General features: G+C 43.1%; 1 protein-coding gene across 1 annotated transcript; it reads right to left on the minus strand.

The window, feature by feature from the left end:
* Window positions 1-35,764: 35,764 nt before the first annotated feature.
* Window positions 35,765-45,553, minus strand: LOC124716665. The gene is made up of 2 exons (XM_047243204.1): window positions 45,032-45,553; window positions 35,765-35,991 (listed from the first exon to the last, which is right to left on the minus strand). Exons 1-2 carry the CDS (start codon window positions 45,282-45,284, stop codon window positions 35,780-35,782), a joined length of 465 nt encoding a protein of 154 aa, XP_047099160.1. The 5' UTR covers window positions 45,285-45,553; the 3' UTR covers window positions 35,765-35,779.
* Between the last annotated feature and the right edge of the window lie 15,395 nt (window positions 45,554-60,948).

Here is a 60,948-nt window from a genome sequence, read left to right on the forward strand (position 1 = left end):
GGGAGAAGGTCCTCAGAGAAAGAGAGGAAGGAGAAGATGGTCAAAAAGAGAAACGGAAGAGGAGATGAGCGTATTGAGATGAGAGGAAGAAATGCGCAGAGGGAGTGGGGCAGGCAGAGACGAAGAAAGAGGAGAGAGTTGAAGGTAATAGCATTTTGCCTCATGTATATTGTAAGATCAAGGTGATACTTCCTCAAAAACTAAATTAAAAGTAAGAAATTTTGTTAGAAAATGTTACACAGTTGTCGAAACATTCTGTCCACCAAACTTGTCTACTGAGATATTGACTATTTGAGCAGTTCGGGAAACAAACCCAAGAACACATCTCCTCGGAGCTTATGTGTTGTGAACTGTAGCAAATGACTTTATAGTATTCCTGAAAACTTCTGAAAACGACATAATAATCTGTTAAAACCTGTAAAGTAAAATTAATATTTTTATGTAGCTTATAACAAACTTTTATTTTGTTGAAATGAGTACACACCGCAGTTGTTGAATAACAGCTTTGAATAAATCATGTACATTTTGCTATATCCAATTTCTTAATATTGTCTCTGTCCATGCTTTGCTTTTGCTTTTTTTTAAACTAGAGGGAATAAATATTTAAACTCTTATGTATATAAGACAATATGTGTTGATTGTCAATAGAACTAAATTGGGAGACAGATCTAACATTTAAAACTTGCTTTAATGAACGTATACTTACACAAAGTAAAATGCTATTTGGTACGCATTTATCACCACATACACATGAAATCACTAATATTGACAATAACGTGGATATTTTGAATAGAACAAACAAAGGGCGGTATCTTGAAGTATTAGAGGAACTTGAAATGTACACTGCCAAAGGAAAATAACTCTATAAGAATCTTAACGAACAACATCAATTTTCCCTTGTTGTTCATTTTAATATTTACCTTCATGTTCTCCAGTAGGTGCGTAGCACCTGATGAACTTCCTTGTTCCACAAACATGAAATTGGATATCGTGTTGTTTGACTGCTTGTGATGTTCATAAAAATACTACCTACTGCAACATTCGCCATTCAATCTGCTGTGGTACAGGGGTACACTCAAGCTGCCACGTTATTATTTTTACCAAACTACTATCATTAAACACCTTGTCATTTGCAGTATTTCCGAAAATCTATTCTAATTTTTATAACTGTATTCTCTCTTTTCTTCTCCCATTTTTTTATTTTAAAGTAATGATCCTCAGTGTATTTTATTCTTATTCAATAAAATTAAAACTAATTCTTAGAACTGTATTTTGAGAGATAAAAGACTCAGTCTATGCTGATTAGACATGTCTGTTAGTTTGGCACTGTCTTTTAAAATCTACAAACAAGAACGAAAATGTTTAATGTACACTGTACTGTGAGGTTGTGTTTTAAATTGCTATTTTATCTTTTAAGGCATAACACATCATATATGCTGAAATGTTGTATATTATCATGTAATGATTTTAACTTTACTACATATCAGTATTTTATTTTGTGGTGGAGGATTCTACACTCCTGAAAACTGAAATAAGAACACCAGGAATTCATTGTCCCAGGAAGGGGAAACTTTATTGACACATTCCTGGGGTCAGATACATCACATGATCACACTGACAGAACCACAGGCACATAGACACAGGCAACAGAGCATGCACAATGTCGGCACTAGTACAGTGTATATCCACCTTTCGCAGCAATGCAGGCTGCTATTCTCCCATGGAGACGATCGTAGAGATGCTGGATGTAGTCCTGTGGAACGGCTTGCCATGACATTTCCACCTGGCGCCTCAGTTGGACCAGCGTTCGTGCTGGACGTGCAGACCGCATGAGACGACGCTTCATCCAGTCCCAAACATGCTCAATGGGGAACAGATCCGGAGATCTTGCTGGCCAGGGTAGTTGACTTACACCTTCTAGAGCACGTTGGGTGGCACGGGATACATGCGGACGTGCATTGTACTGTTGGAACAGCAAGTTCCCTTGCCGGTCTAGGAATGGTAGAACGATGGGTTCGATGACGGTTTGGATGTACCGTGCACTATTCAGTGTCCCCTCGACGATCACCAGTGGTGTACGGCCAGTGTAGGAGATCGCTCCCCACACCATGATGCCGGGTGTTGGCCCTGTGTGCCTCGGTCGTATGCAGTCCTGATTGTGGCGCTCACCTGCACGGCGCCAAACACGCATACGACCATCACTGGCACCAAGGCAGAAGCGACTCTCATCACTTAAGACGACACGTCTCCATTCGTCCCTCCATTCACGCCTGTCGCGACACCACTGGAGGCGGGCTGCACAATGTTGGGGCGTGAGCGGAAGACGGCCTAACGGTGTGCGGGACCGTAGCCCAGCTTCATGGAGACGGTTGCGAATGGTCCTCGCCGATACCCCAGAAGCAACAGTGTCCCTAATTTGCTGGGAAGTGGCGGTGCGGTCCCCTACGGCACTGCGTAGGATCCTACGGTCTTGGCGTGCATCCGTGCGTCGCTGCGGTCCGGTCCCAGGTCGACGGGCACATGCACCTTCCGCCGACCACTGGCGACAACATCGATGTACTGTGGAGACCTCACGCCCCACGTGTTGAGCAATTCGGCGGTACGTCCACCCGGCCTCCCGCATGCCCACTATACGCCCTCGCTCAAAGTCCGTCAACTGCACATACGGTTCACGTCCACGCTGTCGCGGCATGCTACCAGTGTTAAAGACTGCGATGGAGCTCCGTATGCCACGGCAAACTGGCTGACACTGACGGCGGCGGTGCACAAATGCTGCGCAGCTAGCGCCATTCGACGGCCAACACCGCGGTTCCTGGTGTGTCCGCTGTGCCGTGCGTGTGATCATTGCTTGTACAGCCCTCTCGCAGTGTCCGGAGCAAGTATGGTGGGTCTGACACACCGGTGTCAATGTGTTCTTTTTTCCATTTCCAGGAGTGTATTTGATGCTGTTTTGGTGTACTAGCCAATGAGAAACGCGCACATTGCGTTACTATGCAAAAAATTTTACCACACCCACAACCTTTGTGTTTTATTGTAGTTGACATTCTTCACTTTGCACTGCCGGGTATGTACAGCTTTCCCAGTGTTTTGGTGTTAATTATGGCTCCTCTGATGGTAGTGATTGTAATATCACACTTTTGAAATTTTGTTTGTTGTTGCCTCTTTTTTCTGATCCAACTAGAACTGAACATGATCTGCAGCACTGATTAAAACTCGTAGTCGATAATGAAATGGATGCGTTTCAAAAAATGGCTCTGAGCACTATGCGACTTAACCTCTGAGGTCATCAGTCTCCTAGAACTTAGAACTAATTAAACCTAACTAACCTAAGAACATGACACACATCCATGCCCGAGGCAGCATTCGAACCTGCGGCCGTAGCGGTCGCTCGGCTCCAGACTGTAGCGCCTAGAACCACACGGCCACTCCGGCCAGTGATGCGTTTCAAATGGTACTTTTTATTTATTACAAAAAAAGAGATTACAGTTCCCACGTCATGGCATCGATAAATAAACGAAATAACTTCGTTACGTCTGTGTGAGCTAACAGTTCCAAGTTATTCAACTTCATTTTGATCTTTTGAAACGCATCTTTGCATTTGTTACTTCAGTGCAAAACTCCTGTTTCTCCAGTAATTCATTACCGCTTCGTTGTTCAAGGTTTCTCTGTCTAAAAAACGAAGCTAGGATGAACGCAGACCCAAGAAGCAAATGAGATGCGTTAGGCGTGTCGCAGGTCATATCACTGATTAGCATCCTGAAGTCGCGTAACTCCATGCTTGACACAGCTGTTGGCTTACGTTGCTCGTAACAATTTACGGTCACCATTTCCGAAGTGAATACCGAGTAAACACAATGCATGCCCACACCCTGAAAATAAGGATGTGGCAACATTTGCCTCTGACATTCCGTATCTTCTGTGTTACCTTAAAACTACTGTCGGCTCGATCTTGAATTCTACAGAAATTTCATCACTGCGGTTTAAATTACGGTGCTCTTTTTCCTGTCTTACTATCACGCAAATACAATCCGGAACAAGCTTACCATCAGCTTGACGTATTTTCCATCACTCTTTTGCGAGTTCGTGCTGTGGACTTTACCAAAATGTGGAATTATCCTTTAGTGACAGTTTCCCGCATTGTTAAGTGCCGTAACGGGAAAGTCACGTGTGACATCGTCTCCATTTCTTTAGTCAATATTAGGTAATATATCTACCAAAGGTCAGTGGTAACAGATGTTGTGTTAACTCGTACTGACCAGATAGACTACGTGGCATTCTGGATACCATTTTGAAATTTAATTTGGTTTAATTATTGAAAACAATTAAGGTTAAATATTGCTTTGACGGCAAACGAATTTAAATTAAGCTATAATCATCTTGTGGTGTTGCAGTTCTTCTTAAGTCCGTGCTTGCTATGAAAATAGGACGAGGAATTTCGCCTTATACAAGACACCTTTTCTGTTTTGTTTTACCCATACATGTTTCAGCACTTTTTGTCCTATCTTCAGTGGGTTATTTTTTATTTTCTTACAGTAAAATTGTTGTTACATGTTAACATTCAGCGAAACTTTTGGTACATACACTACTGGCCATTAAAATTGCTACACCAAGAAGAAATTCAGATGACAAATGGTTATTCATTGGACAAATATACAAATATATTATACTTTAACTGACATGTGATTATATTTTCACGCAATTTGGGTGCATACATCCTGACAAATCAGTACCCAGAACAACGACCTCTGGCCGTAATAACGGCCTTGATACGCCTGGGCATTGAGTCAAACAGAACTTGGATGGTGTGTACAGGTACAGCTGCCCATGCAGCTTCAACACGATACCACAGTTCATCAAGAGTACTGACTGGCGAATTGTGACGAGCCCGTTGCTCGGCCACCATTGGCCAGACTGGTGAGAGATCTGGAGAATGTGCTGGCCAGGGCAGCAGTCGAACATTTTCTGTATCCAGAAAGGCTCGTACAGTACCTGCAACATGCGGTCGTGCATTTCCTGCTGAAAAGTAGGGTTTCGCAGGGATCGAATGAAGGGTAGAGCCACGGGTCATAACACATCTCAAATGTAACGTCCACTGTTCAAAGTGCCGTCAGTGCGAACAAGAGGTGACCGAGACGTGTAACCAATGGCACCCCATACCATCACGCCGGGTAATGCGCCAGTATGGGGATGACGAATACACGCTTCCAATGTGCGTTCACCGCGATGACGCCAAACACGGATGCAACCATCATGATGCTGTAAACAGAACCTGGATTCATCCGAAAAAATGACGTTTTGCCATTCGTGCACCTAGGATCGTCGTTGAGTACACCATCGCAGGCGCTCCTGTCTGTGATGCAGCGCCAAGGGTAACCGCAGACACGGTCTCCGAGCTGATAGTCCATGCTGCTCCAAACGTCGTCGAACTGTTCGTGCAGATGGGTTTTGTCTTGCAAACGTCCCCATCTGTTGAGTCAGGAATCGAGACGTGGGTGCACGATCCGTTACAGCCATGCAGATAAGATGCCTGTCATCTCGACTGCTAGTGATACGAGGCCGTTGGGATCCAGCACGGCGTTCCGTATTACTCTCCTGAAGCCACCGATTCCATATTCTACTAACAGTCATTGGATCTCGACCAACGCGAGCAGCAATGTCGCGATACGATAAACTGCAATCGCGATAAGCTACAAACCGACCTTTATCAAAGTCGAAAACGGTACGCATTTCTCCTCCTTACACGAGACATCACAACAACGATTCACCAGGCAACTCCGGTCAACTGCTGTTTGTGTATGAGAAATCGGTTGGACACTTTCCTCATGTCAGCACGTTGTAGGTGTCGCCACCGGCGCCAACCTTGTGTGAATGTTCTGAAAAGCTAATCATTTGCATATCACAGCATCTTCTTCCTGTCGGTTAAATTTCGCGTCTGTAGCACGTATCTTCGTGGTGTAGCAATTATAATGGCCAGTCGTGTAATATTTACAATTGGGAATGAATAATTTTTGAAAAAATATTATACATCACTTGTTCATAGTTCACAGTTGAGATCTACATCTACATCCGTACTCCGCAAGCCACCTGACGGTGTGTGGCGGAGGGTATCTTGAGTACATCTATCTGTTCTCCCTTCTATTCCAGTCTCGTCTTGTTCGTGGAAAGAAAGATTGTCAGTATGCCTCTGTGTGGGCTCTAATCTCTCTGATTTTATCCTCATGGTCTCTTCGCGATATACACGTGGGGGGGGAGCAATATACCATACTGCTTGACTCCTCGGTGAAGGTATGTTCTCGAAACTTCAACAAAAGCCCGTACCGAGCTACTGAGCGTCTCTCTTGCAGAGTCTTCCACTGGAGTTTACCTATCATCTCCGTAACGCTTTCCCCATTACTAAATGATCCTGTAACGAAACGTTCTGCTCTCCGTTGGATGTTCTCTATCTCTTCTATCAACCCCATCTGGTACGGATCGCAGACAAGTAAGCAGTTTTCAAGCAGTGGGCGAACAAGCGTACTGTAACCTACTTCCTTTGTTTTCGGACTGCATTTCCTTAGGATTCTTCCATTGAATCTCAGTCTGGCATCTGCTTCACCGACGATCAACTTTACATGATCATTCCATTTTAAATCACTCCTAATGCCTACTCCCAGATAATTTATGGAATTAACTGCTTCCAGTTGCTGACCTGCTATATTGTAGCTAAATGATAAAGGATCTTTCTTTCTATGTATTCGCAGTACATTACACTTGTCTTCATTGAGATTCAATTGCCATTCCCTGCACCATGCGTCGATTCGTTGCAGATCCTCCTGCATTTCAGAACAAATTTCCATTGTTACAACCTCTCGACATACTACAGCATCATCCGCAAAAAGCCTCAGTGAACTTCCGATGTTATCCACAAGGACATTTATATATACTGTGAACAGCAATGGACCTACGACACTCCCCTACGGCACGCCTGAAATCACTCTTACTTCGAAGACTTCTCTCCATTGAAAATGACATGCTGCGTTCCATTATCTAGGAACTCTTCAATCCAATCTCACATTTGGTCTGATAGTCCATATGCCCTTACTTTGTTCATTAAGTGACTGTGGGGAACTGTATCAAACGCCTTTCGGAAGTCAAGAAACACGGTATCTACCTGGGAACGCGTGACTATGGCCCTCTGAGTCTCGTGGACGAATAGCGTGATCGTCTTTCTCGAAACCCATGTTGATTCCTGCACATTTCTTGTCTCCAGAAAAGTAATTATACTCCAAAGTAATACGTGTTCCAAAATTCTACAACTGATCGACGTTAGAGATATAGGTCTATAGTTCTGCACATCTGTTCGACGTCCCTTCTTGAAAAACGGGGATGACCTGTGCCCTTTTCCAATCTTTTGGAACGCTACGCTCTTCTAGAGACCTACGGTACACCGCTGCAAGAAGGGGGCAATTTCCTTCGCGTACTCTGTGTAAAATCGAACTGGTATCCCATCAGGTCGAGCGGCCTTTCCTCTTTTGAGCGATTTTAATTGTTTTTCTATTCCTCTGTCATCTATTTCGATATCTACCATTTTGTCATGTGTGCGACAATCTAGAGAAGGAACTATATTGCGGTCTTCCTCTGTGAAACAGCTTTGGAAAAAGACATTTAGTATTTCGACCTTTAGTCTGTCATCCTCTGCTTCAGTACCATTTTGGTCATAGAGTGCCTGGACATTTTGTTTTGATCCACCTGCCGCTTTGACATAAGACCAAAATTTCTTAGGATTTTCTGCCCGGTCAGTACATAGAACTTTACTTTCGAATTCGTTGAACGCCTCTCGCATAGCCCTCCTCACACTACATTTCGCTTCGTGTAATTTTTGTTTGTCTGCAAGGCTTTGACTGTGTTTATGTTAGCTGTGAAGTTCCCTTTGCATCCGTAGCAGTTTTCTAACTGTATTAACGATCTGATGCACTGTCTTGTTTATAACATCATATCAAAGTTCTGTTTATAGCTTAATTGGCAAAAGATTAGATGTATGCATTGGTTTACATACCTTACATGATGCTATTGGACATTTATGTTGGTAGCTAGTCTACTACACAATCTACAACTTTTCATCTGCAAATAGCAAAACGTAATTTTGATTTTTCTATTTATTATGTATTTACAAGCGGCAATAAGTATTTAACACGTTTTTTGTGTGTAGCATACGGTTTTGATGTCGCAGTGCTTTCTCATATGTTGTTAGTGAAGTGAATAGGCTGATTTCGTAACCTATGGTCGCTTGACACTGCACTTTCTTCGATTTTTCAAAACATAGAGTTTTCTCCGCCATTACGTGTTTTTGTGGCTCGAGTTTGAAGTGTATTTGGAGTTCGTGGTGACTGGTTTGTGTGTCTGTGTGTGTGTGTGTGTGTGTGTGTTCGTTCAGGACTGGAGCAAAAGAGAGAGAGAGAGAGAGAGAGAATTTTTCTTTTTTTTCCTCTTGGGTAGTTTTCGTGTGAACAGTGGCGGATTTAAAAATTTTGCGCCCCTAGGCGCACCATATTATATGCGCACGCCATGTTTCAAACAATAACTATTACCCGATCAGTTCACAATTGCTGTTTTGGGTGGGAGCGCTATGAGCTGTTTACGTACTCTGCTATTCATTGATCTGAAGGACGCGTTAGTGTCTAGTAATGCTCAATCAAAATGTAATAGGAACTGTACTTGGGGTGTACGGCAGCGGATAAAACTAACTTAAAACTGCATTGCGTTAACACTTCTTCCGTCAAAAGACAACGGAAACGAACACAAGGAAAATAACTATTCTTTAATGGCCTCAAAAATTCAGTAGAGAGTGTAGGAGACATCGGATTTTTGTTGTACTTTCACTTTTAATATGTTCTTTTACACGACACCGTTGAAAATGAAAATAAAAAAGTTCTGTTACTATCTAAAAACTGAAGCGAACGTGGCATACATTAGAAATTAGTAAGTACTTTTACAGAGATGCGTTAAACTGTCGTTTTGCGATCTAATGACTTCAATGTGTAGCAGATTAAAAAAAAAACACGTTCGGTTTTAATACGTGAATTTATAGGAAAGCGTAAGGAATGAAAATGAAACAGAGAATGAAATAGAGATTTCCGTGCACGAACTAATAACTAAATACAGACGACTAACACAAAACTGGATTAGCTATTACATAATTTTACAGACTAGTGTGGAAAAATCAAATTGGTTTTATAATCTAATATTTAACGTCTAAAGCATTAGGGTCTGTGTAGCTAGATGCTGCATAATAAGTGTACATAATACCTTTAATCCATGTAATGGCTGAATAGTTTTGTACTGCAGCCAATGCTCTCACCATAGCTCTTTTTAACGGTATTAGCAAAGCTTTTACGTATTTATCGACAGAACTGAAGTACGTTATTTATTAATACTTTTTCATCTGGGCGTATTCTCCGATAACGTACATTTGCACTATACACTTCAGATGACGCCAAGAATACGCATCAGTTGTGATATACTACAGTATCAGTATGACTTGACTGTACAGCGCCCGGTTCTAGGCGCTACAGTCTGGAACCGCGCGACCGCTTCGGTCGCAGGTTCGAATCCTGCCTCGGGCGTGGTTGTGTGTGATGTCCTTAGGTTAGTTAGGTTTAAGTAGTTATTGAACCTCAGAAGTTAAGTCCCATAGTGCTCAGAGCCATTTGAACCATTTTGTACAGCGCCGAGCGGCCTTGGTCATTCAGGTATTGTTTAGTACTGTCGGGCGCCTTCGGTCTTGTCTGCACGTAAACGAGGTTTAGTTCCGCGTTCTGCCATCGCCCATTGTAAAATAAACAGGTACTACCTAGTTCGTAAATCCAATGAATGTGCTCTAAGTTATCATAAAAATCGCATGATAATCTTAAATTTTTTAAAGTAATATGAATAAATAAACAAAATCAGCAGTCAGCAAAGTTTGCGTCTGGCTTTGACGACAGAAAACTCGTTGATCTTATCTTCATAGTTCATATGGTTATCAGTTAGGATGTCAGCTTCGAAGTGAAGAATGGACAAGGTGTTCAATCTCTCCTCTGACAACGTAGGTACGATTTCAGCCTTTTAAGAGCCGAAAACGAGCGTTCTACTGAACAATTTGTAAGTGCTATACATAGAAATATTCTAAGAGCAATGTCAACATTCAATAACACGGACTGCAACCTCTCTTTTCGTAAAAATTCACTCATTTCAACTTGTATATCACTAATCTCAAAATATTCCGAAAGTTCTGCGAATTGTACACATTCACTAGGGAAGGAAGGCTCTAAATCCGTCTCATATGACTCTTGGAGTTTGGCTGCACGTCCAGCAATATCGTCAGTTGAACTGTTCTTAACGTAACTGAAAACTTTGAAGGAGTCCAACAGTGTTCTATAGCTTTCCTTCCTCCAAACTAATTTGGCGTACAAGTTGTCGAGCACTGGGAAAAATGTTTAGTTTCTCAATTCTTCCCTCCCAGTCAGCAAAACTTCTTCAGTAAGCTTCTTCGTCATCATGAAGTTTGCGTTTTCGTGATATTTTATAGATGCATTCATAGTCTATATCAGTCACAATCTCCATGGATTTATTTTCATAATAGTCGAACATGCCACGAATAGATGCAATAAATCCTACAAGTGATTCATATAATTCATGATGTGTCGGCAGCTGGGCCAACAGCTTGTAGATCGAGATGGCTGAAAATGCACGCTAGACTAACGCAGACGGGCGTGAAGTACTGGAACAGGATGTGTAATTAATGCTATGAAGAAAAGTACGTAGCTGGATTAATACTTATCTTTAATCAATCATTGTGGTACATCTCTCTTGACTATACACAGGAGACTTTAATTACAATCACTGTAAGGCTAACGGCGCCTTGCTAGTTCGTAGCCATTAACTTAGCTGAAGGCTATTCTGTCTCTCGGCTAATGAGAGAGAAAGGCTTCGTACATCTAGTTGCTAGCTAGGTCGTCCGTACAACTGGGGCGAGTGCTTGTTCGTATCACGAGACCTGCCTTGTGGTGGCGCTAGGTCTGCGATCACACAGTGGCGACACGCGGGTCCGACATGTACTAAATGGACTGCGGCGGATTTAAACTACCACCTAGCAAGTGTGGTGTCTGGCGCAACCTAAGCCCGTGGCAAAAATGTATGCAAATTCGTCACATAAGCGAGAACACTGTCCGTAGGCACAGTTTGATTCACTGATAGCACCTGATTTACAATAGACATGTTAAACAACTGAAATAAATCCAAGCCAAACAAGTTCACTGCAGTAGAAGAACGAAGAACGTAAAAGACACAAGTTTTGTTTGTCCTTTAAATGTTGCAAAAAGAGTGCACTGTCCTAACACAGGAATTGTCTGTCCGGAATAACTGTTTAACTGAACATTTGCGGCACGCAACGGAGGTGCGCCCAGTTGTTTGTACGTGTCGTGATTGAGCAATGAAACTGCAGCTCCGGTATCGAGCTGGAATGGTATCACTTTGCCTTCAAAGTCTAAGTCCGCAAAAAGTTTATTGTCCTGCTGACGACAAGAGCGACTGTTTTGTGCAATTTGAATAGACACTGGGACAGAATCACTTGCTAATGGACGTGATTTCCGGCGACGTCGATGCACAGTTTTTGTGGGACGAACACAGGCACTGTTAGAGAAAGTGGCACTGGACGAATCGGAATTAACTACATGAATGTCCATGGGCGAAGGTCCACGATCCTGAGTGTCCTTGGTTCGATTCCGGCGCGAAGCAAAGGGCCTGGAATGATTGTGATTGTCTGATCGGAGCTTTTTCTGGCAAACACTTTGAACATGTCCTTTCCTATGACAGAAAAAGCAAATAGCTTGGTGTGATGGGCAATGTTCACGCGAATGGCTAGTAGCACACCGCGGGCATGATTTCACTGCATTTGTGGGCTGGCGCGGCACACGTGGCTTAGGGCGCGGCGGCAGCTGCGTTTGTGTGCACGAGGGCAGTTGCCCGGGCCGCGCAGCTCGCCCGGCGGGCCGGTTAATGTTACACACGGCTGGCGAAGTTTCAAAAGATTCCTGAGCACAGTCAAGTGTGTCTTGTCTATCCAAAATGTCTATCACTTGTTGAAGGGAGGGATTAACTAGTTTCAAAATTTGCTCCCGTATGCGAACATCAGAAACATTCTGTGCAATAGCATCACGTACCATCGTATCTGAATAAGAAAGACCACAGTCACAGTCAAAGGCACAGTCCCTAGTAAGTCCTTGCATTGTTGCTACCCACTCCCTATTAGTTTGACCGGCCGTACGTTTTGTACGAAAAAACTTATACTGTTTTGCAACCACATTAACTGTTTCTTTGAAATAGGCATCTAAAGCAGACAAAATTTCCTCGTAGGACAGAGTTGCTACGTCGCGTCGGGGAAACAATTTCACTATCACACGGTAGGTGGACACACCGACACAAGAAAGCAAAAATGGCTGCCGCTCATTACCTTGAATTCTGTAGGCGGCGAGGTGGAAGGCAAACTGGCGGGACCATTCCCGCCAAGTCTCGCGGGTTTCATCAAAACTTCGAAATGGTGCTGCAACGGCAGGTTGTGGCTGCGGTACCGGTGAAGCGGCGGCGGCCGCATCGGTTTGAATGGCACGTTGACCCTGGACGAGCTGTCCAAGGGCATCCAATAACGCCTGCGTCTGCTGATTCTGCAAGCGATAAAATTCGGACAGTACATCTGGCGAAGCCATGACACAAATAAATTAGGGCAAAGTAAAACACAAGATCCTTTGTAGACTCGTCATCATGTGATGTGTCGGCAGCTGGGCCAACACCTTGTAGATCGAGATGGCTGAAAATGCACGCTAGACTAGCGCAGACGGGCGTGAAGTACTGGAACAGGCTACGTAATTAATGCTATGAAGCAAAGTACGTAGCTGGATTAATACTTATCTTTAATCAATCATTGTGGTACATCTCTCTTGACTATACACAGGAGACTTTAATTACAATCACTGTAAGGCTAATGGCGCCTTGCTAGTTCGTAGCCATTAACTTAGCTGAAGGCTATTCTGTCTCTCGGCTAATGAGAGAGAAAGGCTTCGTACATCTAGTTGCTAGCTAGGTCGTCCGTACAACTGGGGCGAGTGCTTGTTCGTATCACGAGACCTGCCTTGTGGTGGCGCTAGGTCTGCGATCACACAGTGGCGACACGCGGGTCCGACATGTACTAAATGGACCGCGGCCGATTTAATCTACCACCTAGCAAGTGTGGTGTCTGGCGGTGACACCACAATTCATGCACTATTTTAATATCAATATTTACACTTTCCAATTTCATATTTACGCTATTAAATCTCTGGAGTAAGTCCTTCCAAACTGTCATAATAGTACTGTTTCTAGTCAGCTAAGTTGATCCCATAAAGCTGAAGCCTCATTTCGCTCAAGTGGTTTTTCAAATGTATTATTGGCAATATGTGTGAGGGCATTGATAATGCCATCCCAGTTTTCATATAGACTTACACACGCTTCCTCCCTTGCTGACTAACGTGTTCTTGAGAAACTTTTTACCGTTTCGCTTCCTGGTTTCATGAAAGAAAGAAGTTTGTTCCAGTGCTGGGTAGAAGCAGAGAAAAACTTATAAAGTTTTTGCACTACATTGAAAAATGAACGTGCTTCCCGACAACAGCTTGCAGCACTAGTGCCGAATAAGTGCAAAGAATGTGCTGCACAAGGCACATAATGCGCTTTCGGATTTCGTTTTTTAATGCGTACCTACAAACCAGTGTAGGTTCCTGGCATATTGCTTGCATTGTTATATTACTGCCTCTACAATCAGTAGTAGCAGTGGAATTTGTAGACAGGACTTTTAGTACGGCCTTAGCTAAGTTTTAGGACTTTTTCTTGTGTCCCTGGTTTGGTAAAAACAGAAGGGAAAGTTCAACAGGCTCACCATTCTTGTTCTCATATCATAATATGAAAGATAATTGATCAGTATGTGAAATGTCCGAAGTAGAATCTACTATCATAGAGAAATATTTGGCCTGTTTTATTTCACTTATGATAATTATTTTTATTCGTTCATAAGAAGCTCTACTCTTTCATCACAGATTTTTGAAGAAAGATAACTTTTATGTCCCTGCCGTAGATTTCCATATCGTTCAGTGTACTCTGCGAGGAAAGGATCAAACTCGTCTATAAGTTCAAGAGACATCATAAATTGACCATTATGTAATGAATGGATTACTTCAACGTGTCCACGTAGGGGAAGTCCACGACTTGTTGTTGGCTTCTTCACTACTGCAAAACACCCTTTTCAACACACTGCGCCAGTACATTTTTTCTGTATCAACATATGACTCGAAATGGTTATCTATTGTTCCAAGTGACTTTTTTCTTGTTAAGAGTGATAACTCAGAATTTTTGTGTTCAAGTGAATTCCCATGATGAAATAAAATATTAGAAAATTTTTTTCCAATCTGCAATACCATTAGTAGCAATCGCGGCCTTACCTCCAAACAATTTACATGATGCACAAAAAACAGCACCGTTGCTACAGGAGCATACTAGAAAATCACGCATAAAAGTTGATTCACCATTTAAAAGTTTATGGTAAAATACATTTTTGTTCAAATAACTGGTTTTATCACCTATTGATCTTCTTTAATTAGAAAAATCACCGTTATAGTTTTGATTAATGCCATGTTGTAAGAGAATGTCGATTGTTGATTCATTGACACACCATTCTGCAGGATCGTCACTAAAGAGGTTATTTCATTTTGTAATGTCTGACTCGACACTTAGTTTTTCGTGAAACTCGAAATCAGGAACAATTTGCTTTTCTTCATTTTTAACTTTTGTTTCGTCTGTATGTACTTCTTTCACAACAGCTGCAGTGCCAGAAATATCATCCATACTACGTAAACTCAGTCAATCCAGCAACATTTTTTGCGAAAAATTATCAACTCTACCAAACGTTTTTTGAACATCTCGTTCTCGCCTTTCCTTCGATAATTTCCGAAATGCCGCCCCACTTAATTTTGCACGTTTGCTTTTTCCACTGTTATTCATTTTAAAGGACTTACAAAATTGTCAACCAACAGTCAAAACAAAAGAAAAAAATTTGTAAAAGAAAAGAAAGAAGGACTGAATCCATTTCCAATCGTACTACACCGCACATGAGCACAAAGCTTTTTACTTTAAACACGGACCACGTGCACAAAGATTTCTCCTTTAAACACGGAGCAACACGGATTACTTGAGGTAACTGTGCTATGAAAGAACGACAATGCAGAATAATTTAATTTCATTGCCGCCTGTTTCTTTGTTGTCAGTTAACAGTAGACGCACACCTGTCGGCTGGAATTCGTCTCGTAAAGAAAATGGGACAGTCCTTTTTTGGCTTCTGTTTCCCACGTCGCCAGAATTTTAACTGCGACGCAAATATGTTCTGAATATTCTTAACACTGTCTTTCTAATTTAAAAGGCAAATAATTTTTGCAATTTCTTGCAGTGAGGTGTGCTGGATCGACTCTTATCCCACTTATTCATAAACATTTTAGCGGTTTTTGTGGGCAGGGAAGACAGATTACAAAGTTTAAGAGTCTTGTTGGCAGTTGATGTGTGTTGTCATTTGTGTGAACACTGCGGTTATGTCTACACGGAAATGCACCTTTTGTTCCAACATAAAATAAAAATAGCCTTTCCTCGAAGAAAAAAAGCATAGTTAAGAAGTTTAATATAAAATTTGCAATGCCATGTGCTATTCGTCTGCACAGGGTGGGAACTTTGATATCGTGCAGGCTGCACCACAATAAATGAGACAAACAAAACTTGGTTTCTACTTTTTTTGCCAAAAAAAGTAAATGCGGGCACGCTTCCTATAAACAACGTGTCCCAGGGTATCATGAACCTTCCTTCTGACAAACACATCAAGGAAGAGAAGGCAGCCATCTTCCTCCGTCTCCACCGTGAAATGAATATTTGGGTGGATTGAATTCAGGTGTTGTACAGCAACTGTTCAAATTCTTACTGCGATGAGACCAAACAACAAACGTATCAGTAGAACGAAAAACCAGTTGCGACGTTCGCTTGCTTCATTTCTTCATTGATAGTCCTCCGTGTCTACGTACTGCGTTGTTGTTGTTGTTGTTGTTGTGGTCTTCAGTCCTGAGACTGGTTTGATGCAGCTCTCCATGCTACTCTATCCTGTGCAAGCCTCTTCATCTCCCAGTACCTACTGCAGCCTACATCCTTCTGAATCTGCTTAGTGTATTCATCTCTTGGTCTCCCTCTACGATTTTTACCCTCCACGCTGCCCTCCAATACTAAATTGGCGATCCCTTGATGCCTCAGCTTATGTCCTACCAACCGATGCCTTCTTCTAGTCACGTTGTGCCACAAACTCCTCTTCTCCCCAATTCTATTCAATACCTACTCATTAGTTATGTGATCTACCCATCTAATCTTCAGCATTCTTCTGTAGCACCACATTTCGAAGGCTTCTATTCTCTTCCTGTCTAAACTATTTATCGTCCATGTTTCACTTCCATACATGGCTACACTCCATACAAATACTTTCAGAAACGACTTCCTGACACTTAAATCAATACTCGAAGTTAACAAATTTCTCTTCTTCAGAAACGCTTTCCTTGCCATTGCCAGTCTAAATTTTATATCCTCTTTACTTGGACCATCATCAGTTATTTTGCTCCCTAAATAGCAAAACTCCTTTACTACTTTAAGTGTCTCATTTCCTAATCTAATTACCGCAGCATTACCCAACTTAATTCTACTACATTCCATTATCCTCGTTTTGCTTTTGTTGATGTTCATCTTGTACCCTCCTTTCAAGACACTGTCCATTCCGTTCAACTGCTCTTCCAAGTCCTTTGCTGTGTCTGACAGAATTACAATGTCATCGGCGAACCTCAAGGTTTTTATTTCTTCTACTGGCTGAAAATTAGGGGATGGAAATTCAACCACTGACTATTGTAAATGACATAACCGACGGTTGCACAGCTGCGTTTCACAGTTACTCACTTTCACTGTTCACAACCCCCCCCCCCCCCCCCCCCCGAAAATTACACAATTATATGAGCAGTTCACTATTGGTAAATGTTGATAACCCTCATTAACAGGTTGCAGGCAAGATCAGCATACTGCTACAATAGTCTGCTGTCGAAAGCTATGAGCAGTAAAAACCTAACCACACAGTTCACAGTTCTTGCAGAATAAGATGGTACGTGTGACACTATTTTTCAAATAAATTACACGGACACTGTCGTTAATTGTTCTAGCTCATGGTCTATTTGTGTTACACTTATTTCTCTGTTAAGTGATGCATTGTTGTTAATCTAACCAATACATGTTTCACTTCTGAAAATCGGCTGCGGACTGACTTTTTTGGGACCAAAAATCGGTCATAATAGGAACTGAAACTATACGTTGTTCGATGTATAAGTTACAGAAACTACAATTAAAACATAAATCTTTCAATTAACTGAATACATCGAAAAATTCATTCTTCTTAACAGTTCCTTCTACCTCAAAGGTTAGGCCGAATTATTTGTTTAAATAATGAAATTAACAGATATAGTCATACAGACAATACTTTTGACAAATGTGGTAATTATTTTGGAATTAATTAATGGCTGGCATTGTTAATATGTTTTCGAATAGAGCCAAATAAATACTTTAAAGAATCCTAATAGCTCTTCTTCCAAATGTTTATAATTACTACAGAATTTATATTTGTTTATAAGACATGAATAGAATCTAAGGCACGAAACAATTACAAATTCACCCTATAATGATCTGTAGCAAAAAATATAAACTAGGCATGCTCGAAATAAATTAGGAAATTAATTACATACGCAAAACTAAGCACAAAACTAGACCTGGTGCCGTATTCCTTAAGAATGAGGGCCAATCTTTCTCTTTTATGGAAATGCAGTTTACACTCATGAGTGTTAATGGTAATCAGGCAAAAATGAAAACAATATGAATTTAAGGAGCCAGATGGCAAATCACGAGAGGAGGTAAAGAGATCCCAGATTGCTTCGTCACAGAGTCCAGGTTGCAAATATTTACTTTTTGTTCATTCGATGAGTAGTTTCGAGCCGAGACCCATTTTCAAATCAGGTGGAAAATGGGGAGTTATCTGTATGCACTGTAAATGTTCATTGTACATTTTTGACATCTTCGGAAATGCCATGTTCGACTATGTTACGACGATTTAAAAATGGGCATCGGCCCGAAACTAGCCATCGAACGAATAGAAAGTAAAAATTTGCTGCTTGGACTAGTTTTTCGTTCTACTGACTAACACAAATTTCTGACCCAAGCTACACTAGCATGCTGCAAGCTCGTAAACAAGAGTGTAGTCTATATATCTGAATAACAGACTTCCGAGGTTTCTCGAAGTCTTCCACAAAACGCCAGTGTGAGTACACTCAGCTCTCAAACACCTGTCTGTATTGCAGGGCGACGGTGGCAGCGCCCTGGTCGTGAAGACTAAGAAAGGTTACAAGCAGATCGGCGTGGCCAGCTTTGTCTCTGTCAAGGGCTGCGAGGAGACTGGTCAGCCGGCCGGCTACACCAGAGTCACCTCCGTCCTCGACTGGATCAAGAAAACCGCCGGATTTTAATGAGCAACTATGTGCAGCGAATTTAAAACTTCCGATGCTGTTTGTTACAAGTATGATGGATCTTAAATAAAATTTTAATAAATCAGGCCCATGACATGTAATAACTGACAAAAGCATGGTGTCACAAACTTCTTCTATCCTTCGCCGTCCTTGTGTAACATACACATCCTATACACAAGGTGTTACAAAAAGGTACGGCCAAACTTTCAGGAAACATTCCTCACACACAAAGAAAGAAAATATGTTATCTGGACATGTGTCCGGAAACGCTTACTTTCCATGTTAGAGCTCATTTTATTACTTCACTTCAAATCACATTAACCATGGAATGGAAACACACAGCAACAGAACGTACCAGCGTGACTTCAAACACTTTGTTACAGGAAATGTTCAAAATGTCCTCTGTTAGCGAGGATACATGTATCCACCCTCCGTCGCATGGAATCCCTGATGCGCTGATGCAGCCCTGGAGAATGGCGTATTGTACCACAGCCGTCCACAATACGAGCACAAAGAGTCTCTACATTTGGTACCGGGGTTGCGTAGATAAGAGCTTTCAAATGCCCCCATAAATGAAAGTCAAGAGGGTTGAGGTCAGGAGAGCGTGGAGGCCATGGAATTGGTCCGCCTCTACCAATCCATCGGTCACCGAATCTGTTGTTGAGAAGCGTACGAACACTTCGACTGAAATGTGCAGGAGCTCCATCGTGCATGAACCACATGTTGTGTCGTACTTGTAAAGGCACATGTTCTAGCAGCACAGGTAGAGTGTCCTGTATGAAATCGTGATAACGTGCTCCATTGAGCGTAGGTGCAAGAACATGGGGCCCAATCAAGACATCACCAACAATGCCATTTGAACCATTTGAACCTCCCCTTCCTCCTCAGCATATCCTTCAGTCCTCGCCCTCCTAATGCTCTCCTCCTAGATATCCATCCCAAAGTCTTTCAAAATTTCATCCAGGCCGACTCGAATGCCTACTGGAAATCCATCAACAGGTCTGAAGTCACTTCCTCATCTTCCGACACCCTGACGACATCATCCTTGCTTCGTCCCTTCTCCAGAAGACCTTGCCTGATGTTGCGACAGCGTGCATTCCTACCAAAGCCGTCCATCCCCAAAGCCGTACCCTTCCCCCGCCTCATGTACTCCTATTCCGCGAACCCCACTGGGTTTATCATTTCTTCCTCTGCATCACGACCAAGATACACTCCTTCACCACTGGCAAATACAGAGGAATATCTGTAACCTTTTGACGGCGAAGAAACGCTGGGAGTGGCTGCAGACATTTACTTGACTCAGTGCCACCCCCCCTATCAAATCCTTATGCACAAATCACGCCCCGCATTACCCGCAACCAAAGACAGCTGCCCCTTCCCTGATGACCTCAGTAAGGCTAATCATTTTGCATCCTATCTCTCTGACATCTTCTCCATCCCAATGGTCGTCACTTTTGCTACTCCCTCTTCCCCACCATTCATGAACGTACCGATATCACTTTCCCTCCACTTGCTCCTAGCTTCCAGTACTTGAACCATACGCCACAGACAGAATTAAACAACCCCATTAGAGCACACGACAGGATTGCTCCCTCCCCCCTCTCCCAAACCCCTCTCTCCTCGCCCTCAGTGTGCTTCCAGATCCTCATCCTCTGCCACCACACCCCACCTCCCGCTCCTCCAACACCTCCCTCCTGTTCGTTCTCTTCTCCCCCCTCCGCCCTTCCGGCCTTCCCTTCCTTGACACAACCCTCCCATTTCCACTTGTGATGTGGTTTGTGATTTCTGTTTATGTTCTGCTAGAAGTATAGTGTTTTAAAATGTTTTCGTGCTGTGTAGGTTTTAATGCTGTGACTCACATTGTCATCGTATTATAAGTTGCGCCAGTGTTTCTTCAACATCTTCGCTCAGTGCGGTTTTCATTTATGCTCTCTGCAGTATTAACGTGTGGCAATGACTCCCATTTGCATTCTCCTTGTCTTGTGTATTCCATTCATATTTTGTACCGCCTTTCAACTTGGGTGAAATTACAATAAAGGAAAAAAAACTATATCTTATCAAGACGATCTTCAAGACAGTTGTATGAATCTATCAATGATCCTTTCCATTGGTTTTGACGGATCGTTTCACCGCAAAGATATGAGCGAGCATGTTCTAAGTTGGCATTTCTTCTAAGTTGGCATTTCTTCTAAGTTGGCATTTCTTGAATATTTCAAAGCGATATGCTAATACGCACGTTGATTTTAGATATTAAAAAGATTGGTTTTTAAACGACTGTATTCAAATGAAACTCTGTCAGTTAATTCGTAACATAGAGGGCCTTATTTTGAGTACATGACGTAAACTTAGGCTGTTGTATCTGCTATAAAAAGTCGCCTTGTCTGCCTGCTGCCATTGCACCAGTAAGATCATACGGTGACATGCACTGCCGTGAGTTTGTTGAATTGAAACTCAAATGGTATATTGACCATAATGGATAGCTGCTACTGGATATCACGGTGTTTCACTTATTGTCCTAAGTAAAAGTAAATTTATTCTGATTATGTAATTCTCCCTGTATTTTAGCATTGGAGATGGCTATTTATAGTAGAAATCTAGATAAGCAAGAGTAATAAAAACTAGTGACATTGTGGCTGGTTGCTGTGTGCCTCTCCTTGCTAAATAAAAGCGCTGAAAAAGCGTAAAACTCCTTTTCTGCTTCGGATCACTTTCAAATTTCGTCGAATGGTTTTCGACGATCCCTAGCAGTTGTACCCCTTATACTAGAGCGAAAATTGCGGTCGCACTACATTCCAAAGGGGTGGGATCATGTTCAGTGTGGTTGGAGCCTCAAGATGTCCGTACAGTAGGTCTGAAATGCCCAGGTCTTGGCAGCAGTGTCGAACGCTGCCAGGAACACCGACGTATTGCTCACAGAACTGCGAACTGTCACTTTCGACGGAGAAATGTGTGGGAATCCCCGCCCCAGCGAAAAGGCTTATTGCATTGCCACCACCTTAGACTTTTGCGTGTCGATTACAAAAGGCAGTGAGTCTAGAATATTTTCGTCGGCCACCCATAAGGAAACCGCGTGATTTCAACGCTCCGTGTCGCAGTTCTGATCTCAATCGCAGAGGCGTCAGAAGAAAGGTTGGGTAAGAGCATCTATGACGGCCTCCATATTACGTGATACGTCGACGGTGGTGTTGGCTAGAGCTGTGTTGAAATTTGATACCAATATGACATAATTAACTCACCTTAAAGCTCACATGAACTTCTGAACAATGGCTTTCCCCCCCTCTTACACATGTCGACACCTTGCTGCTTGAGGCTTCTTCGAGCCCCATGGTGACGTCACAGGGCGCTACGCTTTTGCACCGTTACAGAGGGATCCTGTAGACACCTGTCAGCTACATTTGAAACTTATGCGTGGGAATGGGAGAGAATGACGGGGTTTCGGAAAAGTGACGCTCTAGTTCTGTTAGGCAGTGTACTAGTAAACCACTCTGTTGAATTCAGAGATGAAAAATGGGCACTTGCAAATGCAGTCGAAGGATTGGGAGACAATAAAAAGTATTATTATATGGCAGGGGAAAGGCGAATTTCGTTGCTAAAGACTCATTTAGGTGAGTTTGGCGAGAGAAAAAAAAAACATGTCAGAAAATTGGTGGTCTGTTTTCTGCAAGATGTGACGAAAGTGGATGTGGCAAGGAAAGGAAGTTGGGTTTTTTGTTGCGATATGATGGTGCATTTCAGTGAGCATTAATTTTCAAAATTAATTTTATTGTTTTTACTTTTCCCCTCTGTGTCCAGTTTTGAAGTATTATGTATTTTTTGTTTGTATACTTTCATTGTTACCTTTGATTTCTTGCACGCCAAGCCATTGAAAATAGTCACCAGCTATTGGTAAGCATTGCTGAATGTGCTATTAATTAAATTTTCATTTCTATACTAGTTTTGTCTAAAGTGGTTTTGGCGTGTATGTGCTTCTTGCATAGCTTGCCGATGTTGGCAACTGTTTGAAGTTCCTGTTAGCAAATCTACAGATATTAATTGAGTACATGTTAAGAAAGGTGGAGTGAAAAGGTAAATCTGGGAGATTCCATTGTCATGGTTGGAATAGTTGCAATGCTTTTTCTGACAGTCAAAAGCTAATATTACAGTATATGTGAACAGAAATAAACTAAATACTGACTAGTGGTCACATGAATAATTGTTTTACCTTCCCTTTAAGTCTAACATCAGAAGTTTAAAAAGTGAGCTGTTAATCATCTCTAAAGCTTTCTCACGTATGAGACAACAATCATAGCACTGAATGCCCACAAACATGTTTGCAACAACTGTTTCAATAGCGCACTTATTTTCTTTTGAAAACATTGAATTCACACTATTAAACCAACTCTCCACATGCTGAAATTTCAATAAATGTTATATTATTAATACTCACTTATAAAAATAGCAATGAAAGGCCATGGTGGATGAGACAAGGAATTGTCACAGGTGGTTCTCATGTGAAGTAGAATCTAGTGAAAGAGTGGAGCATTATGACTGGCCCTTATTGAATTTACCTGCTCAATTACTGATACCGCCAGTGTGGAAGCACTGTTGGCCTTTTTTTTTCTTTCTGCAGATAGGACTTGCAGCGGCAAAATTCTGTTTTGTATAGATAACCATATTTCGCCGACAAAGTGTCCTACAGATCGTCAAATACGGAGACTCTTACTCAATTACACTGCTCTGCCACGGAGGATGGGAACTTAAATATTAGAGCGTGAAACCCATCTGCAACCTGGCAGTATATATCACCGTGTACTGTGTCGGTATAGTAAACATACAATTCGTATCCTTCGCCATACAAAATCGTCCCTTTCACATAATTCGTATACCTATCGACCGCCAGACACTCGTACATATACTGCGAAGACAGACAGCATTGTATATACTCCTCACTCCACTAGAGGTCGGGCAGTCATCCACTCCCAATGCATGACCAGAGCGCCCTCAGTGGACTGAAGTCACCCTCAGAACTGTTGTACAAAGGCTGGGTTGGTTCCCCTCGGCATAAAGACATTGCTGTTTCTGGTTCCAACCTGCTTGCTTGCTTGCTTTTCTACGCCCATCTCCAGACTCTGGGATTACAGGAACGTGTGTTATTTAGCATGGTTTGTCAAAATATTATACCATTTTCGCGATACTTCTCGATATGAAGCACATAGCAATATTGTGTGCATAGCAGTACCGCTTGCACAACATACTTCTGAAGATACAGACTGGAAATTATTTCTCTACAAACTCGAAACTTTAGCGAGGGGGAGTGTGCTGTAAACCATTGAGTAACTAGAAACTTATCCCGTCTGCGAAGACCTTTATATGAAAACTCGAAAAAAAAATAAAGGACACTGATATTTCCACTAGCGAATACCGATGTCGGTGATATAACAGATTTAAAATCATCCCTATAATTTACAAAATTAACTAAGGTGTTTTTCACATCTAGAGAACCAGCAAACGTGCCTTCCATCTGTCTTTCACCTGCTAGATGCACACACCACAATCAATGTTCCCTCAACTAAATAAAGGCGCGAAATGTGCAGAAGCAGTCAACTGGACAGTTTACGTGGGAGGGAATAATGGTCCAGCGTAAACAAACGTCCATATTGAATCTTCTCAAATTTCCACACTGTCACGAAAGCTGTCCAACACATACTAAGTATTAGTTCGCTATTCGGTCGTCTAGAGGACGACACAGTTAAGTCAGCTACAGTCCTACAACCCAACAGGCCTCTCCATTTGGACAGCTGCTACCGTTATCCGGAAACATGAATCATTCCCGCCACACGTCACTAGCGCTGCACACCAAGCACGCATAGGCAGAATCGACCTAGGAAAACTGGCCACATGTATATTTTATTCCTGCACTTACAAGAGACAAGTATCAGAAATACACCCTGCTCACGGCCATGGCTCTGGAAATATAAATATCTGTACCATTCTTATGACTTTGCTGTCACAGTATTCCACGTCAGATCCATACTTTCCTTACGACTGGGCATAGTCATTTCCTTTGCACATGTCGGAACACAAACACATACTTTACAGGCCTGATGCTCAAGGTGAACCTATCACCCACCCCCTACTACATATATAATACTCTGCCAATAACTGATTGCTGGCGATACGAAATAACACTGAGAGAAAATCAGTGATTGGTGGACATGTCTCAAAAGTTTTTCCTGCGAGTGCGACCACTGTGTCTTAGAAAGAGGGGCGTAATTGTCTTACAAACCGCCAGTTGTTAAAAAACACGATCGCAATGACAGCATTACTATCACAAGCGGTCTTGATTCTGCAGGTGCATACAAGTATCCATGTTAAGAACTATACCCGCTTTATAAATCAACCTATGGCTTTGCCTCCAAATGAATTGGTTTTTGGCCGACCGCGGTGGTCTAGCGGTTCTAGGCGCGCAGTCCGGAACCGCGCAACTGCTACGGTCGCAGGTTCGAATCCTGCCTCGGGCATGGATGTGTGTGATGTCCTTAGGTTAGTTAGGTTTACGTAGTTCTAAGTTCTAGGGGACTGATGACCACAGATGTTAAGTCCCATAGTGCTCAGAGCCATTTTTTTGAATTGGTTTTTCCAGACAAATACTACGACACTGAATATAGACCGTGATCGCTGGAGTGTATATTATCAGACCAACTGTGCAGTTACACGTAGCCCACGATGCAACCTAGTAATAAAGTCACGGAATTTTGGAAGTGATTCGGCTAAGGAACGTGGTATGAATCCGGTATTTGCAACTCCCTCATGCTGCCACTAGATATTTCTCCAGTATTTGTAACGTATTCTGTCTCAATGCAATGTCAGAGGTTCTGTGATATATCCAGTGGGTTGGAGGTGAAGGTTGACAGAGAAGGATCACAAACCGTAGATGATGTGCTGATTGAAGTCGTAAGAAATGTATACAGGCTTTTCAGACCTCCAGTGTTACACTCTCTTGTAAAAATGTTGTCTGGAATTAGGAATCAAGTCTTTCCATTCAACTACATACCTGCATTGGATCCTATGGAGAAGTCCTTTAATGATTACTGTCAATAGTGAATCATATTTCTGGCACTCTCATATCTCGGAACTCACCTTTTTCAAACCTATCAGCTAAAGTAAAATTTTAGATAGTTCCTATGCCTCCTACAACTTCTGCCATATCTGCAGCTCTGCACATGTGATCGTTCCAATTTAAGTCGGAGCTCAGCAAAAGTCGGAGAGAACTATATCCACCACCTTCTGCAACCCATGAAGAAACAGGCTAAGCTGAGTTACTGCGACAGGACTGTGTTTTGACCATTCGATGGAAACAGGAACTGGGAGAAGGATGAGGATTTTGCTGTTGCACTGTGGTGCGTTCCCAAACTACATACAAGTACTACAGATCCGTGACCCTCGGGGCACATTCACGTCTATCACTCCAACATGCTATCTTCATTATTCTGTACCATCCAGCAGAGAAAAATTACAAACTGTAAAAGCTCCACTAACTTCATCTGATAGAGAACTTGATAAGATTTTTACCACATCTCTCTCCTCCTATATATTGAAAATAAATACTGTCTATGTGCCGGCATCGAGCACATGTGACGACGATCCTATTAAATACACAGCTATTGATCCATTGCAGGGACCAGTGTAAATGTGCTTCGCCTGTACTCTAGGAGGATGACTGTATCCCACAAACTATAAGTCGAAGAGACCCTCCCCGTGACCCTGTGTCGTTATTTGAAAGATTGTTTTTTCTGCTGTAACACGCTTTGTACATTGCCATAAATTTTGTAATTTTCCACAACGACTTCGAGATCTGTGTCAGGCTCTAAACTGACATTAACACATTCTGATCCATTGCTTCACAGAGAAAACTAGATGTCGCATGGTATAAGTCATGTTGTTACTGCTGCTACCATAACACGCCACACACACACCGCATGATTTTAAACAAAAGACAGTTATAACTTAAGTAAACTGAAAGAGTTTGGCGGCGTTGTGGAGAGTTTCCAAACTGCAGTCCGAAGGTGATTTACGACCTCCACATTTAAACTCAGCCGGCCGAAGTGGCCGTGCGGTTAAAGGCGCTGCAGTCTGGAACCGCAAGACCGCTACGGTCGCAGGTTCGAATCCTGCCTCGGGCATGGATGTTTGTGATGTCCTTAGGTTAGTTAGGTTTAACTAGTTCTAAGTTCTAGGGGACTAATGACCTCAGCAGTTGAGTCCCATGGTGCTCAGAGCCATTTGAACCATTTTTTTTAAACTCATCTGTCACAGTGACGGAACAGCTGATGGCTCTGCATTCCATTTCGACTGTTTCGGTGCTAGCCATCCCCAGAAGGTGCTGCCCCTCCACCAAAACTCCTTCTCCAACTCAAACAAGCGATGTCAGTCAATCATTATGTGGTAACCAACAGCGTACCAGTGGACGGATGGGATGGAAGAGACACCGTCGGGTACTGTAATAATAAGCATCACAGTTGATAGCGCCAACAATTTTAGCAATTTTACAGTAATTTCAACACCGACCAATGATGCGATAGCATGTTTACCCAGTTTCAGTATCATAGCTAAACCACCCCATCTCTGCTTTGCAAGTATCATTGCGAATGTAGATAGATGACTGTGCAGTACGTCCATTCATTGTCAATTCTCGAACACATCCATCATCAAAGTATACCAACTAACACCTCGACATAGTGCATAATTTACGATCTATATCTATGCGGATGGGAGTCACAGAGCATTCTCGCAGTCTTAGGATAAAATTAGAGACTGAAAGACCTCCTCGCACTATCTTTGACCAGCCTGCCCTCCAGCACCATTACCGATTTAATCTGCACAAGACCAGAAATAGACCGCTACATTCCAAGTCTTGTGAATGAATGGAGCTTGCCAAGTCCTCGCCCATCCAAGTGAACAAGATTTCACCAGATGCGCCCATGTCGAGGAGTTTAGCACTCCTTATCGATGTATAGTAACATATTTGAAAATGTCGTGATGTAATAGCAGACGGTTAAGAAGAACAAGAAACGGGTGACTTTTGAGCATCCAGTTTCTGACATATTAGTCGTGTGGAATGCAGCGCTCTTAATATTCCAATGTAAGAAATATTTTTCCAGCGCATGACATACATCCTTCTTGTAGGTTTATCCACGATGAATTATGCTAACAAACTGTAAAACTAAAAAACTACTTCCTTAAAACAGTGGCTCTGAGTGATACATGCACAATATAGCTTTCAAATGTGTAGCGTCCACTGTTCACATCCGATCACGGTTCAGAAATTATACTATGGCCACATCAGTCCTATATAAAATTATCGTTAGTAACGGAGAATACCTCCTACAAGGAAACAGATAAACGCATAGCAGCAGCGTCCGACATATGCAATTACAAGTCATTCCGCCACTAACTCTGTAAACAGTACATCTGTGAAGCAGATGTATACATGGGGATTGCAGTGTCTCACAAACACCTGTCGCTAACTTAGTTATGAAACTGGAGTAAGGATTTGGGTGTGTTTCAGTTTTGGCTGACCATTGTTTCATTTTTTGCTGAACAAGAACATTGAATCATCCTGGCAGATCATAACTCTGTGTCGGACTGGGGGACTGGGACACGCACTTCGGACGTTTGACTTTTGCAGAAAAGGTCCCCTACCAACTGACCTGGCCAAGGGCGACTCACGACCTGGTGTCACACTAGTACACCTCCTTGGAAGACTCAATTAGTAAAGCACTTGCCACAAAAGGCAAAGGTCACAGGTTCGAGCCCTGATCCAGCACACAGATTTGGGCTGAGAAATGAGCGCACACTCCACGGTGGAGTGAAAATTCATTTTGTAAATTAGATCACTTGTAAAGCAAGTTTCATTGTGTAGCACAGGGACATGAAACGTCACATTGAAAATGGACATATACTTGTTTCAATCAGTTGGAGCAGTGTCTTCAGGGGGAGCGGTGGTTGGGTATTAAAGATAAACCCGTCACCAATCCGAACGTTGTTTTGTACGTTACTGAGTTCTACTAGCCTCAGTCCTACTGGGGGGTGCCCTCATTCGACTTAGTCAGCCAGATATAGGTGGACTTGCAGTTTGATGAGAATACCGAAGCACGGTGGAACCTGGCATTTTAGATACTAAAGGATCACTTTGAGATGCGCAATAACTGTGACAACTATTCATCTTTTTTTCCAGAAAAATGTTGAATTTATTTGCCAATAGTAATTAGAAGTGGTTTACAATGTTTCTAAATAAACTGTACAAATCGTAAAAATGTTTTTCTTTCACATTTATTGTTGAGGATTTCTTGTTTTTCGTTCATCATATGTTGTTCAAAGTCGTTTCTATACTCTCCTCCCTCCTTGAAGGCGTAGTTTATAAAAAACTATATGAACCATGCGAATGTTCTTGTCTTGAACGCTGGAAATGCTTTGACGTCCATGTACATTAACTTCTTGCTGTTTACTTCGTCGAGAGAGTCGCTGATAGCAATCGCTGATTTAAATTTTACCCATTTCCACAGACTCGTAATTCTGGAGAACCATAGTGTTCGTTGTTGGCAGTGTCAACCAATCCACAGTACTGGCAGTACAGATGACAAGTCACATTTATTCTATTGCGTCCCACAGCTGTTGGGATTAAATCATTTATAAACATGTAGGTTGCTGAGCGCAACCTTGAACTTATGGATTTTTCTGCAGAATTAGACCAGACTGTCTTCCAGTTTAAGTCTTTGTGTTCTCTTGTTTTGCAGCAGGACAAGACGTGGAGGTTTTTCTCCAAGTGTTTCGATTATTTACTTCATCGTGTAGAATTGGATATCTTTCCTAAAGTATATGTCGCGGCTGGCATGGCGTGGATCATGCTTGCTGACATCCTTCTGATTGATTGACTGATTTTGGGGAGGGGACCAAGCAGAGCGGTCACCGGTCCCATCGGATTAGGGAAGAAAGTCGCCCGTATTCTTTCAAAGGAAACATCCCAGCATTTACCTGCAGCGATTTACGGAAATCACGGGAAACCTATATCAGGATGGTCGGACGCGGGTTTGAATCGTCGTCCTCCCGAATGCGAGGTCAGTGAGCTGACCATTGGCCCGCCTCGCTAGGTCACATCCTTCTGTCGCCTATGTTTTCTGTCGCGTTGCCCTGTCCAACCTTCAGTAAGTGTGACTGACATGCCGGTAAGTTGAGAGCATTTATGAGGTCGTTCCCTACAAGAGCTACACACTTCACCTCACAATCTGCTAAAGCTGTGCCGCCTTGGTTCAGATATTTCGTCAGCTGATCCATGGCTACCCAACACGACATACCTTTCCAAATGAACCAGTCTATTTACTTTCTCACTTGTGTGATATACTTTCTATCGATAGGTACGATTTGTACAACATTACACATTTCGCATAGGGTCAGTATGCTTTCACATTCACTCTGTTGTTGTGCTATTCGTTATCAGTCCACCAAACACGATATTGCACTATGATTGTCTAAACAGATAACATGCTCAGTTACATGATTTATTGGTGACACGAATTTCTTCAGATCTAAAATACGCGGAGTAGGGAAGCTCACACCAGTATCAGGTGGTGCACATTTTCTAAACTATAGAGCCGTGCGGTCTAGGGCGCCTTACCATGGTCCGCCCCCACCCCTCCCCCCCCCCCCCCCCACCCGTCGGATGTTCGAGTCCTCCCTCCCTTGGGCAAGGGTGTGTGTGTTGTCCTTGGCGTAAGTTAGTTTAACTTAGATGAAGTAGTGTGTAAGCCTAGGGACCGATGACCTCAGTAGTTTGGTCCCATAGAAACTTACCATAAATTTTTAAAAAACCGTAGATTTCCAGATGCCTATTTCAGTCACATCAATGAGATATATGCTGTAGATTGTATACTGTTTAGGAAATTTAGTTAAGTTAAGAAATACAGTGTTAAAGGTTGTTGACAAACATCTTAAATAAGCGTGTTGTTACTAAAATAACTATTTCATATCATACAGAGACAACGGCCTCGCCGCAGTAGTAACACTGGTTTCCGACAGATCGCGGAATTTAAGTGACACAAAGCTTGGCTAGCACTTGGATGGGTGACCGTCTGGGTCTGCCGGGCCCTGATGGCAAGCGGAGTGCACTCAGCGATTGCGAGGTCAACTGAGGACCTACCTGACTGAGAAGCAGTGGCTCCAGTCACGAAAACAGGCAGCGGATTAACGAGCGGAGTGCTAACAACACACACCTCCGTAGCCGCATCCAGTGACGCCACTCAGCTGAGGACGACACGGCGGTCGGTGGGAACCGTTTGTTCCTCACATCTATATATACATCTACATTGATATTCCGCAAATCACACTCAAGTTCCTGGCAAAGGGTTCTTTGAACCACCTTCACAATACTTCTCTATTATTCGACTCTCGAACACCGCGCGGAAAAAACGCCCAAATCATTCCGTGCAAGTTCGGATTTGCCTCATTTTATTATGACGATTGTTTCTCCCCATGTACATCGGCATCTACAAAATACATTCGTATTCGGAGGAGAAATTTGGTGATTGAAACTTCGTGAAAAGATCCCGCCGCAACGAGAAATGCCTATGTTTTAATGGCGTTCACCCTAAATCCAGTATCATGTCCGTGACACTCTCTTCCCTATTTCTCGATAATGCAAAAGGTGCTGCCCTTCTCTAACCTCCGTTAACCCTATCTTGTAAAAATCCCACACTGTGCAGCAGTACTCCAAACACTAATGGACAAGCCTAGCGTAGGCAGTCTCTTTTGCACATTTGTTGCATCTCCTAAGTGTTCTGCCAATGAAACGGAGTCTTTAGTTCGCCTTCCCCACAACATTCTCTATGTGTTCTTTTCAGTTTAAGCTGTTTGTAATTGTAATTTTCTAAGTATTTAATCGAATTTTCGGCCTTTAGATTTTATTATCGTGTAACCGAAGTTTAACGGATTTCTTTTAGTACTCATGCGGACGCCCTCACACTTTTCATTACTTAGCGTCAACTGCCAATTTTCGCCCCATTCAGATATCTTTTCTAAATCGTTTTGCAATTTGTCGGTCTTCTGATGACTGTACTTTACTATAAACGAAACAACCTTAGTCGGCTGCTCAGACTGTCTCCTGAATAGTTTATATACAAAAGGAACAGCAGAGGGTCTATAACAATACCTTGGGGAAAGCCAGAAATCACTTCCTTTTCAGTGGATGATTTTCCGTCAATTACTATGAACTGTGACCGCTCTGACAGGAAATCACGAATCCAGTCACATGACTGAGACGATATTCCACAAGCACGCAATTTCATTACAAGCCGCTCATGTGGTACAGTGTCATAAGACTCCTAGAAATCTAGAAATACGGAATCAATTTGAAATCCCTTGTCAATAGCACTCAAGATATCGTGTGTGTAGAGAACTACACTCTGGAAATTGAAATAAGAACACCGTGAATTCATTGTCCCAGGAAGGGGAAACTTTATTGACACATTCCTAGGGTCAGATACATCACATGATCACACTGACAGAACCACAGGCACATAGACACAGGCAACAGAGCATGCACAATGTCGGCACTAGTACAGTGTATATCCACCTTTCGCAGCAATGCAGGCTGCTATTCTCCCATGGAGACGATCGTAGAGATGCTGGATGTAGTCCTGTGGAACGGCTTGCCATGCCATTTCCACCTGGCGCCTCAGTTGGACCAGCGTTCGTGCTGGACGTGCAGACCGCGTGAGACGACGCTTCATCCAGTCCCAAACATGCTCAATGGGGGACAGATCCGGAGATCTTGCTGGCCAGGGTAGTTGACTTACACCTTCTAGAGCACGTTGGGTGGCACGGGATACATGCGGACGTGCATTGTCCTGTTGGAACAGCAAGTTCCCTTGCCGGTCTAGGAATGGTAGAACGATGGGTTCGATGACGGTTTGGATGTACCGTGCACTATTCAGTGTCCCCTCGACGATCACCAGTGGTGTACGGCCAGTGTAGGAGATCGCTCCCCACACCATGATGCCGGGTGTTGGCCCTGTGTGCCTCGGTCGTATGCAGTCCTGATTGTGGCGCTCACCTGCACGGCGCCAAACACGCATACGACCATCATTGGCACCAAGGCAGAAGCGACTCTCATCGCTGAAGACGACACGTCTCCATTCGTCCCTCCATTCACGCCTGTCGCGACACCACTGGAGGCGGGCTGCACGATGTTGGGGCGTGAGCGGAAGACGGCCTAATGGTGTGCGGGACCGTAGCCCAGCTTCATGGAGACGGTTGCGAATGGTCCTCGCCGATACCCCAGGAGCAACAGTGTCCCTAATTTGCTGGGAAGTGGCGGTGCGGTCCCCTACGGCACTGCGTAGGATCCTACGGTCTTGGCGTGCATCCGTGCGTCGCTGCGCTCCGGTCCCAGGTCGACGGGCATGTGCACCTTCCGCCGACCACTGGCGACAACATCGATGTACTGTGGAGACCTCACGTCCCACGTGTTGAGCAACCCGGCGGTACGTCCACCCGGCCTCCTGCATGCTCACTATACGCCCTCGCTCAAAGTCCGTCAACTGCACATACGGTTCACGTCCACGCTGTCGCGGCATGCTACCAGTGCTAAAGACTGCGATGGAGCTCCGTATGCCACGGCAAACTGGCTGACACTGACGGCGGCGGTGCACAAATGCTGCGCAGCTAGCGCCATTCGACGGCCAACACCGCGGTTCCTGGTGTGTCCGCTGTGCCGTGCGTGTGATCATTGCTTGTACAGCCCTCTCGCAGTGTCCGGAGCAAGTATGGTGGGTCTGACACACCGGTGTCAATGTGTTCTTTTTTCCATTTCCAGGAGTGTAGTTGTGTTTCACAAGAACGATGTTTTCTTAATCCGTGTTGTCTTTGTGTCAATAGATCGTTCTCTTCGAGGTTATTCCTAATTTTCGAACAGAATATATGTTCCAAAACCCTGCTGAATATCGACGTTAATAATATAGACTTGTAGTTTAGTCGATTTCTCGTACTACCTTTCTTGAGTATTCGTGTGATCTGTGCAACTTTCCAGTCTTTGGGCACTGATCCTTCGTCGAGCGAAGGGTTGTATATGATCGTTAAGTATGGAGCTATTGTATCACCATACTCAGAAAGGAACGTAACTGGTTTAAAGTCGGGACCGGAAGTCTTGTGATTTAAGTTGCTTTATTACTCCGAGGATATCTACTTTTAAGTTACTCATGTTGGCAGCTGTTCTCAGTGTTGCCAACTCTAAAAAACCCGAGTCGCTAGATTCAATATCAAAAGTCGCTAGAAAGTCGCTAAAACTGATTTTACTAGGGGTGTACTGAAAATTTCGTGCTGTGAATGGTGCAATTAGCCAGTGGAGGAGGGGGGGGGGGGGAAATATTAATAAAAGCTCTCATACGTAATTGCTATATTGTCTTAATCAAATGACGCATCGCTTGCAACAACATACATATAAAATACGCTAACGTTTAACTAAACTTGTTATCATAATTGATGCAACACATAAATTGTTGTTTCAATCACAGTAGTCAAATATACTAGAAATATACAACTATATTTGTAACAAAAGAAAGCAAGAAAACAAATTAAGTTACAAAATATACACATACCGGTATGTGAGCTATTCATCGTCGTCACTCAGAAGATCGAATAACTCTTCTGTTTCATGCTCTGACAGAACTGTAGTTGATGTAGAGGGTTGAACGTCGCTCAACAGATGATGCAGTTCGACTGGTTTTGTCGCAAAAGGGTAACTTTTGTTCGTTCCAACAAGCTCCAATACGTCTGACGGTATGTCAAAAGATGCACAATCTTTATTTTGTTTCTTCAGCTGGTCCCTCAATATGATCAAAGCATTAATTGTCTTTAACGATAATCTGTTACGTTGTTTAGTTTTTATGATGTTCATAGAACTGAATATTCTTTACATTTCTGCATTTTAAGGCGGTAGGCATAGAACAGTCATTGCTAGCTGTGAAATCAAAGAAAAAGGATTCTCCCCTGCGGAAATTTTCATACAGCAAAACCTCACTCCAAAATAAAACAGTGTTAGTAGTGTTATTCTACCTAATGAAGTTGGTATTATGCCATTCTTGCAGCATACAGTCTATGAAATCGCTACTAAAACCCAGTTCCTTGGCTCCATCCGCTACAGCATTATTTTTATTCACTTTTAGTGTTTCTTCAACATTCAGCATTGACTTTTTTTCAGGATCGTAACTTTACTTGGCAGTCTTTGTTGAATTTCTTTTATGAGTTTCAGGCTAAACTGAATGCAGCTCTTCTTCAAATAAACTTCATTTTGTTCAGACAAACTTGACTCAGACAATTTCTATAGTCGAAATCTTAGTTTTGTTAATGAAAATACTGGCCGAAAATAGTTTTGAGTCGTCAGTACTCCAAAAGTCGCCAGATAAGTCGCTAAATAATTTTTGTCGCTAAAATTTTTTTTTGTCGCTAAGACGAAGGCAAAAGTCGCCATTTCTAGCGACAAAGTCGCTAAATTAGCAACGCTGGCTGTTCTTGATTCGAATTCTGTAATGTTTACTTCGTCTTCTTTGGTTAAGAAATTTCGGAAGGCTGTGTTTAGTAACTCTGGTTTAGGAGCACTGTCTTCGATTGTATTTCCATTGTTATCGCGCAGAGAACGCATTGATTGTGTCTTGCCACTAGCACACTTTTCATGCGACCGGCATCTCTTTGGATTTTCTGCTAGGTTTCGAGACGATTTTTCGTTCTGGAAACTATTATAAGTATATCGCATTGAAGTCCGTGCTAAATTTTGAGCTTCTGTAAGAGATCACGAACCAAAACCATTTCGTATGGAGTTTAGATTATTATGTCATGCTGAGACTTTCAAACCACAGGAAAGGATAAAAAATTCGAGTGAATAATTACCGAACCAAAGCCTTTTCGTATGGAGTTTAGTTTATTATGTCATGCTGAGACTTTCAAACCACAGGAAAGGATAAACAATTCGAGTGAATAATTACAACAGTTTAATCTCAATATGTTTATTATTGCTTTTACAGTAAAGGACACATTACATCATAGTCTAGAAGTGTAATCGTGTGCCATACAGCACTTTAATGCTGAGTCACAACTTGTCTTAACCGTTGTGTTTAAATTGTCCCACGGCGTCAATACGGGCCAGGGATGTATTGTTTCGATGAATAACCATTAGGCTTGCTGCTGTCTTTTTCCTCAGATTGTCCAGAAGACCTGGCAGAATGGTTCTCGCCGTAAGTGGTGCCAGCATTAATGCGCTCACACACTCCGGAACGACCGCAGACGAGGTCGGGGGCACATTGCGTGTTCTCAGGTGGTGACGCGTCACACCTTGCGTGCTCCCCTGCACAGGACAAAGGAAAATGCGTGTCAGGTGTCACCTTAACTGGCGTGAAAGCAAAACACAGCAATTATTTTTATTTGTACATACTAGTTTTACAGTGTTAAACGTCTGTCTTTCAATACATGCACTGAAGCGCCAAAGAAACTGGTATAGGCATGCCTATTCAAATACACATGCAAACAGGCAGAATACGGTGCTGAGAGCGGAAACGCCTGTATAAGACGACAAGTGTCTGGCACAGTTGTTGCTCGGTTCCTGCTGCTGCAATGGCAGGTTATCAAGATCTAAGGGAGTTTGAACGTGGCGCTACAATCGGCGAACGAGCGATGGGACAGTGTCTCCGAGGTAGAGTGAAGTTGGGATTTTCTGGTATGAGCATTTCATGAGTCTACCGTGAATATCTGGACACCGGTAAAACATCAAATCTCCGACATCTCTGCGGCCGGAAAAAGACCCTACAAGAACTAGACCAAAGACAACGTGGTGGAAGTACAACCCTTCAGCAAATTGCTGCAGATTTCAATGCTGGGCCATCAACAAGTGTCAGCATGCGAACAATTCAACGAAACATCATCGATATGGGCTTTCGGAGCCGAAGGTGCACTCATGTACACTTCATGGTGAACGACACAAAGCTTTATGCATTGCCTGGACCCGTCAACACCGACATTGGGCTGTTGATGAATGGAAACATGTCGCCTGGTCGGACGAATCTTGTTCCAAATTGCACCGAGTACATGGACGTGTACAGGTATGGATAAAACCTCATGAATCCATGTGAGCATGGAACTGTTCAAGCTGTTGGAGGCCCTGTAATGGTGTGGGGCATGTGCAGTAGGAATGATATGGGATCCCTGATACTTCTAGATTCTACTCTGATAGATGATACGTATGTAAGCATCCAGTCTGATCACCTGCATCTGTTCATGTCCATTGTGCATTACAACAGACTGGGGCAGTTCCTGCAGGACAATGCGACACTCCACATGTCCAGAACGGCTACAGAGTGGCTCCAGGAATACTCCTCTGAGTTTAAACACTTCCGCTGGCCACCAAGCTCCCCGGACACGGACGTTATTGAGAATATCTGGGATGCCTTACAACGTGCTGTTCAGAAGAGATCTCCACCGCCTCGTACTCTTGCGGATTTATGGACAGTCCTGCACGATTCATGGTGTCAGTTCCCTCCAGCACTACTTCAGACGTCAGTCGAGTCCATGCCACATCTTTTCGCAGCACATCTACATGGTCGTGGTGGCTGTACACTATATTAGGCAGGTGTATCAGTTTCTTTGGCCCTTCAGTGTATACTTACACATTAACAAAATCATACCGGTTATACAGATTGTTTCAGGAGTAACAGTGAATTTTTTAGGAGTTCATAGTATAGAGAAATTCGAATAAAGCGTTCTACGTAACCTCTGCCCCGTTTCTAATGGAGATACAGCTGTTATAATGGAACCCAAGCAGATATACAGAGAGATTGTGAAAGGAAAATTGGTGAAGTTCAAAGGCGATTTATATAAATTCCACCTCTGCCTTCAATCCCCTTTCAAATTCTCTTTACAATACCAAGTGTTTTGGCGTTGTTTTACGAGGGCAGCAATAATCGTAATCTGAACGATCAATTTGTCTCTTCTATGTGAGCTGCACGATATAGCTACCCCCATAGTAAAAAATCTCAAGGGGTAAGGTGTAGGTATCTTCGTGGCAAGCAACGTGACCATTTCTGCCGATCCGTATTGCAAAGGATGTTATGTTTAGAATGACTATTAGAATGAGCAAGTGCCGCGTCATACTGGAAAACATCCCCACCCTTGTGGCCTAAAGAGCGTTTCCCGATACTGCTAGAAGCTTGTTTTCAAGAGAAGTCATGCTGCGGGCAAAATGGTACATTTTGTTTACCAACCATCTGCCGCACTTTGTTCGCATCACATGACCAAATAATTGACCTGGTGATATCATCATTGACATCAGTGGGAAGCTACGCTCCATTTGCACTTCCTTGCCCCTTAAAAAGTAAAGATCCAACGAAAAGAATCCGGTATGATGGAACTAATCCAACTGCATTAGTCGAAACTTAATAAACGCTCTTCCCGTACACTATCTTCACTCAGTCAAAAAATTGAGGAGGAGGGTACTAGTTCAATTGTGCTTTACACCTCACCCTCCTCTCCTTATATCCAGCTAATCACAGTGAGGTGTTAAAAATTAAACAGCTAATCGGATATCCAATGTGGGGGAACTAGCTCAGTTGTGTTTTTTGCCACCCTACGGCTCCTCCCACTCCTCTTTCCAGCCAATCCGAGTGTATTAAATTGATGTGCAAACATGACACCAAGTTTCTGGAGGTAGCATGATAGCTCAGTTGCTTTCGAGATAATGTTTCTTGGAAATTTGTAAGAGAAAGATGATGCTGCGTGCCTGGAAACTGGTGCTAATCTCCTCCCCACCACTTACTTCATCTTCAGAGTAACGGTCATATACTTCTGGATAAGGCTAATACATTGGCCTGAAGTTTATACTGCATAGAAGATGATGATGATTGTAAATAATGTAGATACTCAAAATTACAAACTGTAGATTGTAGTGTGACGTCAGCATCACCTTTCTCATGATTCTCATGCTCTCATTACCTTGGTGCAGACTTAGTGATAGATTGTAGTTGCTCAGACAGTGAAAATCCTCCAACACTGATTATAACTTAACAAATGTCATTAATAAGCTGTTAGGAGATTTTTCCATAGGCATTAGGCGTTAGGCATTATCTGTCATGCATTAGGCATTAGCTGTTCTGCATTATGCATTATTCATTAGGCATTATGCGTTAGGTATTAGGATATATGTGTTGGGTGTTACTGCATCTTAAATAGTATTCTAACGCCAGATGGTTATTAGCTAATGGATCATAAATAGTATTATCTCACTGGAGACTGTAAGTTAGATCTTCAGCAGTGCTTTAGACAGTTTAATGTTGTGTGCATGTTAATAAGCTAGGCAGACGAATTGTGTGCAGAAATATTTAATTAGCTTGCACAGCGTTTCGAACTTTTGGTGATTTTCGGATTTGAAGTTATTATTGGTGCAGTTTAAGCTGCAAGACAGCCCTGCAATAGTGCTCATATGTGAGTAATTTTTATGTATGTAGGTGAATTTAATGCAACATATTTAGACCGTACTACTGTTGACTACTAATCTATAATTTATTCAAATTCTGCTGCATTTATTTTAGTAAATAACACAGACAATTTAGATGCAGGAATATTTAATTTGAAGTTCAGTTGTGTTTGCAGAATGTGAGAAATCTTACATATAATAAAATTTTGTTTTGATATTTATTTCATTTTGATGTTATTTTCCTAGGGACCTTTTAATACGATAAGAATGTAAGCTACCTGTATTTTAATAAATACATACAATTTAGAAGAGGTAATATATTTTTGGAGGTCCATAGATCTTGTAAGTGTGGTGTGCATATCGAACTTTCTTGGGCAGTTTCACTGTAAACAAGTGCTGCTTGACCTAAAAGTTTTATCTGTAGTGCCAATATGCAAGCCATGTGCATTTCAAAGGTAATACGAACAGTTTAGACGCTGGAATATTTTATTTGAAGCTTTACTGTGCTTGCAAAATGTGTGAAATCACACATACAACATAATAAAAGATAAAAATTGTATTTATTTTCAAGTTATCGACTCTGCCGTTGTGTCTGGAAATGTCACATCTCTGTCTCAGTCTTTGGTCATCTTGTGGGTGTGAATAAACAAAACGTCGTACTGCAGTTTAGGTGATATATTGTAATAAAACGCCTTCTCCCTTCCTCAAATCAAAGTCATGAAAAGACCTTCCCCTTTCCTTCAAAATTTGGTGCTTGCTCTCCTTGTTTTTCTTTTGCCTATGTTGTGTGTGTTTGCACAACACATGTTTTTGTTAGTTGATGGTGTTGTTTAATAGTTGATTGTGAAAAGTATAATGTATAAACGTTTAGAGAGCCTTGGTGGCATAGTTCTTATTGATAGATATTGCAACTTTGTTGAAAGTTTTTATTGTACAGAACCTCTACACGGTCTGAGTCATCTGCAATAAAAGTAGTAATTCTCAATCAATATCATCGATTATATTGTTATATTTCTTTGTTTAAATTTCTATCGCATTAGCATGTAATTTATTCTGGTTCATTTTAAATCCAGATGTTGCACTGAAACTGCGTATTGAAGCAAAATTCGACTTACACACACCGATCAGACAGCACATTATGACTACCGACTTACTATCGATATAAATCCGTCCAGGCAATAGCAGCATCACCTGGCGAGGAATGACTGCTAGTCAGACACATGCATGTAGTTTCAGTGAGCGTGCTAACGGTGTACAGAATGCGAAAGCTGTGCAGTCCATCTGAGTTTGACCGACGGCAGATTGTGATGACTAGGAGGCTCCGGGTAAACATTTCGGAAACTGCACGACTTGTCGCGTGTTCGAGAATTGCTGTGGTGAGTGTCTTCAACATGTGGCGAAACCAAGGTGAAAACACGTCTATAAGTCATGGGATTTGGCAGCCACCCCTCATTGCAGATTGAAACCGTACGGTAGTTTCTGCTCCATAAGCAGCAGGTTTCGCTGCTCGCTCGCACCGAGCAGTATAAACGGAGGCGGCTCCGTCGCCAATTTATTGCACGACGTGGCCGGCCGCGGGTGCTACGGAACCCCATGTGGACGGATGGAGAATGCGTTAGGCTACATATTTATATTTGTTGTGTATCATGTATTTCTTGTACTTGAATGTGAATCTGCACGTGAACTTTCCTAATCCTCCTCCCACCTTTCTATAAAGCGTGGCCAAAAACTAGTTGGGAAACAGCAGAAGTCAAAGACATTCCATTATCGTAAGCTTTGGTGTGGAGAGGTTGGTTACGGCCAAGTGGTTCGACCATCCCCTCCACCAGGGCCCAGGAGGACCTCCGGGTGCCCGCCATATTCTGTGAGTTCTACAGAAGACAGGTAAGTGAGCAGGCGTGCCCTCAGTGCGTCTGTCTCGATGTTCACAGGAAGAGAGGTATTCGAATATCTGAACTACTTCTTTTATTTCCAGTTTCAGATTATGTAGGGAAATGAATGTACATAATGGTAGAATTTGGTGGTACACATTTGGCCAAATGCAGCTCCGTCTTGCCCGTAAAACGATAATGTGCGTGCAGATTAGCATACAATACAGCCGAGCTATGAATTGTAAAAATGTAATCCCTGTAAACTGGAATACTTACTGTAATCGCTGTAAAGTCGAAATTATGTTTAAAATAAATAGATTATGAATGGTCATCAATCTTTAACATACCCTAGAAATCACAAAGGAGTCAAAAGATTTAAAATAAAAGATATAGAACGCAAGGACCCACACATCAGCGTGTGAGTTCTCCAGCCGCTTGCCTAGTTACGTGCAAAATAGGGCACGCTCTGTTCTCTAGGTAGCGCACTCAAGCTCCCCTCCCCAATTATACATTGCGCCATTTTCGTTCAGGGCTAGTTGCAATGACTACCTCTTTTAATTATGACGATGACAGGTGTGAGTTTTTCCCTGGTTGTGGACCAGTATAGAAACAAGAAAATCCACAAAAATCACCAGGGCTGCGTAAAGCAGAAATACGAGCGTTGCCAGAGGGTTTTAAGCAAGTACAGGCAAAAGCATAGTTTTCTCCACAACGAAACGTTTAACTTTCGTCTGATGTCTCTAAGCCAGGAGTCTTAACTGGAATCTTTCAAGATGTCAGACGACGTAGTGTGAGCAGACTGGTAAAACACGACAGACTATGAACTGTTGTGGAGTTAAGTCAGACATCGATGCTGCGCAGAGTACAGCTGTCTGTCTGAACACACAGTGCACCGAGCACTCTTAACGATGGACCTCCGCAGCCGATAACTCATGCATGTGCCAGTGTTAATACCAACACATCAGGAACTACAACTGAAATAAGCACATGACCCTCGGCACTGGACATTGGCGCAGTGGCAGAGCGTTGTATAGTCTAATGAATCCCAATTCTTCATGATGGTGGTGGGAGGTCGCTAAACCGTCGTCTTCCAGGGGAACAGCTCCTTGACACCTGTACTGCGGGACAGAGACAATCTGGCGGTAGCAGCTACACTATGCTCTGCAGAACAATCACGTGGGCGTCAGTGGATCCAGCGAACGTTTAAAGTACCATGATGGCCAAGGAGTATCGTACACTGATTGCAGACCACGTACACCTCTTCATAAATACACTCCTGGAAATGGAAAAAAGAACACATTGACACCGGTGTGTCAGACCCACCATACTTGCTCCGGACAATGCGAGAGGGCTGTACAAGCAATGATCACACGCACGGCACAGCGGACACACCAGGAACCGCGGTGTTGGCCGTCGAATGGCGCTAGCTGCGCAGCATTTGTGCACCGCCGCCGTCAGTGTCAGCCAGTTTGCCGTGGCATACGGAGCTCCATCGCAGTCTTTAACACTGGTAGCATGCCGCGACAGCGTGGACGTGAACCGTATGTGCAGTTGACGGACTTTGAGCGAGGGCGTATAGTGGGCATGCGGGAGGCCGGGTGGACGTACCGCCGAATTGCTCAACACGTGAGGCGTGAGGTCTCCACAGTACATCGATGTTGTCGCCAGTGGTCGGCGGAAGGTGCACGTGCCCGTCGACCTGGGACCGGACCGCAGCGACGCACGGATGCACGCCAAGACCGTAGGATCCTACGCAGTGCCGTAGGGGACCGCACCGCCACTTCCCAGCAAATTAGGGACACTGTTGCTCCTGGGGTATCGGCGAGGACCATTCGCAACCGTCTCCATGAAGCTGGGCTACGTTCCCGCACACCGTTAGGCCGTCTTCCGCTCACGCCCCAACATCGTGCAGCCCGCCTCCAGTGGTGTCGCGACAGGCGTGAATGGAGGGACGAATGGAGACGTGTCGTCTTCAGCGATGAGAGTCGCTTCTGCCTTGGTGCCAATGATGGTCGTATGCGTGTTTGGCGCCGTGCAGGTGAGCGCCACAATCAGGACTGCATACGACCGAGGCACACAGGGCCAACACCCGGCATCATGGTGTGGGGAGCGATCTCCTACACTGGCCGTACACCACTGGTGATCGTCGAGGGGACACTGAATAGTGCACGGTACATCCAAACCGCCATCGAACCCATCGTTCTACCATTCCTAGACCGGCAAGGGAACTTGCTGTTCCAACAGGACAATGCACGTCCGCATGTATCCCGTGCCACCCAACGTGCTCTAGAAGGTGTAAGTCAACTACCCTGGCCAGCAAGATCTCCGGATCTGTCCCCCATTGAGCATGTTTGGGACTGGATGAAGCGTCGTCTCACGCGGTCTGCACGTCCAACACGAACGCTGGTCCAACTGAGGCGCCAGGTGGAAATGGCATGGCAAGCCGTTCCACAGGACTACATCCAGCATCTCTACGATCGTCTCCATGGGAGAATAGCAGCCTGCATTGCTGCGAAAGGTGGATATACACTGTACTAGTGCCGACATTGTGCATGCTCTGTTGCCTGTGTCTATGTGCCTGTGGTTCTGTCAGTGTGATCATGTGATGTATCTGACCCCAGGAATGTGTCAATAAAGTTTCCCCTTCCTGGGACAATGAATTCACGGTGTTCTTATTTCAATTTCCAGGAGTGTATTTCCTGATGGAAGTGGCATTTTTCAACAAGATAATGTGCCATGTCACAAGGCCAGGAGTGTGGCGGAGTGGTTCGAGGAACACAATGGCGAATTCCAGTTGATGTGCTGGCCCACCAACTAGCTAGAGCTGAACCTGATCGAACACGTTTGGGGTGTGATTACATCTGGTGTGACAGTGGGCCTAATCACATAATGCATCTTCTTGCCATTCTGCTGCAGAGCTCTTATTTGTTGAACAATATTCCTCCTGTTACGCTCCTCCACTATCATGCCCTTTCGTTGTTGATGTAGAAAGCTGTGCGTACATTCCGTGATGGATATTTGCAACAAACAGACTTGTCCAATTCTTCTTTTGCTCAATGCCAGCAATGTACAAGAGAATGACGAAATTGCGTTGCTATGTGTATTACATCGTCAGATCATTCGAAAAAAAGAATTTGTTCATACATATTAGTTGTAACATCATGCATTGCATCATGTCACAGAATCTGTATAACTGGCAACTGAGAGTGGGTCTGAGGGCATGCATCAGTACTCAGCAGTACGTGCATGCCCACTTTGTGCGAACTACAGTCACCTCTCACTCCCATGAAAATGGTGAACAGAGTAGTCGTAACAGTCGTGCACTAACTTCACAACTTTCACTCCCAAAAAAGCACGAATGCAGCAACTACGGCAATTTTGTGCTGGAGAACACGTGACAACACACATGGAAATTTTTAAAAAATTAATATTATTGGTTGCTAATGGTGGCTGCTGGGATATGGGTGTGGGGCATCGGCGCAGAGTGGACGGTGGGCCCTCCCGCCCCTTCTGTGGCCCTGGAACCTAGCCATATGGACTGACACTGATGGCATGATTCCTGGAATGGGCTTGAAGATAAAAATACGCTGATGCTGATATCAGTGAAATAAGGTATGCACAGTATTGTCTCTGCTGTAATATGACACTGCAGATGAGAAAGTGCTGATGTCAGCACTTTTCTACCCAGAAACTGCAGTGACCCACTATTGACTTGTTACATACTTGCGATGAAAAAACGAAAGTTCTTCAGGACCACTGTTTAGCCAGCTGGTGCAAGTCTTTTAATTGAAGGTCATTTCGATGAGTGCCCCAATAATCCTATTGTGGTAGAGGACTTGAAGTTTAATATGGAGTGTGAACCACGTGTTGTTGCTGGCACATTGTAACATTACACTGAGGTGGAGGCTAGGTTGAAAGCTGACTGAAATAATAAGTGGCCTGCCCAGAATTCAATCCCGCGATCTTTTAGTTTACAGGCACATGCTTTACCGCTAGACCACCAGGCCTGACTGCAGTGACAATGTGACAAGAACGGGTAGTGCAGTACTCACGCAGGAAGACGAAGCAAACTTTGCAGCATCCACACTTCTCGATCATCCCCGAGCGGCAGGTCTCTGACGGCGCGGCACACCTGACCCTGCTACAGTACTTCTTGCTCCTGCGCAGGCACTGTACGATGGGCACATCGTTCTTGACGAGCGCGCCCTCGCTACTGTTGTTCCAGTCCACCTCATACGTCTGCAGTTCTGCCACTGTCCGCCAGGTGGCTGCCAGCAGCAGCAGTGACGCACCCCCCAGCACCATCTGCAGGCACTGCAAGACACAGCCACACCTGCTACAAATCCTCTCCTAAGATATATATTATTTGCCTTTTTTCCTGCCCTCTTTACTGTTTGTAATAGATATACCATATTGAGGTGTCAGGTCAGAGGGGTGTTCTGAACACAATTTCGACACAATGCAGCTCAATAGGCTGTGGAGTGGAAGGGGTAGGCTAGCAATAGAACAGTGCATCACCATTGACTAGACACATTTATTGAACACACAAGTCAGTTATTACCCAAAAGGAACAATCAGTACAAATTACAAAATAATGTTCTTTTCCTTTAAGCCACTCAAACATTTAAACAGGCAAATAGCAATTATTTAACTGAAAGCCTTTTAAGAAAGTAAGACTAGAAAATTTGAATGATGGATTAAAATGATATTTAAATAGGCTCTGACCGAGCACATATTTTAAAACGAAATACTTCCTTTAAGGAACCAGTGATCAATATTACATAATCCTCAACAACCATATTACATCCAAGACATTTAAGATTAAACAGTAATATATAACATCAGAGAGCTGCAGTCCCAAGTTTTAAGCAGCACGTTTCAGATGGACTGCACTGCAATAGCACAATACAAGTCCCTTAGAGGATCTCCCCACACAGGAAGTTATCGCCGCAATCGACAAATATCAACATCATTCCATGTACAGACCTAAAACAAGCTAAAACCTCTCTTAAGTTTGGTACAGTTAATTCCCTTTCAACATAACATACATCACAAGTCTAGCCCTAGGACGGCACCGACACCCTGCAATTTAGCACGCGAAAAACTACAGCGATGCACTCATCACGTATGCTTACACAATCCAAGAACAGAGAGCCGGCTCCCCAATAGCGGAACATTTAACCACGCGCAGCGTGCGGGTTTGCGGGATGCGATCTCGCCCTTAAGCTCAACACCAGTTCAAATACTAGTCAGCCAACAATCTTGAACCACCATACACATTCCTTCAGTTACTGCATAGAAAGCCAATGTGATAGGAAAACAGACCAGCATATGATAAAAGCTTAAGCAATTCCCCTACTAGACAACCCTTATGAATAGTAGCCGTAATTATTATTTTTTTTAAACGAGAGCACACCCACAATCAAAAGACAAACAGCGCCAGTCATAAGGACAGTAGCACATAAGCAAGTAGCAATGGTAACTTCTGCTCAGATTGGCTACAAATCAGCGCGTGATTTAACACACCAGAGAACAGTCTTTACAACATAACCATCAATACAACAGCAAATTACTCAAACGTGTACTCCCCCACAATTTCGATTCGCAAAGCCATAGACAAAACGTGGAGAACGTATCACTTAGACCAACATAATGGTGCTCCCTCAGTTACCCCAAATAACTGACTCCCTTAGTTGCACAGCAAAGAACCAGACCTATTGAAACCACCACAGTTTTCGCCTTTAAATTGTCACAGTACAAGCGAGACTCAATCACAAATGTAATTTTACATCAGTTCCCGTATAGTCAATACAAGCGCCTGATTTTCACCCGTTTATAACGGCAGGCAGCAACATCGTACGGAAAAGTGCGTAGACACAAGCTCTTACCAATTCTCTTCTCCGAAAGCTGCCACCGCAACTCTCGGGAACCACTAGGACATCCAATGCAAAAATCGTTACTCCTTCACACAAATTACAGGACGCCCGCTTCCCGCTGCTTGCTACGGCGCCTTCCGTTCAGAGCCAACTTGCGATAGGTCCGGTCCCACACTCGCTGCGTCAACCCGACAACCGTCTTCCACCACGTCCCGGAGCACACCCCCCACAGGACCTCGCCTCGTTACTCCTCGCGTAGGCCCCAGAGGGCGCTGCTTACCGCCCTGACCGTGCCAGGAAAGATAAACCACCAGAGGGGCACTACCGATATGAGCCGCCACGGTTCACATATATATAGGGTTATTCATAAGTAGCTCCACAGTTTCAGAAGGTTACTGCACAAAGACCACGAGATGTGCAAAAAATGACACGCATCAGTGGATAGAGAGAGTATCTCTCCAAGGTTCTATTCACAAAACTCATCATGGGGTAGGTACGAAGTGCGCCATTCGGTAGCATGCGTGTCAGAACAATGCATATTATGGAGCGATGCATGCGTTTATGTCCTTGAATTTGTAAAACTGAGTTACTTCTGACGTTTGAACAACGATTTAAAATATTATCAGTTAAAAGCTTTGACAGACAAAACAAAACGCATAGAGTTGCCAACTTCTACAACATCGCTATATGGGTTACCTACAGCAAACCTAAATTTTTACATGATTCCACTGTTATTTTATTAAGGGGGAGGAGGTGGGGGACATGCGCAATGTAGTAACCAGAACACTTGTGTTGATCAGTTTAGAGTAAAATTGTGTATTAAAAATTTTGAATATAAATGGTGCAGTCTTGTTTAAACATTCGAAATGTTAAAAATAGAACATTAACATATGTTATATCATCATGACGCTAATCTCTGTCAAAGTCTTACTTATCTATTCCATTTGCTTTAGTCAACAGTTTCTTGTCATTCTTAACAATTTTAGAAAATTTTTATCTCTTGTAATTATAAGTTAATTGGTGTTGACTTGAGCCACACATGGATTTTCCTCTCTCGTCTTTCTAGATGAGCACAGAGAATTTTTACTTGCACAAAGGATGAATTACACATTATTATTTAGAAGTTAATCATATTCATAAAACAACCAAGAGATATCGAGTGTTAAGTGTTGATAATTGATATCTATTGCATACACATAATAGCTCTTAATTTCGAGCTGCTGTTATAATTGGCTTGTTTAAAACAGCATCGTTCATTTTGTCACGACATTTCGAACTTTAGTGTATTGTTTCCTAATACATAGACCGTATCGTTTAAGTTACTTTGGCAAATGACGCGCTGCATCTTAAATAGAGCAAATTCAAAGTTTTTCTGAAAATTGATAAGTAATTTGATGTTGGTACTGTCATTCTATCACCCATGTTATAAGACCAATTCATATTTCAACGTACTGATCAGTGACATATGGGTCTAACACTGATTAATTTCAACAAATGAGTAACACGAATAAGGAAGTACATTACTGGGAAAATATGAAATATGCAATTTTACGTGACATGCAAGGTCCATTCAAGATGGGACATCTGAATTGTATTCTGGCGTTTGGCAACAGTAGTACTACAAAATGTTCGATGAGAATGGCTGATTATGTGGTGCAAAGAAAGTAGGCCAGCCAGGATGATCAGCAGAGAAGGTGGAGCAATGCAGGAATCATTCGTCAGGATCCTCAAGAAATCGACCAGGCGTGCAAGCAGAGAACTGCAGTTATTGAGAGAATTGTACCAAATAAATTAACAAACGACGGAGCTGATCCTCTTTGGTAGACAAAACGGGTCAGAACACCGTTGCAGAAACAACGAAACAAACATGCCTAACAGGCGCAAAATCCCCAAGATTGGCGATCTTTTGCAGAAGCTCGAAATTCAGCGCGGACCTCAATGCGAGATGCTTATAACAGTTTCCACAACAAAAGTATGTCTCGAAACCTGACAGAAAATCCAAAGAGATTCTGCCCGTTATGTGAAGTATGTTAGCGGCAAGAAACAATCAATGCCTTCCTGCGCGATAGCAATGGAGATACTATCGAAGACAGTGCTGAAAAAGCGGAGTTACTAAACACAGCCTTCCGAAATGTCTTCAGGAAAGAAGACTAAGTAAATGTTCCTGAATTCGAATCAAGAACAGCTGCCAAAATGAGTAACGTAGAAGTAAATATCTTCGAAGTAGTGAAGCAACTTAAATCACTTGTTAAAAGCAAGTCTTCTGGCCCAGACTGCATATCAATTAGCTTCCTTTCAGAATATGCTGATGCATTAGCTCCATACTTAACAACCGTTCACTCGACGAAAGATCTGTACCCAAAGACTGGGAAGTTGCACAGGTCACACCAATATTCAAGAAAGGCCCATATCGTTAACGTCGATATGCAGCAGGATTCAGGAACATATATTGTGTTCGAACATTAAGAATTACCGCGAAGAACACGGTCTATTGGCACACACAGTCAACATGCGTTTAGAAAACATCGTTCTTGTGAAACACAACTAGCTCTTTATTCGCATGAAGTGTTGAGTGATATTAACAAGGAATTTCAGATCGATTCCGTTTTTCTGGATTTCCATACGGCTTTTGCCACTGTACCACACAAGCGGCTTGTAGTAAAACTGCGTGCTTATGGAATATCGTCTCAGTTATGTGACTAGATTTGTGACTTCCTGTGAGAAAGGTCACAGCTCGTAATAATTGACGGAAAGTCATCGAGTAAAAAAGAAGTGATTTCTGGCGTTCCCCAAGGTAGTGTTATAGGCCCTTTGCTGTTCCTTATCTATATAAACGATTTGAGAGACAATCTGAGCAGCCGCCTTAGGTTGTTTACTGATGCGGTTGTCGTTTAATCAGAAGATCAAAACAAACTGCAAAACGATTTAGAAAAGATATCTGAATGGGGCGAAAATTTGCAGTTGGCCCTAAATAACGAAAAGTGTGAGGTCATCCACATGAGTCTAAAAGGAATTCGTTAAACTTCGATTACACGATAAATCAATCAAATCTAAAGGCCGTAAATTCAACTAAATACCTGGGAATTACAATTGCGTACAACTTAAATTGGAAGGAACACTTAGAAAATGTTGTGGGGAAGGCTAACCAAAGACTGAGTTTTATTGGCAGGACACTTAGGAAATGTGAAAGATATACTAAGGAGACGGCCTACACTACGCTAGTCCGTCCTCTTTTAGAATACTGCTGCGTGGTGTGGGATCCTTACCAGATAGGACTGACAGAGTACATCGAGAAAGTTCGCGATGGGCAGCCGCCTTCGCTCCCACATTGCACACAAAATAGCGCAATTCAGCTAGGAGTTTACAGTTGGACTGCACGTACAATCAAATTTAGAATGTATGACCGGAAGATCACTCGACCGGAAGTGCCGCCATCGTAGATATTTAGAGTATAAAAGAATGTATGACAGCCGCAACAGATCAGTCTTGTGTGGTAGTTGAAAGTGTCAACATGGATTCCTCTGAAATGCTTAACATGCCTCAGCTATTAGGGAGGAGATAACCGAGAAACGCTTTGGTTTATGGTTACCAATGGAGAACCTGGACAATCTTGTTTCTGACATTGGCAACATAAACCTAAAATGGTACGGTCCTTAGCAGGAAAAAATTTAAATGTGATTACTCCTATTACAGAACAGTTTTGCGACAACATTATGGTGGTTAAAATCTGTGATCAAGGGGATTGTCAGGAGCAGTTAGAGAAGGGACGATCTGTAAGGTTAAAGACGGAGGTGTGTGGCTCATTTAACTATTATCTACGTAGGAAATTCTCCAAGTTCGTCACTGCAAGACATGGTGTCAAGGCGAAGCTACCATTTCTCCTACATGGAAGCGACAGTGTGACAACAAAAGTAATACTGGGTAAAATCGGCAAGGAAGCACCGGAAACCATTTCGGAGACCGAGCGAGGTGGCGCAGTGGTTAGCACACTGGACTCGCATTCGGGAGGACGACGGTTCAATCCTGCGTCCGGCCATCCTGATTTAGGTTTTCCGTGATTTCCCTAAATCGCTCCAGGCAAATGCCGAGATGGTTCCTTTGAAAGGGCACGGCCGACTTCCTTCGCTAATCCGATGAGACCGATGGCCTCGCTGTTTGGTCTCTTCCCCCAAACAATCCAATCCAATCCACATCGGAGAAACATAAAAATCCTGTGGCTGTACCATATAAAGTGGAATTAGATGTTCTAATGGAGGATTTGCCTGGAATATTGCAGCACCTACTTGTAGACGATTATTACCTTTCGGATTTAGACATAACGCAAGACTTTGCCGGAATTTTTAATAAAATGGAGATGTGCAACTACCTAATATCAATCCATGACTTTTGCATGGAAGGAGACCATCAGGGAAGGAGCAATGTGATTGTTTGACAACGATAAAAAAAGGTGGAATAGACTATTTAACGTGGATGAGCTCCAGTTGTAGAGTAAAGGTATATAACAAATTTATATGTCAAATCACAAGTCAAGGAGTAAACAAAGTTATCGGTAAGCATCTTACAGACTTTATAACGTGTCCAGACACGCAACTACGGGAAACTTTTACGTCTTCTTCTATGGCTAAGGAGCATGGCATTACCAGGCTGGAGGCTACTATATAAAACTACAGAATGGATCGTGTGATCGACCCGGTGCAAAGCTGTTTAAGTGTATTAGACACCAACCAGCAATATTTATAATGTTCTCCAGTTTACTCTGTGCCAATTGCGTCCATGTGGTGTCATCTAACTAATAACTTACAGAACAGATGATGAGTGTTGTTTAACAACGTTCTGCAATTTGCCTACTGGGGTGATAAGAACACCCGAAAATTGGTGTGCAAGTAAGTCTGGCGGACTCTCAAGACCGAGAAAAGCTTATAAGTAAAGCTCTGTCTGCATACAGTTTTAATAACCTACCTGTAAACTACGTGGAGATTCTTAACTCTTGACTCCAACAGAGACAATATAAGTAATACGCAAAACTGTTATGTTAAAGCAGGAGAAACTTATTTTTCTCAGTCCAGAACACTGTTCTCCACAATACCATCCGATATAGATACCGCCTAATTGGGACTGTTTCCTACAAATAATGTTATACCCCAAGTCTTAAGAAAAGGGACCTATGTATCAAACAGACTTAAACCATTCCCCATTAAAGAAATTACTCCTCTAGATGGAGTTAACGTATAAGGTGCACGAAAAACAAGAAAATGGAGAACCTCGAAGTAAAGAAAAGGAAATTGGAGTATTTGGAGAGGACAACTGCCATAAAGGAAGAATATAAGTTGCAATTGGAAAAGGAAGAAGCTACTGCGGATGTGCAGGCCAGGTTGGCATACGGATTTAAACACACTGTATGGAAAAATCTGACTACGAAGGTAGAATACAAAATATTGGCATTTACAGTAAACAGCAATGGAAACTGGTCAAGTGGTGGTACTGGCTGAAATCAATGGAAGCAATAATATTTACTATATTAAGGGATACACGAAAAATGCGGTTATTAATCTCTATTCCCATCTGGATCGGTTTAAAAGGATGGTTATATTATATGTAAGTGTGGCGAACTGGATGTTGTCCACCTAGCACCAGAACAGCTATTTGCCATGTTTAAAACTGGTGGAATAACTGCATTTAATGGACACTCGTTTGCAAAAGTTGTAAGCTTAAAGTTCTATGCAGAAATCCCGCAATAATGTGGAGCAGAAGAGTTGCCGACATACACACAGCAAAACGTGGAACGCTTTCACAATAGCGTCATGAAGGAGATGGAGAAAAAATTAAAATCGCTCGCCTAGAAGAGCTGCAGGAAGGTACTGAGCTAATAGTTAAAGCCATAAAACTAGTATCTTACAAGAAGAAATTTAGATATGTATTAGAATTGAAATTACTGGTTGGAGAAAAAATAAATGAATCAGATGTCGATTTAAGTTATAAGTTAAAAATTAAATTGGACATTATTAAAACTACACCTAACAAAAATAAGAAAAGAGTTGTTTTCTGTGCGTAAATGTATATGCAAAAGTTAATAAATATTTTGTACGAGAATATTAACCTGTCTTTTTCGTTACCTAACAAGAATCCTAAGACATTTCCTACATACATCGATCTAGTGCCTGTATTTCGGTTTGTGTGTGGCAACAGTTTGCCACACCTGTGATGAGTAAAAAACTGGGAGAGGTGCTCTATTCACAGACATGTGTCTACTTGCTGCATGTCTCACTGTGTTTATGCAGTCATCTTCTGAGACCCAGGAGGAACTTAGGAACAATTTTGTATTTGAAATCCCCAAATTCTTACCCGAGCTGTATTTTTTAAACTTGTATATGAAATCCCCAAATTCTTACCCGAGCTGTATTTTTTAAACTTTATTATTCGGTGTATAATTTACAGCCAATTGATAACAACCGTGTAAATAATACACCAATAACTTTATCTCTAATGAAATTTTTCAAAATCAACGATTCACTAAAACCTGTGTACTTCAAAATTCAACTCCGCTAATAATTCTGCCTTAGGATTGAGGTACTTTCTCTCAAAACTCTCAGTATTCTGTTTCAGAAGCTATTTGTAATCAAAATTGTTGTCGTCATAAGTATTCCAGAATGTTTTGAGTCTTACAGTGACGGTCTAGTCCTTTCAACAATCCATTGTCGTAACATTGTACCCGTATTTCTTTATTCCAAGCGTGTATGATCTTATTAGAATAATATGTTAATTGATGAAAAATTTCAATCAGAAAATTTGAGTTCCCACAAAATTCTTGACAGGCTTTTCTAAGTCTTAGAAATGCTAACACATGCCCAAAATTCAAATTACATACAATAGAAGCTATCTTTTGGGGGTTATTTAACTTCACTGCCTAAAGTACATACGTATTCCGTACATCTTCTGTCTTTTGTGTTGCTATCAAAAATATGACACCTGTGTAATTTAAGGTTTTATACTGTTGCCCTATGTCAGTTGGTACCAGCTTTCAACGTGCAAAGTTCCATGTCAGTGAGCATTACGTTTAAAATCAGTCCTGGTAGCATTTTCGTAAAGTAGTATTTATACACTTGCCAACAGCCTTGCCGCAGTTCCCGTCATATCGCTAAAGTACAGCGCTGCCAGTCTTGGCTAGCACTTTGATGGGTGAGCATTTGGGTCTGATGAACGCGGCTGGCTAGCGGGGTGCACTCAGCCCTTGTGAGGCCTAGAGAGGAGCTGCTACACTGAGAAGTAGCAGCACCGGTCACGGAAACTAACAACGGCCAGGAGAACGGTGCGCTGACCAGATGCCCATCATCTGAAGATGGCATGGTGTTCGGTCGGCGCCGTTGGGCCTTCCGAGGCCTGTTCAGATGAAGTGTTCAAGTTTTAATATTTATATAGTCAGTCACTGCTGAACTGTAATTATATGCAGTCATTAGGTTACTAAGTTATACAGTCACTTTCGTAAATTTCCATCTGAGCATTTACTAAGTATGGGCCGGCCGGAGTGGCCGAGCGGTTCTAGGCGCTACAGTCTGCAACCGCGTGACCGCTACGGCCGTAGGTTCGAAACCTGCCTCGGGCATGGAGGTGTATGATGTCCTTAGGTTAGTTAGTTTAATTAGTTCTAAGTTCTAGGCGACTGACGACCTCAGAAATTAAGTCGCATAGTGCTCAGAGCCAGCCACGCCAAATTATTATTCCAACCTGTCAAAGTTTGCAAGATCTCTTGATTCCCATTGGAATTTACTGATCTGTCGTGATACCAGTATAAAGATTACTGCATGGGGTGAACATTAATAAATTTGACACACCGTAGGGAAGGTTTTCGTAATGGGAATAGAGGAAAAATGGCACTATGAACATGTGTCCGGAACTGCTTCGTTGTCATGGTCGATGGCGCTGACAAATGAAAGTTGCCCTGACCATGCACCGTGTGTTCCCTGTGTGCAGGCTGTGTAATTGATGCAGTGTACTGTGAGCAGCAGAACGGCTCAAATGGCTCTGAGCACTATGGGACTTAACTGCTGAGATCATCAGTCCCCTAGAACTTAGAACTACTTAAACCTAACTAACCTAAGGACATCACACACATCCATGCCCGAGGCAGGATTCTAACCTGCGACCGTAGCGGTCGCGCAGTTCTAGACTGTAGCGCCTAGAAACGCTCGGCCGCAGCAGAATGGTCGGTATTCATGCCGAGAACAAACCGAGATTGTGTTTGTGTACTGACAAACAGATATAAACGGCCGAGAGGCAGCATGGCTAAACCAAAACAAGCACCCTCACAGACTCTTACATCACGTAACATTTCAAGCCCTTTTTGGGCGTTTGTGTAGGCATGGCTTCTTTCAGAAAAAACGAACGTGTAGGGAAGTGGATGACTCTGTGTACGCCAGATTTGAAGGACTGGTTTCTAAGGGACGATTTGTGCCGTTGCACACACACACAAACACACACACACACCATATCCAGACTCAAGTTCGTAGGACCTTTTTTCCTCCAGTGATCCGTCCCTGTACTTTGTTGGTTTTATTAATGTTCACCCTGTTTAACAGCTTATCATCAACGATACAGACGGTGAAAATTCACCGAAGACCTCAAGAAACTGGTACACCTGCCTGATATTGTGTACGGCCCCACCGAGCATGCAGAGTGCCGCAGCACGACATGGCATGGACTCGACTAATGTCTCAAATAGAGCTGGAAAGAATTGACACCATCAATCGTGCAAGGCTGTCCATAAATCCGTAAGAGTCCGAGACAGTGGAGATCTCTTTTGTTGCAAGACATCCCAGAAATCCTCCATAATGTTCATGTCTGGGGAGTCTGGTAGCCAGCGGAAGTGTTTAAACTCAGAAGAGTATTCATGGAGCCACTCTGTAGCAGTTCTGGACATGTGGTGTGTCGCATTGTCCTGCAGGAATTGCCCCAGTCTGTTGGAATGCACAATGGACATGAATAGATGCAGGTGATCAGACTGGGTGCTTACATACGTATCATCTACCAGAGTAGAATCTAGAAGTATCAGGGGTCCCATATCATTCCTACTGCACATGCCCCACATCATTACAGAGCCTCCAACAGCTTGAACAGTTCAATGCTCACATGGATTCATGAGGTTTTAACCATACCTGTACACGTCCATCTCGTCGATACCGTTTGGAACAAGACTCGTCCGGCCAGGCAACATATTTCCATTCAACAACAGCCCAATGTTTGTGTTGACGAGCCCAGGCAATGCATAAATCTTTGTGTCATGCAGTCATCAAGTGTACAAGAGTGGGCCTTCAGACTTGAAAGCCCATATCGATGATGTTTCGTTGAATGGTTCGTACGCTGACACTTGTTGATGGCCTGGCATTGAAATCTACAACAATTCGCGAAAGGGGTGAACTTCTGTCACGTTAAACGATTCTCTTCAGTCGTTGTTGGTCCCATTCTTGCAGCATCTCTTTCCGGCCGCAGCTATGTCTTAGATTTGGTGTTTTATCAGATTCTTGATATTTACAGTACACTCGTGAAATGGTCATATGGGAACATCCCCACTTCATCGCTGCCTCGGAGATGCTGTGTCCCATCGCTCGTGCGCTGACTGTAACACCAAGTTCAAGCTCACTTAAATCTTCATAAACCACCATTTAGCAGCAGTAACCTATCTAACAATTGCGCCAGACATTTGTCGTCTTATATAATCGTTGCCGACCGCAGCGTCGTACTCTGCCTGTTTACAAACATCTGTATGTGAATACACATGCCTGTACCAGTTTCTTTGGCTCCCCAGTGTAACTAAGAAGGAAAAGAAAATGTATTTCATTGGTTTTGACTGAAGTTATCTAAAGTTGATTCAAAATTCCTAGCAATGGACAACAGAAGACTAAGATTTTGGACTGACGCGTTCAGAACAGTCAATAATCTTACAACAGCACCATTTCTTGAGATGTTGTTGTTGTGGTCTTCAGTCCTGAAACTGGTTTGATGCAGCTCTCCATGCTACTCTATCCTGTGCAAGCATCTTCATCTCCCAGTACCTACCGCAACCTACATCCTTTTGAACTGCTTAGTGTATTCATCTCTTGGTCTCCCTCTACGTTTTTTACCCTCCACGCTGCCCTCCAATACTAAATTGGAGATCCCTTGATGCCTCAGAACATGTCCTACCAACCGATCCCTTCTTCTAGTCAAGTTGTGCCACAAACTTCTCTTCTCCCCAATCCTATTCAATAACTCCTCATTAGTTATGTGATCTACCCACCTTATCTTCAGCATTCTTCTGTAGCACCACATTTCGAAAGCTTCTATTCTCTTCTTGTCCAAACTAGTTATCGTCCATGTTTCACTTCCATACATGGCTACACTCCATACAAATACTTTCAGAAACGACTTCCTGACACTTAAATCTATACTCGATGTTAACAAATTTCTCTTCTTCAGAAACGCTTTCCTTGCCATTGCCAGTCTACATTTTATATCCTCTCTACTTCGACCATTATCAGTTATTTTACTCCCTAAATAGCAAAACTCCTTTACTACTTTAAGTGTCTCATTTCCTAATCTAATTCCCTCAGCATCACCCGACTTAATTCAACTACATTCCATTATCCTCGTTTTGCTTTTGTTGATGTTCATCTTATATCCTCCTTTCAAGACACTATCCATTCCGTTCAACTGCTCTTCCAACTCCTTTGCTGTCTCTGACAGAATTACAATGTCATCGGCGAACCTCAAAGTTTTTATTTCTTCTCCATGGATTTTAATACCTACACCGAATTTTTCTTTTGTTTCCTTCACTGCTTGCTCGATATACAGATTGAATAACATCAGGGAAAGGCTACAACCATGTCTCACTCCCTTCCCAACCACTGCTTCCCTTTCATGCCCCTCGACTCTTATAACTGCCATCTCGTTTCTGTACAAATTGTAAATAGCCTTTCGCTCCCTGTATTTTACCCCTGCCACCTTCAGAATTTGAAAGAGTATTCCAGACTACATTGTGAAAAGCTTTCTCTAAGCCTACAAATGCTAGAAACTTAGGTTTGCCTTTGCTTAATCTTTCTTCTAAGATTAGTCGTAGGGTCAGTGTTGCCTTACGTGTTCCAATATTTCTACCGAATCCAAACTGATCTTCCCTGAGGTCGGCTTCTACTAGTTTTTCCATTCGTCTGTAAAGAATTCGCGTTGGTATTTTGCAGCTGTGGCTTATGAAACTGATAGTTCGGTAATTTTCACATCTGTCAACACCTGCTTTCTTTGGGATTGGAATTATTATATTCTTCTTGGCTCTGGCTCTGAGCACTATGGGACTCAACTGCTGTGGTCATCAGTCCGCTAGAACTTAGAACTACTTAAACCTAACTAACCTAAGGACATCACACACATCCATGCCCGAGGCAGGATTCGAACCTGCGACCGTAGCAGTTGCACGGTTCCGGACAGCGCGCCTAGAACCGCGAGTATTCTTCTTGAAGTCTGAGGGTATTTCGCCTGTCTCATACATCTTGCTCACCAGATGGTAGAGTTTTGTCAGGACTGGCTCTCCTAAGGTCGTCAGCAGTTCCAATGGAATGTTGTCTACTCCTGGGGCCTTGTTTCGACTCTGGTCTTTCAGTGCTATTTCTTGAGTATGCGATATCTTCTGTCATGTTGCTTACATGAATTCTGTGCTGGCGAGTCTCTCATTAAAGGGTAATTCCCAAGTAGTTTCAACGGCCTACAATGTCTACACTAAAGTACAGATGTGTATTATGATTTGCAGGGATACGTTTAGGTGCATCATCTGTTGTGACTTGGCAAGACAGCCAAGCCACTACGAGGTGAAGCCGAAAGGCACGCGTTTAAGCTCACGCAGGATGGCGTGAGGTCTGGAACAGGTAAAGTAATTATACTAGCGAGAAAAGTACGTAGCTGCTGGAATACTTAACTTTAATCCATAATTGGTGAACATCGGTCTGACGGTACATGCATAACAAGATAAATAGCAATTGATAATGGCGCCTTGCCAGGTCGTAGCAAATGACGTAGCTGCAGGCTATGCTAACTATCGTCTCGGCAAATGAGAGCGTAGCTTGTCAGTGAATCCATAATTGGTGAACATCGGTCTGACGGTACATGCATCACAAGATAAATAGCAATTGATAATGGCGCCTTGCTAGGTCGTAGCAAATGACGTAGCTGAAGGCTATGCTAACTATCGTCTCGGCAAATGAGAGCGTAACTTGTCAGTGAATCCATAATTGGTGAACATCGGTCTGACGGTACATGCATCACAAGATAAATAGCAATTGATAATGGCGCCTTGCTAGGTCGTAGCAAATGACGTAGCTGAAGGCTGTGCTAACTATTGTCTCGGCAAATGAGAGCGTAACTTGTCAGTGAACCATCGCTAGCAAAGTCGACTGTACAACTGGGGAGAGTGCTAGGACGTCTCTCTAGACCTTCCGTGTGGCGGCGCTCGGTCTGCAATCACTGACAGTGGCGACACGCGGGTCCGACGTATACTACCGGGCCGCGGCCGATTTAAAGGCTACCACCTAGCAAGTGTGGTGTCTGGCGGTGACACCACATCATCTCTGCTCCAGCGCTGCCACTGTGTCTTAACGCCGCATTTAACCTGCGGGATCACTGCGCGCCCCGCTGCTCACTGAGGTTAGCGACAGGTGTTTCGAGTGTCGACCATCGCCAGCCGACACTGAAATCTGAGCTGTGATTGCCTCCTTCAAGGTCACTCTAGCCACGTCAGTTTTGATTGGACTAGTTCTCGCCACCCGGTTTCTCTTACACCAAATACAGGCTGATTTTTTCCACCGTGTACAAATTCTAGCGGTTGACCGAAGAAGGATACGGAAGAAAAAAGGTCTAATAAACTCGTGTCCAGAAATGCATGATTTCCATGCCAGAAACCAATTATTCAATTGTGCGGTAGCAGTATTTTGCATCTTACTGTAACATAATAATTGTTGCAAAGACGAGTTAGATATTATTTATCAGGCAATCAGCCTATTGAAATTAATATAGGGGGTATCAGACGGCATAAGACGCGCGTATTAACTTTAAGAAATTCGCACGTTGCATGAAGTCGGGGTTGAGGTGATATTTTCACGGAGTTTGGCTGGAGCGGACGAGCGGCACTGTTCAAAGGCAGGGCAGAGGGGTGCGGAAGTTTACAACCGACCATTACGAGTCGGCATGCGAAACGCGCCGCCGGAGCAGGTAGGCACCCATTGCCTTTGAGAGACTGCGCCTCGTTGGCGCTGGACGTTACACCGACGCCACTATGTCGAGATGAGCTGGCGCCTAAGGGAGCCTTCCCACGAATCTTAACGTTTTCTGGGGCTTTCTAAGAAACGCGGTTAAGCTCATTCAATGACCTTTTCCCGCGTGAGGGAGAGACACGATTGGTGGGTTCAAAAAAAAAAAAAAAAAAAAAAGATTCAAATGGCTCTGAGCACTATGGGACTTAACTTCTGAGGTCATCAGTCCCCTAGAACTTAGAACTACTTAAACCTCACTAACCTAAGGACATCACACACATCCATGCCCGAGGCAGGATTCGAACCTGCGACCGTAGCGGTCGCGCGGTTACAGACTGTAGCGCCTAGAACCACTCGGCCACTCCGGCCGGCGGTGGGTTCAATTTTGAACGGAGTTTCAGTTTGCTCCAGAACATTCTAGGCGCAGTAAGGCGTAGAATGTTTTAATTGGCTGGAAGAAGCCAGGAAATAATAGTGGGAGCGAACTGTGCTGGTCTAGAGCCACGGGATTGGCCAGCTCGAAAAATAGCGTGGGGGTGCTGACTTTTGCAGAGGGAAGCTTTTGGAGCTGATATAGAAGGGTCTTAGCTCCTGTAGCGAGCGGACGTCGTGCTTTCGGCTCTGCTGTAGGAGAGTAAATTCTTTTCAATGTGCTGTGCAGAACTTTGAATAAGTCTGGCAGCTGCAACTGAAACTAGTATTCAGTTAGGGGTACTGTCATGTTTTAATGTTAGAGACAGGCTGATTCCGCTAATTACGGTTGGAAATACTGTCTCACTGGAAGCATACAGGAACAGAGCAATTTCCTTGAGCCACACTTTATTAAAG

This window comes from Schistocerca piceifrons, chromosome 9 (genome assembly GCF_021461385.2).
Source record: "Schistocerca piceifrons isolate TAMUIC-IGC-003096 chromosome 9, iqSchPice1.1, whole genome shotgun sequence".
Taxonomy (NCBI): domain Eukaryota; kingdom Metazoa; phylum Arthropoda; class Insecta; order Orthoptera; family Acrididae; genus Schistocerca; species Schistocerca piceifrons.

Excerpts from the sequence above, each read along its gene's own strand:
- LOC124716665 (XM_047243204.1), bottom strand. The coding sequence starts at position 45,284 with ATGGTGCTGGGGGGTGCGTCACTGCTGCTGCTGGCAGCCACCTGGCGG. Across the intron at positions 35,992-45,031 it reads AGTTTGCTTCGTCTTCCTGC|GGGAGCACGCAAGGTGTGAC; the intron begins GTGAGTACTGCA and ends TGTCCTGTGCAG.